We start from the raw sequence: 72,089 nt of genomic DNA, 5'->3' as shown, positions 1-72,089 counted from the left end.
ACTTAGAACCAAGTTCAACTCACTAGATAAAGCATTCCCACTTCTTGTTCATAGGAGAAAATAAAGTGATAAGTGTCTGCACTGCAGTCTAGCCAAGTTTGCCGCGGTGAGGTTCTCGACTGAGAGAAAGGCAAGACCAGTGTAAACTACATCAGCCACAGGTGGGAAGAGTTGGAAGGAAACAAATGTTATTGCTTCCCTGGAATACAGAGAAATATATTGATCTTCCTACCTACCACCACCTCTGTGACATCTGGGTGGAAATCTATGTGGCCTGTGTTATATCGGAGATCTGGCTAGATGACTATAATGGGCCGCTCTTGGCCTTAAAATCTACGAATCACAGAGAGCTGCCAACTCTTGATTGTTTCACAAGTTTTGAGATTCTGGTGTTTTACTTAAAGCCACAGTTTTGTTTTGTGTTTTGATGTGAGAATCTCAGCTCCTGCTTCTTTTTTCTAGCCCTCAGGGTCAGAGATAACCCATGCCTGCTGATGCAGTGGGGGCAGGGGGCAGAGTGAGGACAGCCGGATTCTGCGGTGTTACTGAGTATGCTCAGTCAGCGAGAACATGCTCAGCATAAGCCAAGCAGCAAATCAGGGGTCGGGGCTTGTGGCCCCGCATGCCTCCCCCACTTCCCCCCACGCATGGCCTCTGCTCATGGTGGTGGAGAAAAGCTTGAGGACACCCTAAAAGACACTCATATGTATATCTCCATCTCATTAAGAGTCTACGTGCTTGTCTTCACTACGGCGGTAAGTCGACCTAAGTTACGCTGCTCCAGCTACGCGAGTAACGTAGCTGGAGTCGACGTAGCTTAGGTCAACTTACCCCGGTTTCTTCACTGCGCTGCGGCAATGGGAGACGCTCTCTGGTTGACTTTCCTTACTCTTCTCGAAGAGCTGGAGTACGGGGGTTGATCGGCGAGCGCTCGGCCATCGATTTAGTGGGTCTCCACTAGACTCGCTAAATCGATCCCTGCTGCATCAGTTGCAGCAGCATTGCTCTCCCTAAAGTGAAGACCAGCCCCATCTTCTTCCCTCTCTGAATGTCTGAGGTTCTCTCCCCCCTCTGTTTTTTTCAGAGGGTTCATATGTAAACTTCATTATTTATATCTGCAAAGAATTCTGAAATTGGTTTTTAATAAAGGAGGGGGATTCTAAAATAAATTTCAAGTTGTGTTTAATGACATACAAAGTTGTCAGACGCTAGGTGTACCTCAGGGGCTCTTTCTCTAGGATTTTCACAGTTACTTAGGGCCTGATTCTATATGAAAGACGTGATTTCCATGGAAAAACAAAGCCCAAAATGGTGGGTGGGTGGGGGAAGGAGGGACAGAGCTTCCACACCATGGAAGAGTTTTATTATTTGTTTTTTACCTGAATGAAGCCCTTAATGACTCCAACATTCAATTCAAGCACATATTCACTGCTCAAAGGGTTTGGATTCACTTAATTTTTGTCCTTGAGCTAGTATGTTTTTGTGGGGTTATTTTTTACTTATTTAGCCAAAATTACAAGCACACTGGCATTATTTACAGCTCTAGAGAAGTTGATGTTTTCAAAATTTGAATTGCAGTAAAAAATTGTGGGAACAATATATCCACAATGAGATACACTGAACTTTGCACAGGCCATGCTGCAGGGGTTGTGCAGGTGGAAGTCACCCATACACATGACTTCTGGCTGGGTATGGTGCAGCAGTGCCTCTCTTCTTTTGCCACCACTCAACCTGTAGGCTGGAAGATCAGCAGCTGCCTATCCTGAGCTACCTGAACTGGCAGTCGAGGATTTCCCTGCTTTGGGAGAATACCCACCGATACAGTCAGTTCTATGCCACCCTTCTCAATACCCCCCACCCCCGCAGGGATATGTCAGGGATGCAACACGGACATAAGGAAGTGATTGCTGGCAGGTGCAACAATCCACTGGGATCTTTCACAATCTGGTATAATTTAAAGCAGCCTCAGGTCCCCAGCTTTGATCAGATTAGCACAAACATGGTTTACAACTCTTTTGCCCCCCCCCCCACTGTATTCTTGCCAGCAAGTTAAAGAACTATGGGCTGGATGAATGGACTATAAGGTGAATAGAAAGCCAGCTAGATTGTCGGGCTCAGTTGGTAGTGATCAATGGCTCCATGTCTAATTGGCAGCCGGTATCAAGTCAAGTGCCCCAAGGTTCGGTCCTGGGGCTGGTTTTGTTCAATGTCTTCATTAATGATCTGGATGATGGGATGGATTGCACCCTCAGCAAATGTGTAGATGACACTAAACTGGGAGGAGAGGTAGATACGCTGGAGGGTAGGGATAGGATACAGAGGGACCTAGACAAATTAGAGGATTGGGCCAAAACAAATCCGATGAGGTTCAACAAGGACAAGTGCAGAGTCCTGCAGTTAGGACAGAAGAATCCCATGCACTGCTACAGACTAGGGACCAAGTGGTTAGGCAGCAGTTCTGCAGAAAAGGACCTAGGGGTTACAGTGGCCTAGAAGCTGGATATGAGTCAACAGTGTGCCCTTGTTGCCAAGAAGGCTAACGGCATTTTGGGCTGTGTAAGTAGAAGCATTGCCAGCAGATCGAGGGACGCGATCATACCCCTCTATTCAGCATTGGTGAGGCCACATTTGGAGTACTGTGTCCAGTTTTAGGTCCCACAGTACAAGAAGGATGTGGAAAAATTGGGAAGAGTCCAGCGAAGGGCAACAAAAATGATTAGGGGGCTAGAGCACATGACTTATGAGGAGAGGCTGAGGGAACTGGGATTATTTAGTCTACAAAAGAGAAGAATGAGGGGGGATTTGATAGCTGCTTTCAACTACCTGAAAGGGGGTTTCAAAGAGGATGGATCTAGACTGTTCTCAGTGGTACCAGATGATGGAAGAAGTAGTAATGGTCTCAAGTTGCAATGGGGGAGGTTTAGGTTGGATATTAGGAAAAGCTTTTTCACTAGGAGGGTGGTAAAGCACTGGAATGGGTTACCTAGGGAAGTGGTGGAATCTCATTCCTTAGAGGTTTTAAAGGTCAGGCTTGACAAAGCCCTGGCTGGGATGATTTAGTTGGGGATTGGTCCTGCTTTGAGCAGGGGGTGGAACTAAATGACCTCCTGAACTCCCTTCCAACCCTAATATTCTATGCTGAGTGCCGTTTGGCCAGACTCTGAGAATTCATGCAGCTTGGCCAGACCAAGTACAATTCAGATCTCAGATCATCCAATCACTTAATTCAAGATCGCATCAAAATTGCTGTCTTGAAAGTCTCATCTCATTATCAACCTTAGTATTGTCAAAGCTTTCCAAGTCAGCACATTTCAACCTCAGAGCAAACAGATAAAGACACAGGTTGTACTTGCGGCATTCGACTTGGCTCTATAGTAACTGCCTGCTAAACCATATTAAAGAAGTTCTAAGTATCCCCTTCAAACACCATGATATGTTCCCAGGGGGAAAAATAGCAAAAAGTCAGCCATAAGATTGATCCTTATTGTGCTCTGATTTTACACTAAGGGCAGATGGAAATAGCTAACAGTGGTACAACAGAGGAGGTTGTTCCTGCAAACTTTGTCACTGAGGGCCTGATCATAAGCCCATTAAAGTCGATAGAAATTTTTCTTATTGAGTTCAGTGGGCTTTGGATCAACCCCACGTGCACAATTCCAGTCTGGCATGTACACATGCACAGATTCAGACCCTTAATATTGAAAATGTGGCTCTTAATCTTTTTAGTTACCTGGGAGAATGTTTGGCTTGTGGAAGGAATCCAATACACAAAGAGAGTGAAATAGGTATTAAAATCTATTTGTTATTAAACCTGGAGTTTTGAACATTTAATTGCTGCAGTTTATTAGGGGAACAAAACAGAGATCTTTTCTGGCTTCAGCTATATCCGAGGGGATTAATTTGTCACTCTTCAAAAACAATTCATTGGAGGAATACCCTCTTTGATTCTTTAGTCACACGTTAATTAGGAGTAATAAGAACACTAGATACACTTGGTATTTAAAAATTAGGAGAAATAAATCTGCCACACATCTCAAGAGGGGATAAACAACAAAGATATGATTAAGCTGAGAGACAGCATCCAAAGTGAACCTAGCTGGCACAAACTATCACTAGCGTTCAGAATGGTTCCAGGCTGCTGGGGCCCCAAGTTTTTGTGAAACTTGAAGAAACTATTAATAAACTATCAGTCTGATCTCTGTTTGGGTAGCATGTACTTCCATGTGATGCAACAACAAAAAAATGTAACCCAGGCATCTGATGAGCACTGACACCATATACTGGCTTCTGAACAATTAATTGGATTCTGTGGAGCAGCCCCCTAGATGCATCAGAGCAACAGCAGGTGGTTTAGGAGGCTTTATGGCATCCTTCCACCTCCCTGATCCTGGGACCCTTTGTGTAAATTAGAGCAGCCCAGGGATTAAAGTAAGTGGGGAAAGGAGGCACATATTTCATCCGCCTCTGCCAAAAGTGGAGGAGAGCTCTCTCCTGGCTTGGGTGCATAATGCTTCTCGGCAGCTCTTCCTCCTTGGCTCCTGTGGTGAGAGCTCCCCCTCCAGGCTCAAAATACATCCACCACAAGAGCAGCCCATGTGGAACTTTGAAGGCCATCTTCATCAGGGAAAAGCCAGAGACATTGCTTCCTTTAGAAAATAACTGCAAATATTAAATCATCATGTGTGCTAACAACTACTTTATTTTAAGAAGCTGTATTTTCTGCCAAACTAGCCTGCGTGCTGGCTCTAGTGAAGGACTAAGGGCATGTACATTATCAAATTTTTACGCCTAAACCATGTGTTTTCATTTCAGCACCTGCTCTTCAGCAGCTGTCAATTGGCGTAGCTCCATTGAAGTCAGCCAAACTTCACTGATTTATACCAGCTCTAGGTACACACACAAAAAGGATTATTTTTGGTTAAAATATGGAACTAAAGTGAATTTTCATTCGACTCTTGCTCTTCAATGATCGCCTTGAAACAGAGTTTTCCTCCCATGCTCCTGAGATTAAATCAGCCAATTTTCTGACCAAAATCTGTTTCTGCTGCTACTGCCCTTCAGTGGGACTTGTGCTTCTGCACAAGTGATACTTTTTGATACTTCTGAAAATCTCCCAGTCCTGAAAACACTTGTCCCCTTGACCTCAGTGGGACTAGACACAAGCAGAATTATTCACTTGCACCTTGGGCCTGATTCTGCTCTCCATCCAGTTTTACCTGCCTTGTATCTCTCTTGGCTTCCATGCTATGCTCCTGATCTACATTGATGTGAGAGGAGAATCAGGATGCAGTATTTCAAGTCAGGCATTATGGCTGTAGACACTTCCACCTTTCATCCTGTCCTTAAACTGCTTTGCCTGAGAAGTGGCTTTTATTGCCTGCTTGTTTAAGGTAATTACTACATGTATTTCCTCCCTGCTGGCTCTGGTGAAGCAGAAAATGCTTTGGTGTTTACTCACTATACATAATAAAGAAAAAAAATCTGGTATATAAACACCATTTTTCTGTACATTCAAAGGCAGGTTGTAGGATGACAGGTAGAAGAATAAACCCAAGTTGACAATCAAGATAACAGCTATGAAGTTGATGGGGAAGAGAACTCCTATGGTGTCACTCAGAGCTGAAGTGGGCGTTCAGAGCTCTTTGTTCCCTTGTTGATAAACAACAGTCCTTTATTGAGGCACAGTTGTTTCCTTAAAGAAGACACACACAAAAAAACAAAAAAACAAAAAACAAAAAACCTGTGACTTGCTTTAATTTGAGAGTTTTGTGAATTTTAAAAGAGATTTAGTGCTAATTAAATCTGTGCTGACCATGCAAATATGTAAAAATTTTGGCCCTATGCTTCAAAGGGAAATGAAGGCGATCTGATTAGCAAATTAATTAGCATGTTAACATAGGCCTTGGTACCTCAGGAAAAAATATGCATTTGTTTTCATTCCTTATATCATTGAAACTATCCAAGTGATTTTAAATGATAAAGAATAGAATATGGTGAAGAATGTATATATATACATGTTACCTGGAAACCTTAGACTAATCATTTATTTTCAAATATTGTAAAGGAAAACAGTTATCTCAACCAGATGGAAATTCTGCATTTAGAAACTACCTAGCAGTCTAAAGTGTTCTGAGCTGAAACATTTTGCCTTTCTAACTGTTTCCCTCCTCCTAATAAAGCATTGCATACAATTTGTATGTTATTCTGATGAAATGATTTTAGCAAGAGAAAATAAGTAGTTTGAAAAAGGAAGGAAAGTTCTCTAGAAGAAATGAAGTGCTATCATTGAAATCTTTATTTATGTGAAAAGAAAGGCCTAAAACATTACCTCAGAATTCAAGATTACAACATCAGTAGGATATAAAGTAAATCCATTCTAGTGGCGAAACATCAGAAACCATAATCCTTTTTCAAAGACCTTTTGTTATTTTAATGTCTGACAAATTATGCTTTTTTTAAAAGAAGAAAGACACTTAGATTTAAGAGGTTTCTTTTACTTCAGTAAAAGTAGTTTCACTGTTTTAAAGTTTTATTTTTCTGTAACCAATAGTATTTACTATGCAGGCTAAGTATTAACACAAGAGTAAGGTTATTTTAGCCTCAATAGGGGTTTAGTACAACGTTACCAGCAAAGACTTCTGCATCAAGTTGTTATGGCAACTCTGTTTCTAAAAAGTACTTAAGTTTAGCAGAGGGTGTTTTTGTTTTGTTATGTTGATGTTAATTTGGTAACTTTTCCTGCAGTTTTTAAGTTTCTGAGGGTTGTAAAAAAATGCTACATTTTCATTGTGTTACCATTTAAATTAAAAGGAACTAAGCACATCTTCAAAGCTTGTTTTTATCAGAAGAAAGTACAGAGTCAGGCATGTAAAAGGCCCCAGACTTGTAATGCAAATCACATGAATCAATCACTACACCTGTGTAGGAACCCATTGATGTCAATGGAGCTAGGCACATGCACGGTGGTCTGTCCACACTATTCTGGGTGTAGGACTGGGGACTAAAACATCACAGAGAAAAGAAAATGCAGTACTTTAAATTTCCCTCCGGGAGTCCACCACTGTAAAAGAGATACTGGATGGCCAAAGGGATGGGGGCAAGGGGGCAAGGAGTCTTCCATTTCTAGGGTCCCATTTTAACTCGTGTTTAGGTTGACATAAGACTGTGGTTGAGATCTTCACCGCTGTTCTGGCCCTGTTATACCATGTAAAAGGGCTGGAGAAGCATAAAGGGGCTCTAAGAGCCCAGTGAACCAACTTCGGGGGGACGGGGGACACAATTCTCTTAGTATAGGCATGATAGAAGATAGCTATATGGCTGCCTCTTAGGACTGCTTCACAAGCTCTGGTGTGGGGGCTGTTTTGGGGGTAGGGCTAGGGACAGGAGGGGGATGTCAAGGCAGGACCACAGCACACAGTCCTGCAGAAATTCCAGGCAGTGCTGCAGCCCTAACTTAGACAAGCCCTCAGTACAGCTCAAGAGGAGGAAGTGCAAAGATGGCTTAAAGCCACTATATAGCTCCTTGGGCTGTGCTGTGCCTCTTAGAGTCCCAGAACAGACCTCCACGCATAGCATGATTGCCATCCAGGCATTCAATGCTGCCAGTGAAAAGTATTTGTTGCCTTAGTCCAGTGTGTTAAGGACAGGTAGCACTTCACAAAAAGTCACTGGCATGTTTTAGAACAGTTATGGACAGTTTCAGAATAGTCCAAGAATAGACTGTACATGGAAACTGAAAGGCCATTTGAATCCCAGAGATGGCCCCATGCAGCTTACTAATGAGACAGGTCATTGAAATGGAGCTAGGAACCTGCCTGTGCTGTACTTAAGCACCCACTTGCACTCTAGTGGCTTCAGCTAATGTGGAGGATTACAAAATCTCTCTCCTCTTCTGACCTCTCCCCCCAGTGCAGTCTTGCAACCCCCTAAGCTATTAGTTTATGCTATAAGGCATGAAGACAAGGACCTTGTCTTAAAGATCTTACAATCTAAGTAGACAAATGTAGTACACAAAAGGGAGGAGACGAGACAGAAATAGTATGCTGAATGAATGATGTTAGGTGTTTAGACGTTACACTATCTGGTTAATTAATTCCTGAATGAGGGGAGACTTGCACGTTGTAGGCCTTTGGAAGACGTCCAAAGAAATGACTTGAAGGTCACGAAGGATTACTTCTTCTCATGGATGCCATCCCAAATGTATAACTGAAAGTTTATCTTTCTTTTCTCCTCTTTCACCGTTGGAAACGCAACTCTCCTCCAGTGCTTGCAACTTTGGTATCACTTTTTACCTTGTCGTCAGTCTCTCCCATGCTGCCCGTCATATACAGAAGCAAAACCTCATAAAAATCTGCAAAGCCAGCACATTGTCCTCCTTCCAATCTCTGTGACCACTGCTTGTCATGCTGATCATCTTCATGTTACTGTTACTTTGTGCTCTCCGCATCTGTTTGTTGAATCCACCTTTTTGACTCATCTTAAACTTAGACTGTAAGCTTTTAGGGACAGGGTCCAGGACACTCTTTTTGTTTTATGTTTATTCAGTGCCTAGCACAACAAGGCAATATAAATCCTAATAATGAGGTTTGGCCCCTCCTTCACTACACCCCACCCCATTGGCACTAACTGCTGTCATTTCTTCCTACATAATAAACATTTATTCTTTCCTCACCATTTCTACTGGTAAAACCCTTATCCACACCTTAGTCATCTTTCACTTTGACTACCATGATCGCCTCCACTCTGGTCTTACTGCCTCTGTGCCCACAGCACCTCCTCCTGGAATCCTTTCATTGGTTTCCTGCTCTTTTCCCCACATCCAATTTAAAATCCACCTCCTCATGGTCACAGCCCTACATAAACATGCTCCCATCTACATCTTATGTTGGCTCCTTTTATTCCCACTTTTTCACCCCGCAAATCTCTCCTGTTGCCACCCTTATCTCCTTCCCTCCATCTGCTTTACATCTTCTACCATGCAACTCCCTACACTGGGAGCAGCATCTCACTGTTTAGCACACACTCACTAATCCATAAACCTCCCTTTTCCAGAGTCCTTTCTCCTGGCTTTCCTCTCCAGAAATCTTTCCATACCCACCCTCTCCTGAATGATTGTCCTGCTTCTCATCTCCAGTTATGATTTCTGTCTTAGATTGTAAAGTCTTCAGAGCTGAGAACACAGGTTAATCTAAGTCCCTGTAAAGCTTTGTGTAAATTTTCAGCACTCTGAGTGTGCAAGAGGGGAGAGCAAGAGGCAGAAGAAAACAGCCTGCTCTAGGTAGAGGGAACAATGTGATTGAAGGGACAAGGCTGATATGGAGGCAGTTAAAAGATTTGGGAAGAGCAGCAGGAGGAGGATAAATGGGAAATAGCAGCAGAGTGTAAAGGATTTGAAGCCTTGCATTTAATGTGGTAAGAGAAAGGACAACAATAGAACAAATGGAAAATTGAATGCAACCTTTCTCTGTGCAAAAATGACCTTTTTTTTCCAAATTTGGAAATTTTAATTTTTTTAAATGTTTCATTTTTTTTAGTGAAACTTGAAAATAAAAAATGTAGAATTTTTTCCTCTTTTTTCATTTTTTTTTCCTCCCCAGCCGTTTCTCTGCCTTCTTCCCCACCCTCACAAACACACACTTTTTCACTAACAAAATGAAAAAAAAAAGTCAGGGGAAAGGGAGGAGAGGGAAAGAGCAGGGGAAACCGAAAGTTTCAAATAAGAAAAATTAGAAAATAAACAATGGCAACAAAAATTTCTGTGAAAAATGCTGAATATACCAAAAATAATCATTCTTTTACAACCCCTGTGGAATGAAAACTGACTTTTTTTGCAATTTTTTTCTTTCCACTTTCTGAAAAAAATCTCAGTTTTAGTAACTTTCTTAAATGGGGCACAGGACAGAGCAACCTTCTGGATTCAGTTCCTGAATATGCCATCAACTTCCCCTGTGACCTTGGCCATCACTAATTTTTCTAACCCTCAGTCTTATTTATTTACATCACTCACTCTGAAGTGATGACTCTCTCTCATCATGTACAGTGCCTAGTGTAATGGAACCCAAATCTTCGCTGGAGACTCTCAGTGCAACCACAATACAATTTAATAACGATAATCACCAATTTGCTACTTCCAATGCACTGTCTGCAAGAATTATGCACTCCTGTATATTCTAGAAAGTTAAATTCTTTCAAGGGAGATAAATGGGTTGGGATTCTCAGACTTCATTGCACCGCGACCTCCTTCTGACAACAAAAATTACCACATGACCCCAAGAGCGTGGACTAAAGCCCGAGCCCTCCCAAGCCCCACCACTGCTGGCAGGGGGCGGGTGGAGGAGGGGAGAAAGCCCTGAGCCCCACTGCCTGAGGTGGTGGAGCTCGGGCTTCGGCTCTGCGCCCCAGCAAGTCTAACGCCAGCCCTGACAACCCCATTAAAATGGGGTTGTGACCCACTTTGGGGTGCCAAGCCATAGTTTGAGAACCACTGGGTTAGAGTAGACCCCTCCTTTTTCACATTATTGCTCTTTATATTGTATAAGTGCTTTTTAGGAATCACTTGTCTGTAACTCTTGTTATCTTTTTCTGCGAAAAAGTGAAAACTTCAACAAATAAAAACAAGGATTCTGTATGGCCCGTCTCTTCCCTCAATCAGGGAATTGCAGCAAAATGTATCTACTGTAGTTATTTTCACAGCAATCTGTACTCAATTTGTACACATTCCCACTTCTGGCCATATGCTTAATCTACGAGGAATTATCTATGTTCTGTGCTGTCTGTGAATGTTTGTTGGTTTATGTATTTATGCTTTATTATGGCATATTATAAATCTAGCTAGCTTAACTTTTAGTTAGGATCCAAATCCTCTGTTTTTTTGTAGGTCTTTGTGGAAAAATCCTATAGAAATTAATGGAATGAAACCAATAAGACTCTATAGGAATTACTCTAAAAACCTACAGCATTTTACTGAGAATGATATTCTTCTTATAGAGTTTTTAAAAAATATCCTATAGGATTTTATGACCAAGAGATAATCCTAGGCACCATAACAACACAGGTACCAGACAATAATAATTCTGTATTAAATTCCATAGGAAGATCCAAAATTTCTGTCTGCTTAGTTATTTACCTGACTCCCACCACAGTCATAGTTGAGTGTCTCACAAATGTTAAAGAATTTATACATTACTCACCACCTTTTTGAGTTAGCAAATTATTATTCACATTTACAATGAAGAAAGGCAGAGAATGATTAAGTGACTTGCCCATAGTCACAGAAAGAATTTGTGGCAGAGCTGAGAATTGAAACCCAGTTGCCCAACTCTCACACCAGAGCCTCAGCCACAAGGCTATAGTTTTTCTGTTGTAGTTGTAGACATTTCCACATGGATAAAGTCAGATTTTATCATATACCTCTGCACATACCCCTGTTACAATGATACACACTGCAGGATAGCAAGATGACAGCATGGCTTTAAATATTTTGGCATCAGTGAATCCATGCCATGAAAACATTTTAAAATGCATTCTACATACCAGGCTTGTTTTTCAGAGTGAAGGTACATTTCTCTTGGGGCTGAAGATTGTTTCCTTTGGATTCAACTTAAACATTCCCATGTGGTCAAATGAAGTGGGAGGATCCAGTGAGAGAAGTGCTCTTTTCTCATTTAATTTACTGCCTAATACTCAGCAGCCCAAGATTTATAAGACGCTACAGAACTGTCTACATGTTTTCCCTTGTGGCAGATAGCAGATAAGTGTTAATAGACTTGCTTATAAAGTTTATTTAAAGGGAGAACATAACTGTATTATTTTTCATGGAGGTGTGAACATTGCTTAAGGAGCTTAAGTGTCTGTGTATAAGTATTATCAGATAGGTTCCCAAGGATCCTAATATACATTAATAGGAAACCCAGAAACCAGCTTTCACTGGGATATGTAGATAGGTCCATTTTGTAAATAATGACCTTTCTGATATAGCTGAGTTCTGGGATTGCTGAATGTATAATTATTTCCAAGTATAAGAATATTAACATGTAATACACACCCTACCCAGCCTCTTTCCTCCCCTCATATAAAATCAACAACAAAGTCACTGTGGTGGAAACCCATCTCCTCTGCAGTTGTATCTGGCTCCTTTATTTCTCTTCAGCCACCCTAAATAGAACCATGTCCTTGCTGTACAGATGTGAAGATGCTGGAGGGGCTTTCAAAGTAGTCTCATTTTTCACCAGTCAAAATGTTCCCAGACAAATTCAAATCCTGAAATGGTCCAAACTGAAACTGAGGCCCTGATTCTGCTCCCTTTGAAGTCAATGGCAAGGATCTCTGAGCGAAACAGGGATCCGATTGGGCCCTTCAATTGCACTACAGTTCAGTACATGGCTTTGATCCTACAAGCTCTGAAAACACCTTTGGCACCCACTCCCTTCAGTGGGAGTTGAAGGTACACAGCACATCACTGTGCTGCTCAGCCCCTTGAAGGACTGACCCTGAACTGCACACATATTGTTAGGTTGGAAATATATTTAAAGGGATACACATTATATTATGCCCAGATATTATAGGGTTTGGGGGAGAAAGGTTATTAACAAGCCCAATGTCAAGAGAAATGTTTTAACAAAATAAAGAAATCAGCGTCAACATATTTTTTTCTTTTTTGGTTTAGATTTAAGCATTCCTCTAGCGCTTTTCAAACTGGGGTACATGTATCCCTAGGGGAATGCAAACTCTCATCGGGGGGCACAAGAAAAACCCTGGAATGACAGAAAATATCCCTTACAGACCTCCCCCCGCCTCTGTTTTCATAGGTATATTATGACCCTATCTCAGGTGGGGGTATGCGGTAGACCAGTAGTTCTCAACCAGGGGTATACGTATCCCTGGGGCTATGGAGAGGTCTTCCAGTGGCTAAGCAACTCATCTAGATATTTGCCTAGCTTTACAACAGGCTACAGAAAAAGCACTACTAAAGTCAGTACACACTAAAATATCATGCAGACAATGACTTGTTTATATTGCTCTATATGCTATACACTGAAATGTAAGTGCAATATTTATATTCCAATTGATTTATTTTATAATTACATGGTAAAAATAAGAATGCAAGCACATTTTCAGTAATAGTATCCTGTGACACTTTTGTATTTTTATGTCTGATTTTGCAAGCAAGTAGTTTTTAAGTGAGGTGAAACTTGGGATTACACAAGACAAATCAGACGCCTGAAAGGGGCACAGTAGTCCAGAAAGGTTGAGAGCCACTGCGGTTGACTACATAAGTGGTTCTCAAAGCCGGTCCACCGCTTGTTCAGGGAAAGCCCCTGGTGGGCCGGACTGGTTTGTTTACCTGCCGCGTCCGCAGGTTCGGCTGATCGTGGCTCCCACTGGCCACAGTTTGCCGCTCCAGGCCAATGGGGGCTGCAGAAAGGATGGCCAGCACGTCCCTTGGCCAGCACCGCTTCTTGCAGCCTCCATTGGCCTGGAGTGACCAACTGTGGCCAGTGGGAACCGCGATCAGCCGAACCTGCGGACGCGGCAGGTAAACAAACCAGTCAGGCCTGCCAGGACTTTCCCTGAACAAGCAGTGGACTGGCTTTGAGAACCACTGGACTACATTATTTGGAAAATGGTACGCAGCCTAAAAAGTTTGAAAACCACTGCTCTAGAGTATTTACAGCCTAAAACATAGCAGTATTGGGATGGCTAATAGGATCCAGACAAGGAACCTTACGGAAGAAAAATGAAATAGACTATTTTAGTTTCACCAGTCAAACTGAAGGGCAGTCAATGGTGAGACATATATTATATGTTAAAAATTTCATTTTAAAAAATCTTAGGTGTTGTTAATAACCCAGGTTAAAAAAAAACTAATTTCTTTAAAATAGATTTAATCTGAGAGCTCCCCATTAATTAAGGAGCAATTTAGATTTTACTGAGCCTCCACATACAAAGCATTAATAAAATAGGAAAGCAGCAAAAGAAATCTGTTTGTGTTTCATGGCAGGGTGCAATAAATGATTTTCTGTTTAAATTCATAGAAAGTAGCTATACAAATATATAATATTTATCAGAAGTATTATATGCCTTCTCCTTCCCCGCAACAGCATTACATTACTTAGGTAAAAAGTACATGTGAATGTATGATTTCCTAGCTACCGTGTTGAATATTCACTTCTAAACAAAGACAAACTGGGGAAATTACTCATATCTTAAAATAATAAACAACAGCAATTAAAAGGCCAGTGAATAAGCTTTGATGAATTCTAGTTTGTAGAATATGACAAATTAATTCAGATAGCATGTACGGCTGTAACAGAATTACAGTATCCAAATCATACTCAAGTTGATGGGGCAGAGATGGTCATGCCATATTTCCTGTTCTCACAGCTGCTGGTCAGAAATAAATGCTGGGGGATAGAGTATTGAGAAAACATTTAATGTGTGCTAGGACTTTTGGGGGCATAGCAATAATTTTAGGGGTGTGGTAGGTCAAAATTTTCATTTCTAATTTCAGTACTGTGATCAAGGCAATTTTTTAAGCAGAGTTTGGGCTTCATATATATCCACTCACCCTTATTAAAATCTACTGAACAATTATGCCATACATCTACGTGAATTTTTTACTATTTTACAATTTTATGACACTTTGTTCCTCTAAAAGAAAAACTTTCAGTTAAGGCTAGGATAGATCAACCTGAATTGTTCCCCTACCTATCCTCTCCACAAAAGGGTTATAACTTCATAGGTCTGGCCTAAACCCCTCTCCTCCTTTATCCATCCTTGAAAATATTCCTTTCTAGGCATTATCTTTCTCTCAAGCCCTATCTGCTTGGTCTTGGCAATTCTAAGTGAAGATCCACAGAGTGGAAAAGAGAATGTTGCTCTGTAGATTTGTTCTGCGGCAGACACTGGAGAACTGGGTGAGATCAGCAATGGCAAATACAGCTTCAGTAATAAAGGATTTGTCCAAATTCCCACAAGTCTACAGTAGAACTGCAAATAGAACCCAAATATCCTGATGTTTAGCCATGTGCTTTAACAACTAGCAGAACCAGCTTTAATATTTTGCAGCATGTCTATGAAGCAGTATTTTTGCAGAAAACCTTTGTTCTTAGTTCCTCTAATTTGAAAGGTGGGAAGGATGTAAGTAAGGCAAAAGGATATTTTAGAAAATACCTGGAAAATGGTGCAATTTGTGTATTTCACAGCCCTGATATTGCTCCTCTGAAATATTTTTATGAGGCTTAGGAATTATGGGCATTTCTGGTAAGGAAGATTTAGTATTATCCAGAGAGCGGAATTCTAGCAGGGTAGACAAAATCATCCCAAGCCTTCCTTCAGCTTGGGTGAGGAATATTACCAAGGGGCTTCTAGTACCTCCCACCAGATCTACAATTCTAGTTCTTCTCACTTCACCATAATGGGAAAAGGTTCAGTAAAAAGGACAGCTGCTTAGTGTTCTTTCTGTTTTACTTCCTTCCTAAACAGATGGAGTATTGCTTACTCTTAGCTTTAGACACATCTTTGCCTCAGATGCTTTATTCTCTTACATTAAACTATTTAAATGTATATCTTTATGTGCATAAAATAATTTCATTTTCATGCTTATCATGCAGTGTAACTACATAGTGTCAGTAATCTTTTTTAGACAAAGTTGTCTCCCAGGCTCAGAAGGAATAGCTAGAAAAAGCTGTACTTAAAGGATTACAATTTACAACCTTCATCTACTATATAATTATTTGCAGTTTGCATTATGCAGCATACCTAAAATAGTTCTGTTATAGTATGGCATGTTGTAGGTAGTAAAAATATTTGCAGGCATTTATTTCTATCTATTACAGCTGCGGTTTACAAATACTGTGTAGTTAATATCTAAAAGCCTCATATCCACAGTCCACAGAAGTCAGGAGGGACCTTTACATTGAGGTCCATGGGCTTTGGTCCAGGCCCTAGATTTGTCAGTTCCTATTATTGTAAAAACACAACAAAAGTATAAAAGATCAGGTAAAACCAGCCTTTTCTAATGTCAATCTGTATTCCTGGTATCTCCAGTGAATATCTTCATATCTGGCCACTTAGTTGCCTCAATGCCAGTGTAAAACTGAAAACCAGAACACAATGTATCTTGGAAATATGCCTGAAAGGACTAGTGTTTAATATTCTTCCATCTTTTAACCTTACTCCAATCCTCTTCAATGATCTCTCCTAAATGGCTACATCTCAGAAAAAAGTTCTTTTATTCTCACCCAAATGAGAGAAGCCAATATTTTATTCATGTTAAGTTCAAAATAAAAAAAAAGTTGGAGATTCGAGACTTATTGTACATGTGTTACCACTGTTAAATCTCTTCCTAAAAAAGAAAGAATTCAGAGTGTTTAGTGCCCCTCTGTCTTTGCCTTCCTTCATAACAAAGATTGACTCTGTCCTTTTGCCTTTCAGATACTACACTGATTTGTCTTTACCATAGACTGTCTCTTAAATTCATGGTATAATCCATCACAAACTGCATCTGCCCTTTTAGCCTTATGCCCTCCTTTGATGTTTACAAAACGCTAGACTGAGTTGAGTAGCAACCCAGCATTTATGGTGGAAAAAAGAGAATAAAACCTACTTACCAGCTAAAAGAATAGAGATATAGCAAACAGCAGTCAGTTACAAAATGGCCACTTTAGGGCTGTAGCAGTTTGGTTCTGCAAGATTTAAAGGGCCAGCCTCAGAAAGGCATTGTGGGAAAATGTCCCTATAAGAAGGCATCCAAATGAGGAGATGGATTAGAAAGAACTAGGGTCAGATTTTAAAGCTATTTAGGTAGCTAAATATGCAGAGAGGCACCTAGTAGTGTTTTCAGAAGTACCTATGTGTCTAACTCCTATTGAAATCAATGGGAGTTAGACACCTAGGATGGGATTCATGGCTGCTGCGATACCTAGTGGAGACACAACCCTGAGTTAGGTGTCTAGGCTCTCTATGCAATGCATGGGATGGTTGGAGGACTGAGAACAGGATTCACAAAGGGCAGGGAACTATGTAAGGTAGCCAATCAGAAATGCAGAGAAGATCTTTGTGGCTTAAGCCCTGCCCTCTAAAAGGAATTATGTGCCTAAATCTGGGCCAGACAAACATGTTGCTGTCCACTCAGGATTCACAGCCATGAACCCTCTCCTGGAGTTAGTTGCCTAAGACAGTTCAACCCTTTCTCAAGAAAATCTGAAGTGGCAGCGTTCCCACTCATAAAATTTAGCCCAGTGGTTAGAGCATTCACCCAGGATGTGAGAGACCCAGGTTCAAATCCCCCTTCTGCGTGCTGTTGAGCAGGGACTGGAGTCTCCCACCTGACAGGGGATATGCCTTAACCCATTGGACTAGGAGATATTCTAGGGTGAGGGGTTATCTCAAGCTCTCATATTGAGGCTCTTCCATTGTGTATACCTAATTAAATATTAATTAGCAAAGGGGGACCAGAAGCTGAGTCTCCTATGTCAGGGCCCTAATCCCTAGACTACAGAGTCATTCTCACACTCTCTGCCTCAGTGAATACATAAGTAGTTATACAGGGGAACAGCTTCAACATGAGAGACCTGCCCCAAAATACTCAGAGCCCAGTGGTTAGGGCATTTTCCTGAGAGGCGGGAGACCCAAGTTTTGAACCCTATAGTAGGCAGAGTGGGTAATTAAACTCAAGCCTCCCACATCCTGGGTGAATATTCAAACCACTGAGTTGAAGCCTATATGGAAGTACCATCACCACCATTTGCGTGGGGTTAGGCGTGCTCAGAGCACACCTGCTGGCAAGGTAGGCAGGGGAACACCTATGATTTTTATTATAGGCCTCCGTTTTCATAACCTTTAAGGTTGCCACTTTTCCAGGCTTTATTTCTGTCCCAGGGTGAATATTTTTATCCAACAAATTATTGCTGTAAATAAAAAGTTAAATAATTACCATTGTGGCCTCTGTTGGATTGAGCTGCTGAATAATCAGAAGGTTGTTAACCATATTGATGATGATTTCCTAGTGCAATATGCCATAGGCTATGCTGGCCTCTCAGAAGACCTTCAGTGTGCTAAATCGGACAAAGAGCTTCTTACAAGAAGCCATTCTATTACCTGGTACATCACATGTGAAAACTCCCATCAGCATCTAAAATACTTGCATTGCAAATGTAAATGCACTATTCCATTTCCACAGCATAACCCATCATTTAAAGATTTAATTCCACTTTGATTTATGCTAGGAAAACGTGGATTATAGGTGACTGCATGACACTTAAATTATATAGACTTCTTTATGATGATAACACCCATTTAATAATAGACTAACTGCATAAATATCCCCTGGGTTAAGATGGTGTGACTCCATTGAAATGAGTGGTCTGTTAACTTCAGTGGAATTGCACATGTTTATCACAGGGAAAGGATTTGGCCCACTTTGTAGTACACTCTGAAATTCCTAAAGATAGGGGAAACTTATACACGCCTTGCCTGTACTGTGCCTGGCTGAGATCAGAGTCTTTAGTCCTTCATTTTCAAAATCAATACAAGCACTTACAATTAAAGTAAGTACAATTAAAACAAAGTCATTAATCCTGTTTGAATGTTCAAACATTCTGTTTGAATCTTCTGAGAGATTTTTCTCCTACTAGACCATGGACTTCCTCTGTGTATGATCCAAGAAGGTTAGGAAAAAGTCCTTTTTGGGGAATACAATTTTCCAAGTACCATGATTGTGCTACAATACTTGTTCTACCTGAATCTTTTTAGATAACAGGCATCATGCTGTATTTGGTTCATTTACCTCTGATCGAAGAGCAGGAGAACACAGAAATGGCACTCAAGGAACATATTACATACACAGTTTGTGACAGTAAGATCAAGGAAGACTTGTGAAGAGCAGAATTTTCTTCACCTTGAAATTCAGCCTTGTTAACAATAAAATCCACCTTCACAAAAGGAAAAAGAACAATCAGAAAAAAGAAATACCTCTTATGTATAGTAAGAGAAAGAACGGTCTCGTGGTTAAGGTATGGGTTGGGACTCAGAAGATGAGGGTTCCATACCCAGCTCTGTCACAGATTCCCTGTATGACCACAGAAAAGGCACGTAGAGTGGGATTTTTAATGGTAACTAGGCACCTAAAGATGCAGATAAGTGCCTATTGGGATTTTCAAAAGCTCTTAGAGATGAGATTCACAAATGGGACTTAGACACCGAACTACCACTGTAGACACCTGAGTTCAACTTTTAGGCACCATTGACATTCACAAAAACATTGCTCAGCTGCTGCCTGACCCTGCAGATGCCGATGTTTTTTCCATTAAAGGCCCATAAATTTTAGTGACTGGGCATGCACACAGCTGCCCAGCAGTTCAGCACCTAAACTATGTTTAAACCCCAGCGAGATTCACAAGACAATAGGAATGAATTCACACAGTCCTAGGAACAGACACTTTGGTCATGGTTTTTTGTGTTTGTACTGGCAGAGGGTGTACTATCTACACTAGGGGAGATCAGGCAAGGAGAGTACATTATTTTCCACATTCCATACTAATAGGAGATATTTTCAAAAGACATTTAGGATTCCAAGAACATTTCCCTACTGGATTATATCAATAAATGAACTAATTAATTTGTATAATCTGAACTTTTTACCTCTCTCGCCAAACCAAACAAAGGTGTATGTGTCCTCCAAGCAGCCCCCGGAGTTGTCCCTTAAATGTCCATCCCTGCTAATTCTCCCAGTCTGCACAACATCCCCTGCCCAAACAGCAATGAAGATGTTATGCCAGGGTCTAGCTCCTACTCTAGGTACCACTGTGATGATAATGAATGGAATATGCCAGCTATGATATATTTACACAAATCCCAGAATATACCCTGGGAAGGCCATTTTTTGCTGTTGCAAAATTAGTCATGTTGAATTTACATGGTTCAAGTGCTGAAATATAGACAATGTCTATCTGACATTGGAGGGTATTGTTTAGCACCTCCCTGTATCTAAACAAAGTGTGCAATTAACTTTAAAGATGTGTAAATAATTTTTTGAATTCATATAAAACTATCCCAATATATTTACAGAGATTCTGGGACACATCCTCAGCTGGGGAAAATTCTCATGGCTCCCTTGCCATCAAAGGAGCTATAACAATTTCCACCAGCTGAGCCTCTGCCTCCTTCTGCCTCTGTCTCTCTCCTTCTGGATTTTTCTGCTCCTAATTCCTTTTCTGAGATTTTTTTCCAACTTTTAGCATTTTGTTTTCCTCCCACCACAGAAATCAGATCTGCAGCATGGATGCTTTACAATATTCTATTTTATCTGTGAGTTCAAAACTCCTTACCAAATATCTATACTGGATATATGTAAGCCAATATTCCTGGAACATTTTATGAACTAAGGCCCAGATCCTCAAAGGAATTTAGGCTTCTAACTTTCATTGATTTGAGTGGGTGAAGAATCAGAGGTTTTCAAGAAAAGTAGGGAGGCTATAAAAAACGAACACAAGTCTGAATTGTGGTGGTGGAGAAGAGACCTTCATCACTTCACTCATCACCAATTACATTAAGGATAGTCAAGTTTTGGATTCAGAAGCCAGAAATTTCAAATTTATTAAAACCCCAGGCAATTTCATATATTTCTTGCCTTCTCCACTACTGCTAATTCCCAAGTTACGCTTGCAAACCAAAGTTGTCTGTGTTACATTTAGCCATCTCAGCCCAAACATCTAAGTCACTTAGAGTATGTCTATATTGCACAGTAAACCTAGGCTCTGACTCAGGTTTAAATGTAGCCCTCCATCCCCCTCTACACATACGCACCACCCATCCCCTTTTCTGCTAGCCTGAAACTGAAGTTCTCACCTCCACAGGGGCCTTCATAAGAATCCCCCCATGGGAAATAAATTATTGAGATTTATATTTGATTTTAATTTATTTTGGTATCTTAATCATAAGAACATAAGAATGGCCTTATTGCGTCAGACCAAAGGTCCATCTAGCCCAGTATCCTGTCTTCTGAGAGTGACTAGTGCCAGGTGCCCCAGAAGGAATGAACAGAACAGGTAATCAAGTGATCTATCCTCTGTCGCTCATTCCCAAATGTCCTACCATAATGTCTTGCCTTGAAAGATGACTTGCTGGAGCTTCTGAACCAGCCATGAATAAAGTATAAATAAAATAAAAACACGTGATAAAAAGTATCATCCTGTAACCCTGAAGTGACATAGCCCCCAGAAAAGGATAGAAATCTCTTTTTTCCTGATGGTCAGACAATTGTGCTCTTTCATTTTTCTTAGCAGGCCCTCCCACTTCTGCTGGGCACAGACTAGGAAACAGGGGGAGTGGACTGTCAACTAACATGTGAGAATGAAGAGAGTCAGGGACAAAATGATGTGGGATATCAGCCAAGGCTGATGAACAGCTTGATTACCAAGGAGAGATGGAGGAGAGGAGGTCATAGAGGGAGAATGAAACCGCTCAGCATGAGGACAGAATGGCCACACAGTTTCTGGAGCATGACCGGAGGTTGAGGAAGCACAGTGTAGCACAGCAGAAGGATCTTTTCTCTCACTCTCATGACCACCAGGCTGCAGGCTCCCACTCCACGTGCTGAGTCCCCTGCATGCTACCATGTCCTGCAGTCTATGCAGCCATTTGACAAGTCTGAGGTTGACTGTGGAGGTACATGAATAGTTTTCATAAAATTCCTAAACTGCATTAGCCCCAGAAATTGCTTGATAAGTGTGGGATAATTTAAGTGCAACATAACTATATTATGTCATTCCCCCACATCCACATCACCCTGCAAATCCATTCTATGGGTGCACAAGGCATCCCTGATGCCCCAGTAATGTGCTTTTTGGTTGCATGCACCGTTCCTGTAATCCAGTGTTGTCTTGAATCCACTTCTGGTGAAATGGTTTACCTTTTGCCTCGCAGACATTGTGCAGTGCACAATAGTGTATATGGAAAAATGGACAGCATTGGCAATGTGGGCATCCAAATGGTTCTCAAGGAAGTGTCATCTGGACTTCAACCTGCTAAATGTGCACCATCCTAGAGCTCCTGAGTGTGTAGCTGAACTGACCCTTTTGCCAGGGTCTCTAAAATCAGGGTCCAAGTGTCATGACAGAACAGGATCCCCTAGAATAGCAGTGGGGCCTCCACTTATAACAATAACACATGGAGAGAATAATGCCCCAGCTTGTCTATGAAGGTAAAATCCTGATTTCCAAGAAATCCTGGCATCATGCACCTTGCCAGTATATCCCATGTTGTTGGCATACATGAACTTGCCTCTGTGGTCAACCAAGACCTGCAGAATGATGGTATAGTATTCTTTGTGGCTCATGTGCTCCTTGTGGAGATCAAATTATGAGCCACTGAGAGCCCAGTGCAGGTTGGGAACCCCATTCTCTCCAAGACAGCTATTATTTCAGGAGCATTGTTTATGCCAACCACCTTTGGGTAATCACAGTCCTGATAGCTTCAAAAACCTCCACAACCTCCACAATTGACTTATCAACATGATACTGGTTTGCCACAGACCTGTAACAGTCTTGGGTAGCCAGCTTCCAGATGGCTATGGTGATCCACTTCTTGGAGTGGCATGGCCTCCCTCATGCATATGTCCTGTCACTGTAGCCAAGCTCCAGGAACGTCTGCTTCTTCATGCAAAATTATTTTTGCGTGCACTTTTGGCCCTGCTCCAGAAGTGCCAGTCCGCCTATGGGGAATCTGCAGTGATGGCAACAGGCAAGAGCTGCACCAACTGGGTCATAGATGCCAGGGCTGTATCCCTGTCTGAAAGACACCTTCAATATGGCAAATACTGCCTCCAAAATATCCACCAGTGTCTCACCAGTGCACTATCTGATGCCTGAAACAGCAGTGAAAGTGAGAACAGGTCTTCCACCAGTTGCAGAGAGCAGGTACATCCAAAAACAGCTCAACTTGATGTGTTGGTATTCTAAGAGCATTGCCAGTCAAGTGCCACAGACAAGTTCTCCCACTATACATCATGAACCAAGCCCTAGAGTGGCTACAGCTAGCAAGGATGCTAAGAATCCTGGATTACACACACAGAAATCACAGCATCTGACTCATATCTATGTACCACAGTATGGATATGCCACCACAGATCTGAGGCTCATATAGCAATGCAGCGTGGATGCTCAAGTGCAAGCTTGGAAAGAACAGGTCTGCAGGTGTGGGTCATATGGACCCAGGTTTACTATGCAGTGCAGACATACCTTTAAGCTTTGCAGTGCTGAGTAGACCAATGCCCAAATACCTTTAAAAATCTGGGCCCTTGTCTCCTGTCTTATTCTTTTAAAGCCAAATTCTGTCATCCTTGGCAATTCCAATGGGACTACTCAGAAGTAAGGGATTATTCAACATGAGTAAGAGCAGAAAAATCTGGCACTAACTGATTTCACAAAGGCTAGATTATGGCATCACAGTCACTTTCATGGTGATGTATTCAGGCACCTAATGGGTCAGACAAATAAGTTTTTTTAAAAAATATTTTTGAATTTATCCATAATTAGTTAGTGATCATTAATGCTGGTAATGTAGAGTAGGATTTTCAAAAGTGTCCAGCATTAGCTTCACCCTGCTCCTCATAAAGTCAGTGGAAGTTGACTTCCATGGGAGCAGAGTCAGACCAACACCGCGCTTTTTTGAAAATCCCACTCATAATACAGGAGAAGAACATAGCAGTATAATGGGATTTAGAAAAACATTTTTAGCCATATGTGGCTAAATCCTTTACATGGGCTGCCCTTTAAAAAAAAAAATAGAACAGTGACCTAAAGCAAAGCTTAATGAAATTTATCAAAATAAACACACTTAAAAATCATAGTAAAAAAAACAAAGAAGCAGAAGTTGTATTTTTTTCCTTAACAAAAAAAGCATTCTGTGATGTCATGTCTATATTTTGGCGAGAAGCATCCCTGGCATTGCCATGGTAGGTATCAGAAGACATTTTATGAACATATTTCAGTGAAGAAAACAGAGTATTCACATTGGGAATGCCTGTTTTCGACTTGTGTGCTCCTCCAGCACATAACACAGAGAACACTTGCTAACAAGCTGCTTTTCAACATTCTGTCATTAACTCTGAGAAAAATGAAAGCTCCATGCTAAATTATTTGATGGTAATTAAAAACTGGAATAATTCAATATGCCAGTATTTCAATTTTTTGTGGATATTCACAGTTGTATATGGCATATTACACCTACTTATTTCAAGGTTTTCTTGGAAACTTGTACCATTACAGAAAAAGAAGCTTCAGGAGCTGATTGTGGTGCTACATCCCATATTCTTCATAAAAATATTATGATATGAATATAGCATAACTAAGATGTGTTTTATGCAAGATGGGTCATGTAAAGCATCATTGGAAAGGTTATGTTTTACTGAATATGATTATCCTATTTGTATACATGTATCATTTCTATATCTGAAGTTATGAATATTGACTATGTAACAATTACAACTATGATTACACCTGTGAAACGCCTACTAGACAGTATGCAATCAGCCTGGATGGGCCAGTAGGAAAAACAGTAGGTCTTTGAAGATGCTGATCTCTCATATTCCTGGAGTTCTTTCCTGTGGACGTTACAAATAAACTTTGTCTCATGGTTTCTTTAACACTGCAAGGTCACGTGATGATGTCACATGATACGGAGTACCATGCTGGACACTTCTGGTATTTTTCCACTGGAAACAGAGGATTCCCGCCTTATATAAATCCTATTTAAGACTGGGAAGTGAGTTAATCTTGGCTCTTCTCCACTGCTTCCCAGCCCAAGAAGGAAGACTGATGAAAACACCTGAAGAAACAAAGGAACTAAGCTGGGGAAAGGCAAGGGCTGAGTCCAGGCTGAGGCAATGGTCTAGCCTGTGAAGAGAAATAACTGGAACTCTGAGCTGCAAAAACTCTGCAACCTGCCTAAAACAACATTTATAGTGAAAAATTATGATTTGTAACCTGTTTCTATAGTGTATTAAGCTTACTTTGTGTGTTTTGTTTTATTTGCTCAGTAGTCTGTTTTGTTCTGTTTGCTATCCCTTATAAACACTTAAAATTTACTTTTTGTAGCTGTTAAACTTATTTTTTGTTTATTCCAAAACCCAGTTTGTGCAATTCATAACTGGGGGAGAGGGGACAAAAAGCTATGCATATTGTCCTCCACATTGAGGGAGAGGGCAATTTTTATGAGCTTATGCTATATAGATCTCTATACGATACAAGATAAAATAATTCTGGGTTTACATTCCAGAGGGTATGTGCACTTGAATGCTGGACATTGCCCTAGCTGAGTCCTCCGACAGAGAGCTGATCGCAGACTGTGAGATTCTACAGCTAGGTGTCCCCCTACCTGTGGGTGTGCTGGAAAGGGGCTTGAGAGCATGTCACAGCACCACAGAGTAAGGAAAACCCAGGCTGGTAGGACAAGCAGGCTCAGTGGGACCCCAGCACATCTGGTGGCACCCCAAAAAGGAGGGGGATCCAACCTGTCACACGGATAACTTCTCCTTCTTCCCCTTTTACCAGCTAGAGTTGGATGACTGGATCAGTCTTTTCTAGGCATGGTGGTACAACACTTGTTCCATATCCACTCCCCCACTCCATCTTCTTGTTCACCATCTATCCATCATTTTCTTGGCTGTACTCTTGTTCTTTGCCTGCAAACTCTAGTCTCAAATGACCCTCTAACAGAATTCTCTTCATCAATCTGTCGAATATAACCATACCATCTTGGACTTCTCTCTTGCAACTTCTCTCTGATACCACAGACCTTGTTCTTACTTTTGATTACATCATTCCACACGTGGTCTTGCAAAGTCATCCCCTCGCTGCCCTAAACATCTCATTTCAACGAGTTCAACTCTTCTCAATTGCTTCTCGTTGGTTGCCCATGTCTCTGACCTGTACAGAAGTGGTCTTCATATGGTTTTGTATAGTTGTCTCTTAAGTAATCTGGACATCTGTTTACCATAAACCACTGCACCTGCCTTTTGCCAGACTTCCCCCACTCAGCGGCCTTGCTTGCAGTTCTCTGTTGATTTCTCCATTTGCTCCTATCCAGCCCCCAAGGCCCTTAAATCTAGAAACCTGGTTTAGGAGTTGGCCCTTGATGTTGATGTTCATCTGTCTTGGCTTCATGCAAGTCACTCACATGACTTCAGTCTTTTCTTTACTTGTTTTGAGGCCACAGTTTGTTAGTTCCCTTCTGGAGTTGGTAACACACCTGGAATATCATTGTGAAAAAGGTAATTTAATTGCATAGGAGGGGAATAAGTGTAACATTCAAGTGAACTCATTGCCCTGGTTACCATAGGAATGTTTTCAGTTCACAAGAGGCATCAAGAATGTTGAGTTAGCAACTGATTATTGGTTCGCCAAAATCTTTCTAAAGTTCAGGTTAGTCTCAATAATCCAACAGGTGACAAAAGTCCTAAAACAACTACAAAAATGTTCTCAAGCTCTTAAAATGAAGAACTTTTGTTTGCAATAACCCAAAGCAAAAAAGGGGACAATCTTCAGTGGCAGCTGGATCTTCCTTGTTCAGCTGAGCAGTTCAAGTGGAGTCACATGGATGGGGACTAGCAGCTAGTCGTTTGCCCTGGCAAGGGTCCACTAACATTTAGGGGCCAAGCATGGCCACACCTCCTCTCTCACCTCCACCTCCGCTCAGCAGCTAGTCCCCTAAATGAAAAGCCTGTTAAACTCTAATTGTAAATACCTTCTAGAATTAAAGATATCCCACAATTCCAACCATGGGTAGAGAAGCTGTGTGTACAGAGGTTGTGTCAAATAGAATGCCAAAAAGGAAGAATGAAGATTCCTCATATTTTCCCATCACAGCTTGTTTTAAGAACTGATAAGAATCAAATGAATAAGCTGATTATTCTCACTAATTTTTCTGTCCTTCCACGTTATCCATGCAGTTACAGATAACGTTTGGTTGTAGAAGAGTAGTTCACACTCTAATGCACATACTGCAGTAGTGTAAAAGAACATGGGATTTCTGGGTAGAAAAGAAAAAGGTAATTTCAGTGTACAGTCATGTTACATTGGCCTAAGAGCTGGCCATTCTTGTAAGCTAAGCAGTACCAGGCCTAGCCAGGAGACCTCCTAGGGAAATACACGTGCTGAAGAAGCAGATGATGAGTCAATACAGAACTAAATCAACATCCTGGTATCATGTTGCCTTCCTCAAAGAGTCTTCTCACTGTTAAAAGTGTAAAAACATCCCTGAGAAAGATGACTGGAGAACCTGCATGATGAAGATATTTGTAAAACCTGTGCCACTGACAAAGGTAGGGTTTTTTATTCATTATTTAGCTGTTTGTTTTTGTTAGTATCTGTTTGACTCAATTGGCAGAACAGACAGCTGGGAAACACTGCTAGATGCAGGACTCTGGGAAAGCTCTAGTTCTCTGCAGTTCCAAGGAAGCCTCCAGAAAATAGGGAAAATAAAACCTGAAAGTTGAAAAACAAGCTAAAATGTTAACATGTAACAATTTTGACCTTCTCAATGCATCATAAAGGGGCACAGCCATTTGCCTCGTCTGGAAGGAAACTGGGACTTGTTTTCTTGTGTCATCCTTGGAATATTTCTTTTCAATTTCTAAGTTTTTAAGGCGTTTTCAGCAAAAACAAAGATTTTCAAAACCAGAGATGGCAATTAGGCTCCTAACTCCCCATGACCTAAGTGCCATTTGTGTCTTTGAAAATCTTTTATCAATGTAATTTCTGAATAAACAGTAGTATAGTCTATCGGTTAGAGTACAGGCCTTGAAGCTTGAAGACATAGGTGCTATTCTATGTGCTCTGTGGCTTGTTTGCTGTTTGACCTTGTGTAAATCACTTAATCTCTGTTTGCCTCTTTTCAGTCTCCCCATCTGTTAAATGAAGGCAACCACTTCCTATTTCACAGGGGTGTTTGAGGTTTAATTGTTTGTGAGCGCTTTGAACATCTTGCACATAAAGTGCTATGCAAGAATAAAGTATATTATTAAGTAGTGACAGATGCAGAGGTATCTGAAAAACAGTATATTTACTGGTGAGTTATCTGTACATGTGCCATTTCAAGTGAGATTGTATTCTGGTTTTGCTTTGGTCATTCAGGACAGTACACTTCCCATCAAGTTAATACCTTTTGAATTTGAGGAATGCTCTGAGATTAAGCAATACATTAAAATTTCCTGATCAAATACCAAAAACCATAAGTGAAAAGGAAATAGATATCAGTAATTACAGTTCAGACTTCATCTATTTCAAAACCCCTTGCTTCAAAGAACAAGTATTAACTGGACAGACACTCCTTCCAAATTAGAGGTTGCAAAGGCTTATTAGACAGCATATATATCTTTGAAATTTATCCAACAGAATCAAACCAAAAAAAGTAGCACTTTCTGATTTGAAAAAAGTGTTACAGATTATAGGTGCAGGCAAGAAACTATTAAATCTATTACATCTCTATATGCATTTTTTAAAAATCTAACTGTCCCTGCAGCCACTAACTGAGTTTAGGAACACAAGAATGTAGTGTTTTGAAATATTGCTATCTGTAGTAATATGATGTTTAAGCTGATAAAATGCACCCTCTTTGAAATCGCACTATTACTGGAATCAGGAAACCAAATTTTGTTCTTAATTATTAGACATCAGAACACAATGGATATGAGATACATGGGTTTGGACTACTGTCAGGTGTATTTTGTGGGAGAAAATGGGTGGAGGAAGGACAATGATTTCCAAGGGGATGAGAAATTTATAAGGTGAGATGTGATTGAGGAGCCAATTGCAAAATCTCAGTACATTGGGAGTGAAGTAGTTGGAAAGAGGTCACAGGTAGAGAGAGGGTCACCAGATCCCATCTTTAAGGTTGAGGTGAATGATTGAGAGGTTTCTTATCCTACAGTGTAAAATCTTTGGAGCAGGGATTAGCTATTGGGTATGTGTTTGCACAGTGATTAACACAACAGAGCTATGATCCATTACTGGGTGCCCTGAGGCCTTACTGTAACACTAATAATTGTTCTAGTTTATCGGTGGAAGACTACTTCTATTTTCAAAATGATCTTTGCTGTTTATGCTGCACAGCCACACTTGGGAATGCAGCTATACCTTTTCAAATGACTCTCAGGGGTATTAAAGAGGGCTTAGAGTTACTGTTGCAATTTAGGGATATGGAGTTTTGGTAGGGAAAAGGGTGCAAAATTGCTTCAGGGGCTTGGGTCCTTCAATACTTCTTGGGGTAAGTTGATTAGGGAGGAAGAGTTTGCTTCCTACATGTTGGCCAGGCTCGAGGTATTTAGCACCAGTTCCTTTGGTTGCCCCTGAAGTATTACCTATACTATTATCTCTTATTGTCTATGCAACAAAAATGGCACCAGTTTAATTCAAGATTTGAATATGACCCAATATAGTTAAACTAGTGCAAATACTAGTGCAGATACTTCTTTTTCAATTTTAGAGCAGCTTATTACAATTTAGCTCACTGATTAGGAAGAGGTATAAGCCAGACAGAAATAAGAATGTCCAAACAGCTTTGTACACCAATTTAACTAGCAGATTAAAAATGAATGTAAGTAAAACCAGTGGAGCTTTCTTATAGACAAGCCCTTGGAAGCATAGCATTTCAGAGGTCAGGAACTCTTTACTTCATGTTGTTTACTACAAGGTCAGTGGCTAAGAAGCTTAACAATCCATGATTTTCCCTAGCTGTTTCCAGATGCCCAGGTAGCAGCCAGCCAGAGCAACAACTACTTCTTTTCATCTGAGTGCACAGATGGTTGGGACCTTTTATTGTTGCTGCAGAACTCAACATTAGCCACACTTTTGTAACATTGACTCTGGAGTCCTGATATGCTCTGTGAGGGATTACCGAAAACAACTCAAAAAGTTCAACTAGTGAAGTGATTTGTGAATCACACATGTAGTGGCACATCATGCAGGAAACATTATACCAGTGCTCCAACCTTTGCACTGATGGCTAATATGTTTGGGGTACAATTAAAGGTATTGGTAAGGATTTATAACTCTTTATATAACTTGGGTTCTGGCTATGACACCAACTCTCTTCCCCATCTGATATCTCTACAACAGATAATACCTGAGCTGGTAGTCTCCTAAAGTAACTGAGAAGGAACTGCTGGTTGGATGCTTTCAGTGAAGGGCCCTCAATTTTGAAATTCACATTGGTTCAACAAGAGCTCATTTGTTTTTCACATGGTATATTTCATAGATTCCAAGGCCAGAAGGGACCAATGTGATCATCTAGTCTGACCTCCTGTACGACACAGAACTTCCCCCGAAGAAATTCATGTAGCATATCTTTCAGAAAAAAAACCCATCTTGATTTTAAAATGATCAGCGATGGAGAATCTACTATGACCATTGATAAATTGTTCCAATGGTTAATTACTCTCACCATTAAAAAATTATACCTTATTTCCAGTCTGATTTTGTCTAGCTTCAATTTCCAGTCTTTGGATCATGTTATACCAGGGGTTCCCAAACTTGTTCACTGCTTGTTCAGGGTAAGCCCTGGAGGGCCACGAGACGCTTTGTTTAAGTGACTGCAGGCACAGCCGCTCCCAGCTCCCAGTGGCCGCGGTTCGCAGTTCCGCAGCTCCCACTAACCGGGGAAGCAGTGGCCTGGCCTGCACCGTTTCCCGCAGCTCCCATGGGCCAGGAACAGCGGACCATGGCCACTGGGAGCTGCGAGCGGCCATGCCTGCAGACGCTCAGTAAACAAAGCATCTTGCAGCCCGCCAGAGGCTTACCCTGGACAAGCCACGAACCAAGTTTGGGAACCCTCGTGTTATACCTTTCTCTGCTAGACTGAAGAGACCATTATTAAATATTTGTTCCCTATGTAGGGACTTAAAGACTGTAATCAAATCATCCCTTAACATTCTCTTTGTTAAGCTAAACAGATTGAGCTCCTGAGTCCATCACAATAAGGCATGTAATGGTCACCTGTTTTCCCAGGCTTTTGAAAAGGTCAAAGGGCAGATGGATCTGGGATGTTTGGATATTAATAGTCCTGGTGGTTTTATTAGGGTGATTGATGAAATGATGGGCAACACTCATTTAAGGTTAGATTAGTAGAAAAAAAAGTAACACACATTTTTTGTACATACACTTCATTTTAACAAGAGCAGGATTAAGGGTCTACATAAAAATGCTGCTCTATTTGTTTCTTCAGAGTCCTCCTGTTATATTTGCTCCTGTACCCCAGGCTGATTGTGATTGAAAACAAGACTTCAGAAATGTATAAGCAGTAAAGTGTTGCTCAAAACACAGATTTTGTTTGGGAAAAGGAGTCAGAGAAAATGAACAGTTGAGAATGCAATTTTGCCTGTCTGGCCAAAACACAGAGCTATATTGAAAAAAAGACAAGGTACGTTAAGTAATATCTTTTATTGGACCAGACAAGCTTTCAAGCTTCATAGAAGTCTTGAAGAGCTCTGTGAAGCTCAAAAGTTTGCCTCTTCCACCAACAGAAGCTGGCCCAATAAAAGATAATACCTCACATGACTTGTGTGTCTCGTATCCCGGGAACTACACTGGAAAAGAAAGTCAGTAATGTAAAATGCCTATGACTCACACCAGACATTTAGGAGGTTTTTTCCCCCCCATGAAAAAAAAGGTGCAATTACCTGTGTTGCGAATTATACCTGATAGGTCACATGCAGTTTGAGTCTAGGCTAAGGCACACAAAGTCCACAACTGCAGAGTTCCCAAAAATATTAAAAAAAGAAAAGGAGTACTTGTGGCACCTTAGAGACTAACAAATTTATTAGAGCATAAGCTTTCGTGAGCTACAGCTCACTTCATCGGATGCTTTTTCCACCAAATGCATCCGATGAAGTGAGCTGTAGCTCACGAAAGCTTATGCTCTAATAAATTTGTTAGTTTCTAAGGTGCCACAAGTACTCCTTTTCTTTTTGCGAATACAGACTAACACGGCTGCTACTCTGAAACCTGCAAAAATATTAAGTTTAATACACTTGAGCATGGTGCCCCCCTGCTAGTCAGAAGGGGACCCCAAATGCAGGTTATACAAAGATTATATACCTTTTAGCAAAGCATGTTGCCCTCATGCATTGGAAACCTTAGCCAAGAGACAAACCCTTTCCTTATCTATCACCTATCCCTGCTAGGTACATTCCCCGTGCTAAACTATTACTTCAACTATACAACATGGTCCTAAAGCAATGCATCAGTAATCTTTCTTATCAGGATGGGAGGCACATATCACAAGGCCAGGAGGCAGGGAGTTAGGAACAGACAAAGAACAGAAACCGGGAGTCGAGATAGCTGGAAACAAGGGGGAGGGTTTTCACAGAAATGCAGTATCTAAGGAACACTCCTCCTGGTGCATGATGTGCTTGCTTTTAGACAATGGTGGGCCCCAAACCAAAATGGAGGCACATATACTAACTTTTCCTTAACACCTTCTTAAGATGATAAGAGTTCTGAATAAATACAATCTTGCAGTATTAAGCTTTTCATATTTTTTCACTGTGTTAATTAAATCTTTAACATCTTTTTGAACAGAATTTAAATCTGCTAATTTACAGACACTAATAAACGAAGGCTTTAGGAACACGAAAATACTTAAAATGTGATTTTTAATTCATCACACGAGTAAGTTAAAAGAAATGTTCTACATACTTCCTAAATAATTAATGACATTATTAATGGTCTAAAATAAAACTAATTAGTTATTTTAAAAGTCAAAAATATTACATGCAGAGAGCACTGTTGAGATTAATATAAAACAGTGATTTATCAAACACAAAAAACCCCTTACCTTTTATTTTTTGACTATTATATTTTCAGATCAAGTAAGAGTACTGCTCCTTCTGGTGTGATGCACATATATCAACAATTTATTAACTAGATCAGTTACTATTAAGTGGACGTTTACACCATTTCTTTTTCAGTTATTAAAACACAGGTAATTTTATTAAAGTACCAAAAATTGTATCATATTAATCTGTTTTCAGGGCACAGGATAATTAGCATCATTTGGCTTTTTCAATGTATAGCACATAAAAAGGCCATCTTTTTCCTAACATTTATTTACCATCTGTTTAAAAAAATAAACAAGCTGTCAAGGTTCCTTCCCCGCTCTGAACTCTAGGGTACAGATGTGGGGACCTGCATGAAAAACCCTCTAAGCTTATTTTTACCAGCTTAGGTTAAAGCTTACCCAAGGTACAAACTATTTTACCTTTTGTCCCTGGACTTTATTGCTGCCACCACCAAGCGTCTAACAAAATATAACCGGGAAAGAGCCCACTTGGAAACGTCTTTCCCCCAAAATTCCCCCAAGCCCTACACCCCCTTTCCTGGGGAAGGCTTGATAAAAATCCTCACCAATTTGCATAGGTGAACACAGACCCAAACCCTTGGATCTTAAGAAAAAGGAAAAAGCAATCAGGTTCTTAAAAGAAGAATTTTAATTGAAGAAAAAGTAAAAGAATCACCTCTGTAAAAATCAGGATGGTAAATACCTTATAGGGTAATCAGATTCAAAACATAGAGAATCCCTCTGGGCAAAACCTTAAGTTACAAAAAATACACAAAAACCGGAATATACATTCCATTCAGCACAACTTACTTTATCAGCCATTTAAACAAAACAGAATCTAATGCATATCTAACTAGATTGCTTTCCCCCTGCTCCAGCTTTGAAAGTATCTTGTCTCCTCATTGGTCATTTTGGTCAGGTGCCAGCGAGGTTATCTTTAGCTTCTTAACCCTTTACAGGTTAAAGGGTTTTTCCTCTGGCCAGGAGGGATTTAAAGGTGGTTAGCCTTCCCTTTATATTTATGACACAAGCTATACACAGTAAAAATGATTTCACTTGAATTTTCAGATAGGAATTTTTGTAGAATTCTGGTACATTTGAAATTCAGAAAAAAATTCTTTATATAATATTTTTCTAGGTTTGCCAAGGAACCTTAGGGCATTTTCCCAAGCCATAATGTCTTAAATGTAATGTTAGTCCATTTGGGAAAAATACAGATACATACACAAACTATACATTATGTATTTGTAAATTTAATGCATATATAAAGTAAATAATATGAGGACTACATACCACTTGCTTCCTTTCCCCATGCCAATGGCTCTTCCAAAAAAAGGGTACAGGTATTTAAAATACAATTTGAATTTTATGATGTTCTGTTTCAGAATCCTGTTTATCCACTGATTTACAGTCTTGGCAGTTTTCTTTAACTCTGTAATCATAACTAATTACAGCTAACTCTAGGATTACAATATTGAAAACTCTCATCTTTATAAAAAGTACAATGTTCTGCTAGGGGAAAAAAAGAAGAAGATATATTCAACATCCAAGGGGCTACCAACAAATGCCCTATTCCTTAGGTCTTAGAATTGGTGCCGTAAACCTTCAAAGTACTATTCTTTGGTAAGTTGTTTTAGCCTGAAGTGCTTAAATAGTAAATCGCTATTATGTTAATAGCGAACCTTTGGCCTGAAATATATTAATCTTGTTTAACAACAACTGACGTTTACATTCCCAATTCATTTCAGGCATTTTGGTGACTAAACATATAGGCAAAAACTTCAGGGAAAAAAGTTATTGCTCGTCTTGAATGTGTCCTTACTTTTCACTGTGAATGATTTTAGGAAAACATTATTAACAATTCTTGTTACTTACAACATAGGCATTCAAAGCATAATTCTTTTATAAAACATCTGGCACTGAATACAGTTTGCATTTGATATTCAAGTGTAAGTTGATCAACTCCACAACATAACAGATTTTAGATATTTTCAAAATTCATATTTCTACATTTTGTCCCATTGACAAGATAGGGGTTTTAAAACTTGAACACATGTGAAGTAAGTGGGGAAGGATAAACTGGAAGGGTCTTCAAGATGTTGGTTCCAGGACATGGGGCATACTAGATCCACCCAATGAATCTAAGCATTGCGCTTCATGGATTCTCAGACTAAAATTTTCTGTTGTGATTCATCTAGCCACATAAATAAATACTACAAAGATAAGATCTTTTAGTAGTATAGAGAATAGCTTAATTTAAAATTATTTTCATACTTAATACAACTAAATAAAAGGAGCATTGAGTAACGTCACAAAAGTCAATATTCTGGTATTCTTCAGGCATTTCATGGTATACCTTCAACTCAACCAAATGATCTCTTGTATCGAAATGATTCAAAGAGCAGCCTCAAAACAATACTATGATAAGATCTGTACTACTTAGTAGATCAGATATATAATTGATAAGATATGGATTTTTTTTAAACAAAGAACTTGTCCCTTTACCCACACCCATGTATCACTGACATGAATATTTTATCATTATAAAAACCGGGGCCACCTAACAGAACCTTACTGCACTGGATATTTGAGTCCAGATTTATGGGAATCTTGACCAGGCTCCACAATTCTTCAGACCTGAGATGTGTTATACAGAATTTTGTCCATTTGGAGAACAAGTGGAATGTTAAGTTTCTGTGTGCATTAAAAATAATCAAATATCTATTCTCACTACAGTTTTAACAGGAATTTGAAACAAGGTATAAAAATCTAACAGCATTACAGGAAATAAGTAAACAAACAGCTTTTGCTTAGTTTTTTTAAACTACTATTAACCGTGCTTAGTTGTTCAAGATTTAATTATGCAAGCATAAAAAAGAGGCAGCACATACTGTATTAAACCCACAATAATTATATTTTAATCAGCTTTGCTTTCAGATGAGATCAAGACAGAACTACATGTATCCCATGTTGCTTTTTGTTTCCCATCTTTTCTTTGCTTCAAATCTGAAATGAAGCACAAAAACACGTTAGGTTCTACTACAGTGATATTTGGAGTTTTCAAGAGAAAACATTTAACTTCAATGAAAAAAAATCAGAATTTGGTTTTTAGTACCCTACTAATTACAAAAAGGCAATATAAACATTAGAATAAGTTATCAGTTGTGGTACCAACTATATATTTAGTCTGATTCACTATTCACGAAAAAAAATCAGGTCAAACTAAACAAGGATCAGCACAAGTCTATTTGAAGTAAGGAAACATTTAACTGAGATTCTATTGAATCCATTTAATGCCAACAAAACCACAAATACTGAATATTGTACTCAAATGACTCACCCCCAGGCAAGCTTCTTTTTCTTTCTAGCTTCTTGGGAAGCCTCTGTATCTTGCTTGGCTTTTACAAAGTTGCGACAAGCAACAGCTTTAGCAATTTTCACGCCGAGCTAAGAAGGGTTGAGAAGGAACAGAAAGAAAAGTCAACAGAAGAAAATGGTTTACATCAAACATGAGGCCTATCAATGAGTTATTTAGTTTGATACTCTTTCCCATGGGCTAACATGAGTTACGATATCTTTTGAAAAATCAGATGGACAGATGTACCCATAGGACTGAACAGGACCAGATTTTCTATGGGAGAGACAGATGATCCATTTTACCCTGCGTGCTTTGGTCCAAAACGACAGCTAGAACTGAAGGAGCAATGATTCTGATCTGTTCCCACCTCCACACCTCATCAGCCAGAAAGATAGCAGTGTAAAAGAACAGTAGGGGTCCTCAAGGCTCTGAGTAATCCCACCCATCCAACAGACGGTATACCTGTACATTCAAAAAATTAATATTTCTTCACATACAGTACCTTTCACATATGGAATTTAAAGCACTTTAGAAATGGTGAAGGCTGGATTTTAATTGGCTAATCTCAATAACATGAGACAAGTGCAAGAGGAAAGATCTTATGTGTCTAATACATCCTGTTAAAGAATGAAAATTATTCATATAATCACATGAACTAAGATGACAAGAAAGTTTTACATGTGTAAAGTTTGTAGCCAACCAACCTAGACATTTTTTTTAAATAAAAACTTGGCATTTTAGCCATTGCTTTGGGTGTTTCAGTATTCAGTGTATATTTCAAACTAAGGGCCAAATTCAGTAGTGATGGAAGTGCCAGAGACGTTAGATATATAAGTTGATCAGGAAAGAATAACTGACAACACTGTAATATGCACAGGTTTGGTATCCTGCTATAAATGTGTCCAATTTCCAGTGACTCAATGGGAATTATTTCCACTAATCCTAGGGATGAATTTGGCTCAAGTGGTGTTTAGGATGGTGAGGGTGAAAGAGAGGGAAAGGAGCTGCTTTATTTTACAACTTGAGCTGGTCAGAGAATGACAACTGCATTTCATGATAATTTGAGGTTTCAAAATTTGTTGGTTTTTTTACCCACTGGAAGAAAATCTTTTGACCATTTTGCAAAACGGAACTGTGTTGAATCATTGGCTTTTGGATCAAGAAAATCAGGTATTTGGTTCATGTGTCTCCCTTCTTGCCTACTGTGAACCTCAGAAGCCTTATTGTTTAACTTGATAAACAGTACTTTTTGATGAAAAATGTTTTGAAAATGTTCTGACCAACTCTACTTTCATCTTGTTAGTTGCTTTCGTGACATACTCTGAGTCAGTAAAGACAACAGAAAATTCCTTTCAGTGAACATATTATGTTGTGCCGATCACGATTTTCAGAATGCATAGTATTATGGAAATCAACTTCAGAAAAAGTTAGAATATGCAATTTGATCTTCAATCGATTTATCAGAACCAAACAATGTATTCCCATAACCCCTCAAACTGATCTTCTCAGATAAGTAGTGTCAGAGCTTACCAATATCAAGTAGAAGACCTCCAGGGAAAACCCAGCATGCTGCAGGAAGTAGTAGTGATATGTTTCAGTAATCCCCTTTTTAGAACATTACTGAACCAGTGTTCCAGCTTGGCTCTAACTCTTGACCATGTGTGGAGATTAAAAACTTCCACAGCACTTTTTGCAGGAAGGGAGGTAGTGAGGATATTACCAGCATCCTTGCCAAAATATTAATTTAGAAAATTATACTGTATCTGCGTACAGATCCAATTGTTGAAGTGTTCTTCATTTCCATCCTAAACTATCTAGAGCTACTACACACTGTTAAATGGTTGCCATGTTCTACTGAGAAGTTGACTGAAATAATGTGTTAGAGATCTTTTGCAATAGGTTAAAATGATCTTCATATTATCAGACTCTAGATTAACATTATTTAGGTAATAAACATGCATGTTATTCAAATAAGCTTTTGACAGGATGTAAATTGGATGCCATTTTATTTATGTATTTATGAACTTTTTCACCCAAGGGGAATTGAACTGATATCATGGTATATGTCAGGGAAAAGACAAGATGGAATAATGCCACATAACAATTTTGAAATTGCCAATTTCAAAGATTTCCATTACTGAACATTACTAACTTTCTGCTCATTTTAATTGAATTTTGTGATATCTGTGATGATGTTAAATACTGCCAGCAAAAATATAATGTCATGGAAGAATTTCTTCATAAAATTACTCCTATTCTTCCTGACAACCAGAAAACTCATTTGGCCAAGAATGGTAGAACACGTTAGAACAAGTTGCTGCTTCTTGCAGCAATAACTCACTCAAGGTGCTATTCAAAGCTTGAAGTCAATGAGCATCTTTACAGTTGAAGACTGCCTTATGCAACCCAGACTAAAAACAAAAGAATCCAAAAAAGATACCAGGGTGCAAGGCCCAGGTTACAGAATAAGGGTCTCAGACTACTGAAAACATGACTGGAAATTGTATTAGTCATGGCAACATATATAGAGATCAGGTGAAAGAGAAAGAAAGGAGCTGCTTTATTTTACAACTTGAGCTGGTCAGAGAATGACAACTGCAATTCATGATAATTTGAGGTTGCAAAATTTGTCCCTATGCAGGTAGGGCTGCAATTTACTTCTGTGAAAACTTCTTAGTACTTAGTACTTATTAAGGCCATGGATCAAACCCCCAGAATGCAGCATTTTTAAATGTAATCTGAAAAGGAAGGCTGACTGTGGCATACTGATCTTCTTTCACCAGTGAAATACTGGTACCTGTATTTGATCATAAGCTTTCGTGAGCTACAGCTCACTTCATCGAATGCATTCGATGAAGTGAGCTGTAGCTCACAAAAGCTTATGATCAAATAAATTTGTTAGTCTCTAATAAGTACTCCTTTTCTTTTTGCTAATACAGACTAACACGGCTGCTACTCTGGTACCTGTATGTTATAAAGACTTCATACAAAACACTAACAGCTGGGCAGCTGGTGAGTTGAACCTATTGCCTATTACTCAAGACATGTTTCTTTTATTTTTATCTTGTTTCCCATTCTCTCACTCACCCACCTGTTGTGTCTTCTCCTTAACCTAAATGGTGAGCTCTTTGAGGCAGGGACAGACTGGTTATTTGTTTGTACAACAGGGTTCTTGAAAACTGATTGAAGCCCTAGGCATTTCTATTATGGTTTTCAAGGTCAGGCTTGACAAAGCCCTGGCTGGGATGATTTAGTTGGGGATCGGTCCTGCTTTGAGCAGGGGCTTGGACTAGATGATCTTCTGAGGTCCCTTCCAACCCTGATATTCTATGATTCTACACATAATAAATAACTAAAATGTGAGCTTTGATTATTACACTCATTCCTTAAAAAGGCTAAAACTAAACATTTCTCTAATTATCTTTTGTACCTTTTATGGGTCAAAAATATGTCCTTATGGAGTCCTCATGATGCACCAAATCAATAATGTGATCAACCAATATTTCTAAGTTTTACATCATTAGCCAAATAATGATGTTTTGATTATTAACAAAAATTAACATAATCCAGTAATTCAACAGACTGACATCTGAACTATAAAAACTGAAGTTAGTCACAAAGCATATCACCCGAAAACTAAAGCAGACCGTCTTGCCCGAGCTCCTGGCCCAGGAGGCTGTCCGCTTTCCCCTCTCCCCAACAGCCATGCTGCCGTGTGGCGCAACACTCTGGGCGGTGGGGCTGCAGAGCCCGGCCTGACCCAGTGCTCTATGCTGTGCGGCGTGGCTGCCTGTCCTGGTGCAGCTATGCTGACAGCCACCAGTGCTCCAGGCAGCGCAGTAAGGGGGCAGGGAGCAGGGTGTGTGTGTTTTGGATAGAGGGCAGGGGAGTTCAGGGGGTGGTCAGGGAGTTCAGAGGGCGCGGAACGGGGGTTGAATAGGGGCAGGGATCCTGGGAGGGGGGGAGACAGGAAGGAGAGAAGGGGTTGGATGGGGCAGTGGGGAGTGGTCAGGGGACAGGGGTCCCAGGGGACGGCTGAATGAGGTGTGTGTGTGGGGGGGGAATTGGGGGCAGTTAGGGGCAAGGAGTCCAGGGACAGTCAGGGAGAAAGGGTGGTTGGATTGGGCAAGGGTCCCGGGGGGCAGTCAGGAAGGAGGGGGGGTTGGATGTGGTGGCAGGGGCTCCGGGGACCAAGAGCAGGGGGTGGTGGATGGGGCAGGGGTCCCTGTAGGCCATCAGGGAACAGGGGGGGTTGGATGGGTCAGGGGTCCCTGTGGGGCTCAGATGGGGGTGGGGGCCTGGTTATGCCTAGCTATTTGTGGAGGCACAGCCTCCCCTAACTGGCTCTCCATACAATTTCAGAAACCCAATGTGGTCCTCAGGCCAAAAAGTGTGCCCGCTCCTGAACTAAAATATAACGTTCTGTTACTGACATGCAGCCTTTTAATATTTAAGTGTATTTACAAGCATTAAATTTTTTGCTATAAAAATTAAATTCCTTAAAATCCCAGCAACATTTATAAATAATCCAGATTTAATAAATTACAAATTCCTGAAGTTACAGTAGAAATTTAAAGGAATACAGTAGATTTTAAATGCACTAAATGAGTATTTATGTGACAAAGCACAATAATTTTATTAACTTAATCAATAGAGCAATCAGAGGACTAAGTGGACAATGAATTCACAGCATTCATATGTCATTTTTTGATTGAATTTTACGTCCTGGTACAATGAATTAAGTAATAGTTATTGCTTAAGTATATACTTGAAATATATTCTAGCAGGCCTATTTAACATCAATATACACACAATCTTACATAACTGACGTCTATAAATGTATTTAAAAATATTTTAGTCTGTTTCTGTGAAGGCGGAATGAATACTTCATCTTTGAAAGTATGGAAATAAAATGGGATAATAAGATCCTCTGTAGTATATGTGGAAAGAGGGGAAATAAATGTTCTGCAGTATTAATGCTATCACTTTAGGGCTACATAAAACCTACTCTGCAAAATATAAAAACAAATATGTTGTGTTTAAACATGCACAAACATTTTATTCCAACTAAGCAGCTTCTACACCCATCCACACCCAGACATACATCTTCACTTCCCCTTCCAGAAGAAATCTTTAAAAGCTTGGTCAATGGATTTTACATTTAAAGGGGAAAAAAAAAAAAGCACAAGCACATTTTGGGTCATCAGATAACTCAACAAAATACAATGTTGTAAGAAGTAAGAAAACATGAATAAAAATATATACAACAATTTCTTGTGTAGCCAAAGTATCAGCATTTTCCATATAGAACATCCAATATTTTGCTGCATTTTAATTAAGGTGTCTAAACATTATCACAAAGAACTGCAAATTGGTCAGAGCACGCAGTAAGGAAAATTAAGCTCTAAAGGCTTTTTATCACCATATTTCAGGAACCAAGGGTGTAAAATGTTCTAATTTGGGATATATTAAAAGCCATAAAAGGTCTTTCAAAAAGATTAATGGTACTTTGCTTGGATTTAAGATAAGGGCTTTAGCTGGTTGGAAAAGCAGGGCCCTGGCTAGACCCTTGAGGCATTCATCTTTACAGCCACTTGGAAGATTTGTAAAAGCGTCTGCATAACCTCAAGCAAACGCACTGCGACATTTTTTTTAAATTCCTTTCAATTTTACAGGTTTAAAGTGTGTAAATCATGTTGGGTAGTAAAGCAGCTATAATGGCTCATCCTTGTAACATAGTATAGATTTTTTTAAGACGAACTTTTTAATCAACTCAGTTTCCATGAGGCAAAATGTTTCCATATTAAAGTTCACCGTTAATCATTTCAAATATCTTACTCTATCAGCTTAATGTAGCATACATGCAAACTTCTTATGCATCATTTTTCAAAAAATTTTACTCATCTGAAATTGTTACCTTGTAACAAATTTCTAAAGCTTTCCCTCTTTTTGAATAGTTTCAAGGCACTTACTTAAAAATACCAATTATCATACTTTAACTTTGTATGGAATAACAGGTTTCTATGAAAAATATTGATGCCATTCTCTTTTGTTCTTTAATTAAATGAAAACAGATGTTTTCTGAAGTAAAGCGGAACCATTACTGGGAGTACTTAAAGTGTTAAGGTCTTTAATTTTTATATCAGTTTGGTCTACAATTCCTGATTGTCTTTACTCAAGCTCAACATTAATGTCAAGCAAGTTACCTAGGAGACGAAAGAGATCAAAGAGACAAAAAACCCTCAAATGTCTGATTAATCAAGCCTGCAAACAGCTTATTTCTTTTAGCCTGCATGCAAGTATGAAAATGAGATTCTGGGAGCCGTACATTGTGCAGATTTGTTCATTCTTATCAGAACAAAGCCAGCGGCAGCTTATTTCATGGATCATTGGCACTGTCATCAGTGCTACACAGAACGGGTGACAGCTCCTCATTTTGAGGCTTGAACAAAATTAGCAAAAAGTCGGCACAAATTAGCCTCTCATCTTTTTAGTAATATGACATTATTCATTTACTTTTTACCCAATTTTTAATTTTTTTCCTTGTCAGCTATCCCTTTCTAGTGTTTCTTGCACAGCATCATAAAACACTTTTAAAACAAGCAAAGAAATGGCTGAAGTTGAAATCGTATGTAAAGTTCAGGCGGCAAGACAGAAAACATTTTTACTGAGTTGCAACAGACATTTACTGTAATTTACAGAAAACTTTCCAGAAAATCTTGAGATATTTAATTTGGAATATTCTTCAGCAGAGACCTTTCATTAAATGAGAAGTCATGTTTAAAATACAAACTCTCAATGATACGAGTAATGAGATAGCAGATTCAAGAACTGCTCCAGAAATGTCATATTTAGGTGTGATCTACAAAATGCTAAACCCACAGAGGCTTTTACAAAACATCTTTATTCAAACAGGTCCTGAAGCATCCTATGGTCATACCAGAGAAGCCAAACAGCCTTTTAATACAGTATTACAGTTTCTCATCAAATATGAATCTAGTTATTTCAGGCTTTGCCTTTAGCAATGATTTTCTCCTTTTATGTTATGGAATGTTATCCATTGCTGACGTATATAAGATATATAAAGCAAACAAGAATATTGAGTGGATTTTGCAGTGAAAATTGTCTCCTTTCAAGGATGTGCTCAACTTTCACTGTAAAATAGTTTGTAATACCTTTGTTGTTTTTTTATGCTGGATATTAAAACCTCAAATTATATTTCGATGACACTAATGTAGCAAGGACAGAAAAATGTTCTAATATTTAAGCTCTCTTCTAGATTTAAACATTTATATGCAAGTAACTTCTTCCATTCATGAGAAAACAGCATTAAAAATTAACTATAAGCTGTTAGATGATTTACACAGTCCCCTTATAAGAAAGGCAGTTAAAAAAAACTGTAGTACTGTTTTCAGCAATTTCTTTATCTCTGTTCTTCTAAGTAAGAAAGCTTATTAACAAGCTTTGAACTTAAAATCACATTTACAATAATGTGCCATCAACAGTTTTATAAGCTAATTAGAAAAAAAGATTAATTAATGACTGGCTGCTAATAAAATGGCAATCATGAAGAAAGAAACCAAGGGTGCTAAGCTTCAACTACCACCAATTAAGAGCTAATTACAAACAAATTATATATGTGTTTTGCTGTGGGCTTTAATTTACTAAAATGGTTTTAATTAAAAGAGAAAACATGCTGATTAATTGAAGTGCAGAAAAAATCTACACTATAAACTCGGCTTTGTCTGTCTCTTTAATTAGACTTGTAACATCTGAAATCTTTTTTTAAGGTTTGTTAAAGAAAAGATATACATAATTAGAGGAGCATAAGAATGTAATTCTAGGTGATAACCCTGTCATATAGCAAAGGTTAAAGGAAAACAATCTTAATGAACAAAGATATTTGGAAGCACCTCCACTAAATGTTCGGGGGGGGGGGGAGGGGGAGGGAACCCATCACCAAGACAAAATAAAATCTACTCTTCCTTTTTCCAGTCTTTTAATATAAATGAAGCCTAAGTTAACTGCTGTGCAATTCTAGTCTTTAAATTTATTGCAACCACTTTGGGTATCTACACATATTATAGTAAATTTTGAATGGGCTAGATAAATTTAGAAATACAACTCCATTCATAGTAGTGGTAGTAGAATAGCCATTTCCCCATACAATTAATTTACCCTGTGTATATCTAACAGAGAGGACATTTGTATGACTTGGCAACCACAAGCTATATACTATTTCTTTAAAAATAGGGTCAAATTTTAAAATATAGAGATAGTTTTAGGAACGTAGCTCATGTGGTCCCCAATCTAAATTATCAAGCTAGAATTTTCTTCCAAATGAGGACAATTTCATCAACAATTATTAGCAAGTGGTCAAAAAATGATGTAACAGAATCAGAGTTGATAGAAAGTTCAACAGAATAGCTCTGTTGGGAGATGAGAATGGTATCCCAATGACTGGTTAATTAATTTGATTATAAAGCATATATTTCATTTAAGCTGTATTACAATAATGCAGAGTTTACTAGTAAATTATAGCTTTTGAAACTTCTCACCAAAATGCCAGAAGCCTCTAAGCTAAACACATAGGAATAGTGCTGTCAAAACAGGTTATTTAAAGACTGACAACTGCTTCAGTAATGTAGTACTCTAAATTATATAATATTTTTAAGGTTTCTTTTGACAGGTAAATCTAATGTGGTCAAGATAATTTTATTGTGTTCAAGTTACTGCCCTCAGGCTAACGCACTCTTAGACAATGTGGCACCTATGCAGCAATAAAAGCTACACAATAATCACAAGTGAAATGAAAAGTTTGAATTTTAGCCAGAATAATTCTCAGGACTATTACAGCCATACAGAAATCTGCATTCTGTTTCCAGAGACAGAACAAAACATTTGAGCATGACAGCATTAAAGAAAAATATGGTTCACTCGAAGAACAATGTAAAGTAAAGTATTGAAAAGATCTCTTTTCAGGTCATGCAAAATCAATTTTAGAACAAGTTTACAAAGAATTAAATAGCCACATCCTTACATTTATATTCACATCTCAACATATGTAAGCGTGTAAAGGAAACATGAACATCTTTAACAGATTGTGTAATTTACACTGATGTGATATTACTAAGTAATTTGAGTCATAACTCTTACATAGATTGTACATTTGCTGTTATGCAGAGTCAATATAGTGTTCTAAGTTCTCAATATTAACTTAAAGGAGTGCCTAAAAAGTCCAACAAGTACAGGTTTCAGAGTAGCAGCCGTGTTAGTCTGTATTCGCAAAAAGAAAAGGAAAAGGAGTACTTGTGGCACCTTAGAGACTAACAAATTTATTAGAGCATAAGCTTTCGTGAGCTACAGCTCAGTAAGTGAACCATTCACTCTGCAATTAGAGGCAATAGCCTATGTTACAATGAAGTCTACTTCATTAAAAAAATGTCTATTGATTAGAAGGATTCTCAGTCATATTAGGTATGTGTTCAAAGCTTGCTACCAAAACAAGCCTGGTTAGCATATTGGATATACCACCACCAAACAACACGGTTTATGAAATCCAGGGCATCTCTCTACAAACACTGCAAAGCTGACCATGCTAACTTCATTCTTTCAACAATATCCATTCTAAAAAAGATTCAAGGATCTTTGGATAACTCCTATATAAATATTCAATACTTTTCTTGATAACTCTCAGGTTAAACAAGTTATCATTAAATTCAAGATATTGCAACCATGGCCTTAGGTACTCATTTCTACATTCAAGCAGCAGAGCTTTAAAACATGGAGCACTTTGCTAATGCTTAGAGTCTTCGATTAGGATATGATAAAGATAGCACTTGGATTACAATAAAATACACTTTAACTATGAATATTTATACTGTGCAAATTGTAAGAAAATTAAAACAATCCATTCTTAATATAGTAATTAAAGTAAATTTCTTGGAAGATGCATGCTTTGAAATGTTTTCCAGTACTGTATAGAGTGTTTAAAAACCCTAGATAAACTTTGTGTGCTTTTTTAGATTTAGAAGTATATAACCCACACAGATGAGGTTGAACCTCTACAATAGTATATTCTATGAAGTATACTCTCTCAGAATGAAATTCATTCAGTAGTGGAGAACCTGCCCAAGAAGCACTGAACCACTAGAGCTCCATGGTGAGCAAAATAATCAGAAAGAGGACTTGCTGAATGCAGGGCCCATGGATTCTACACTTACAGATATCCACTAGCCTTCAAGGTCTCAAAGTATGTGCAAAGGAACTGCCATCACTATTCCAGCCTATAAAGTGGCAAAATGACCATAAAGTGAGTGTGTTCATTACTCCAAACTATACAGAGATGCTATATTTCAGAGTAGCAGCCGTGTTAGTCTGTATTCGCAAAAAGAAAAGGAGTACTTGTGGCACCTTAGAGACTAACAAATTTATTAGAGCATAAGCTTTCGTGAGCTACAGCTCCGATGATGCATGCATGCATCCGATGAAGTGAGCTGTAGCTCACGAAAGCTTATGCTCTAATAAATTTGTTAGTCTCTAAGGTGCCACAAGTACTCCTTTTCTTTTAGAGATGCTATAGTATCTTTGTAGAAATCTTTGTGCCGGGATTGGGATGAATTTCACCAGCCACAAATATACTACATTTCTGTTAATAATGAATTTCATCTAGCTGCATTAAGGGAGGTTATACATGTAGTCCACAATCTTACAATCAGATCCATGCATAGTCACTTGTGAATGAACATCAGCGGATCTGTCTGTGAGGAGATGCATTGAAGTCTATGTGTTTCTGTGCACACCAACTGCAGAATTGGAGTTAATGTGTTCACTTCCATACTTCCTCCCCACACACTTTAAAAAAATGTATATTATTTTTAATCAATAAGAGTTAGACATACAATTTTACTTTCTCTTGCTTATTTTCCTAGCACATGCACTAGCACACCAAATTTCAAGCTCAGAACGCCTTACCTTAACATGATTCACTCTACAATTGCCACAATACACATGCTAATTTTGATCTAGAAAAAACTTGTCATGCACACTGTAGAACTAAAAAAAGTTTACTAAAAGAAAATAATTTTTGATATTTTAAACAATTCTACATTTTAGCACTGAAAATTAGAATGTATAAGGTCCATGCTCGGAAAAGATCTGAATCTGTTTTGACTTAAGGACAGTAACAGAGACACCCTGGAGAATTTTTGCCCCATGATGAAAGCAATCAGATTTTATTTGTTTCACATTCATTCAATTGCTAGCCCACAACAATCCAGTAACCAGGCTTAAGAGCACAAAGAAAATTGTGTGCACAGTGCTATGAAAAATCTCTCTTGAAACAGCAATCCATTCCTTGACAGGTGTATTTTCATCAAGGAAATATAGAGAATATACAGATTCCAAACTTACTCCTTATATTACAACATGACAATGTGTGCCCCCAAATACCCTGAAACAAGTGTTACATGGCAAAAAAAAAAAACAACCAAAAAAAAAAACCCTTTGGGTTTCAGGGATGTGAATTTCAGTGATCTACCCAGCCAGTCTCCAGATTATGCACATTCTGTAAATCATCACTTGGATTCTAAGGGAATCAGGTTTCACAAAAATCATCCCTCACTGTGTCATAATGATAGCACATCGACAGCATGATTTTGGCATTCCCTAGCTTTTTTATGGCATGTTTTCATTGCCTATTCCCAGTCATCTTTATTTTTGGCTTCATTTTTCTAAAAACTGATGCTGCCCTATCAGTTTCACAGGCTTATAAATGTTATACATCAAAAATTAGTTTCACTTATTAAAGCAGGAAATAGCTTTAAGAACTCTGGGATCTGTGCCTCAAAGCAAAGGCTTTATCAGCAGGTTCCAGTCACTGCTTCTTGAGAAAGAAAATGGTGGTGATTAAAAATCTGTACACCTGATTTCCAAAAGAACATCCACCCACTGAATACACATTCCACAGGGCTGCAAGGGGGCTGTACCCCAAATAGAATCAGCTTATTTTTGATATCCTCATACAACACTGCTCAGGAATAATAATTCAGAGAAATAAAATGTAAAATAATGCAGTTTGTATATAAAAGAAACAGCAACTCAACTTGGTTTTTTACCCACTTTCATGAGTGTCATACCATACACAGTCAATATCTTTCTCCGTGTTTGGCTCAAACCGTTTCCCGATGCTTACAACTTTTGGAGGTGAAAAGAAAAGTAACATTAACAGCTTAACTTGTGTAGACTGAAAAAAATTGGGTAGTTTTTTAGAATTAATTCACTTTCTACAAAAAAAAGTAGCATTTCACAAAAACAAGAATTTTTTTTTTAAGTTCAGAATGGGATGGGAGAAGATCACATGGATGTTTGCATCAGTATTTAAAAATGTGAAAGCAATTTTGTTTTATTAGTCTGTACCTGGTCTATGAGACAATAATGTTCCGACTCAGCTGCTCCCATAACTGCACCCTTTCTTTGGCTCTTTATGCAATCAGTTACTTACATGAATGATTTCACCAGAACAAAAGATAGCCCTTCCCCCGGCTCCCACAATTATGGAGACCACCTTAACCCATGCAGATTCTTTTTTTAAGTCGCAAAAGAAGAACCAATCTTGCAATGAGTTTTGCATGGGCAATTCCCTGCACCTGTGTGTAAAATCCCACTGAAGTTACTGGGAGACTTCCCACATGAAACGCATTGCAAAATCAGGGCTACGGTCATTTGCATTTTCCCCTTCTCTCACAACGTATTATTTTTTCAGACTAATCACCTTAACCAAAATGGAATGAAGGTTGTGAACACTAACATTGTTTCAAACGTATTCTTATTTTTAGAACCTGCTAATACTTCAAAATCAAGAATTTGGAGTTAAGGTTCCACAAATAATATATAACAATAGCACCTGTAATATGCTAGGTGTTGTACAATACTATATCTACCCAATTCAGATAATGATCATCTTCTTTCTTGTCATTTCCCAATTTGGGGTCAGCGACTTTTATAGCCTTCTTCCAAAACTCAACATTGTATGCCAGGCTTTCATACAGATTGGTCTCTCTGAGGTCCACTGATATCTGGCTCATGAATCTTTGATCTCTTCCTTGGTCATCTTCCATCCACAATCACTGCAAGAGCCATCCTACTGATAAAACTCTATTCGCCGCTTGATATGCCCATACCAACATAGCCTAGCCTCTTTCAACTTGGGTTCAATTGGAGTAACCTGCATTAGGCCCCTTACAACATCATTTCATTTCCCATCATGGAATGTCCTACCATTTGACCACCTCAACATCTTCTTTTCTGTGGTGGAGAGCATACTGATTTTCTTTGTTGTGGTTGGCCAAGTCTCTATTCCATACATTAAGATGAGCCCAATTCCAGTTTTATACATTCATCTTTTAACTTTATTGGCACCTTTTCGTCACACAGAACTGGGGTCGGCTCTCACCATTTGCACGAAGCATGATGCTGGGCATCACTCAGCAGGGCATCATCATCAGCAACCACTGATCCTAGGTATTCAAAGTCTTTCATTCTTCTTAGCTCTCTGCCTTTATGAAGAATCCTCCTCCTTCAGTTACCATAGTGTTGGTCTTGCCAACATTCATTCTAAATCCACCCTGTTCAAAAGTACATTACCACTGTTTAAAACTGGTGTGCGGGGCCTCACAATCTTCCACACATATCACTAAGGCATCAGTGAACAGCATGTTCCAAGATAGCTCCCTTCATATATTCTCACTTATCACATCCATGACAACCACAAACAAAAATGGGTTCATCTGACACTGATCCTAATGCTAGCCAATATTTACTGGAAATTTTCCACTGCAGCCCCATTTAGTTTTGACTCAGTAGTCACTTCATATTTTTGCCTCACATAGCTCCAGACTTCTTCCAGTCATCATTTCTACGTTCGAATTTGCTCATCTCAGATTACACACTCACTTCTTTAACTTTAGTGGCCCTTGCCCAGTTACAACAGTTATCCAATTCAGATAATAGTATATCATAAATGGTACAAAAACTTGTAACTTTTCATATTAATTTGTATTTGTAGTCAAAAAATTTGCACAGAAATCTCAGCATGTTTTATTGATTGTTGTACTCTAATTTAGAGTAGATGAGGAAATGGTGCATTACAGGTCTGTTCTTGGAAGGAGATATATTAGGAGTGTTTTTATACTGTACTTGACAGGAGAGGTGAGATGTTGGCACATTTCATTCTGAGCAGGTGGGTGATCTCAAAAAGGGAGATACATGGCTAATAGCAGTCATTCTTGGGTTTCAGAGTAGCAGCCGTGTTAGTCTGTATTCGCAAAAAGAAAAGCAGTACTTGTGGCACCTTAGAGACTAACAAATTTATTAGAGCATAAGCTTTCGTGAGCTACAGCTGACTTCTAATAAATTTGTTAGTCTCTAAGGTGCCACAAGTACTGCTATTCTTGGGTTTGTAATTATACTACGCGAAGTGAAGGTTTTCCAGTCACTAGTTGAAATGTAGATAGTGTATGGTAGTTACCTACATAGTACCCTCAGTGGCTGAGTAAGGCAGTATCCAGCGAATGTGTAGAGGACAGTTACTGAGGCAGAGTCAGCATTTAACTAAGTTATTTATGGGATCTTAAGTACAAATTTCCTAGCCTCCAAAACTCTGCTTTTTAATGAGTAACTAGAATGGTATACTATGGTAGAATGGTATACCATGTTAAATTTAACTGATAAGCAATTGCAGCTTTAATTCTATTTTTAAAAAAGTTTGGCTGGAAATTTTCTTATTTTAAAATATTTTTAAAACGTTTATGTGAAAATCTGAAGTAGATTGTGGTGTTTTCTTTCTCCATTTTTAAACTTTCAAAAACCCTTTGAATTCTAGTAACTTAGCCAACAGACCTGAAATTTCCAACCCATGTGCGTGAATGGGAAGATAAATGGGAGGTAGGAGATATGTTCTAACAGGAAAATGGAAAACCTTGTAGTAATAAATAGGAGGAAACATACAAACCATTTCCTCTCTTTATTTAGAGCCACATTTGACTGTTCTCCCTTCCCTGGTTTCTGAGCTGTTCTCCAATATTTTCTTTCTTCACATTTTCACCACCCACCATCTGCCTTCATGGAAGCTGGAGCCCAGCTGCCAATGCTGGATTCCAGTGATGCACTGCTGATGCCATACACACATTTATTTGTGTGGTTTCTAATTCTAAATCCAAATTCACAGAGGCATCTAACAGGTTAACTACCAAAGTTGAAAAGTTATGTCAGCATTTTACAAACCTTTTGAAGGATCAGCGTTTCATAAGTTAATTCTACAAATAGTCACCCACTTGCCACAATTACTCAGACACACTAGCTACCACTGTAGATAATGTAATAAAAGTTGTGAAGTTTCTGGACCAACCTAATTTTGAGATATGTTCTTAAAAACAGAAATAATTACAATTATTTCAAAACCAAAAAACCCCTTTTCATTACATAACTATATCTCTGAGCTCTCTCATCCAGTTTGCTAGAGGATAAATTTTGCTGAGGTGGGAAAGAGAGGCAAAGTCTGAGGTACGGAATATTAATAAGAAAGCTACTTTCCATCTGAAATTTCTTGAGAAACTGATGTGGAAGAAGGTTCAAATTTTAGGATTATTACAGAAAGTTATTTATAGTCATAACTATGAAGTTACTAATGTGGCTCCACAATAACTTGTTTGTCTGAGATCAATCCTTTTGGGGGTTATGTGTTCAAGTCTTCTTGTGATAGATATTACTCGAGACATTGAAAATACAGATATAATTGTCCAAACAGTCCTAAAGTTACATATGTGGCTATAATAGGTCGTGGCTGAAAGAAGCCTATGTAAGCAGCAACAAAAGGAAAAGATGCCAGGAACAATCTTTCACAGTATTTGGTTAAATTATAATGATTTAATGACTAGATACACAAAAGTTAAGAGTTTTAAGAGGTAGTATTTAACTAGGTCAACTTACCTCACGAGTGGCTAATCTATTACTCAGTTCCTCAGCTCTCTCAATATCCCCTTCAGTCAAAGACTTGTCTATGCTGACTTCAAGACCAGACTGGAAAGAAAAAATGGCAAACATCTTCAGGCCAAAATGAATGATGAAATAGGATTTATAGAGAGAACTCCTCATGTACATTTTAAACATCTGTTTAACAGAATTATATTTATTTCACACATCTGTAATTTCCATGTAAAACAAATCACATTTGTCTATGCGTTGTAATGGATAGTATCATTAAGTAGTCACTGAAAGGCTGACTGAGCACAAATCATTGTATTAGCCCACCTTATGTGTAGGGTAAATACTGTAGTTAAAATATATATATTAATTACATGGACTAGTTTAGACCTGTCACAAGGAAGTTTCATCTCAAGATATGGTTTGGCTTATCTATTCCATCCCTGGAGCTTTCCTAAATAAAACGTGAAGTGTATATGTCAGGTAACATGAAGAATGGCAATCATCACTGTATCTTTGCAGATCTTATCTTTATCTCAAAACTGAATTCTGGCACCATGCCACTTTGCTGTACTACTAAATCCAAGTCTTCAAATAATCATGGTATGAAAGGGAAAAAAAAGTTTTACATTTTTAAAATTTCTGAATACACGAAAAAAGCATCCTAATAACAGAGGCAAATTCTAACTTGTCTAAAGTTAATGTCTGCAAATTAAGGATGACTAATGAAAGTTTTATAAAAATACATATGTGCTCTTTAAAAAATTGTAGGTTTGTATTTGTTGAAGATTCCAATTGTAATATTTCTGGAGGAATATAGGAGTGGAACTGAGGTTGTGCCAGAGTGGGAATTTTCTGTAATATTTTGTATGACTATTGTGTGTGCCTCAGTTTCCCCATATGCTGTATTGTTAACTAGGTGGCAGGAGAAGGTTGCTTATTCTATGCGGAGACCCAGAGATACAGGAGTGACTGACACCTAGCTGTCTAGGGCAAGGGCTGCTGATGTATGGGGAGTCCAAGACGACAATGGCCACTCCAGCTGCCAGGACATTTGGTACCTAGCAACTAACAACCATGGATGGCCCACCCCTCTACAGGAAGTCAGCCATGTTTGCCAAAGGAGTAAGAAAAAAGGACTGAGAAGTGGCTGGGGGCGGGGGTTGTTAAGAGTTGGCTGCTGGAAGCTTGAGACTCTCTTGAACGGGGCAAAAGAGGGGTCACAGGGCTCTGGGCTGACCATGATGGACCATGCTGTAACTTTTCATTCTCTGTGCTGACCAAGGACTTTCTATGCTGTGTTCCAGACATCTAATAAACCTTACTGGTTTTGAAACACTGGCTGAGAGTCACTGCAGATGCTGAAGGTGTGGATGCATTGCTCCCTTTAGGTGTACAAATTTCTTTGAGGTTTCCAGCTCAGGCGGACGCACTTAAGGGAGCTCACTGCATGAAGTAAGAGTGCTGAAAGCTCTGAGGTTCAGTCTAAGGAGGCAGTAAAGCTAAATGACTTACACTAGTGAAGATGTGAATCCCAAAGGGGATGGAGGGGGGAGAACCTGGCCCACTGAAAAGGGTCCTCCCAGGGACTGTTCCAGAGCATCAGACCTGTGGATCCATGACAGATATCCACAAGCAGATTTTGTTTAAAAATTTCACCAAAAAACCTTTTCCAAATCAAAAAGGAGACTTCCATTTATTGATTGGATTTAAGTACAATAATATGTCATAGCTGGTCAACTAACCTACTTTGTTTTAAAGATGTAATGGTAAATGAAAATATAACATCTGTTACTACTGAGAAATACTGTTAAGAGGATTTTTCCTTTCATTTTCAAACATTGAAGATGTAAGTCAGAAAAGAACAAAAATTTAATAAAATAATAATTCAAAGTTGTGATGGCAATCAATTCTGTTTGATGCCTTGTTAATTATATCTCTTAATTTCATAGTTTCCCAGCACTAACAAAAGCAATTCATCTAATCATCTCGGCTGGAGAGATTCGCATTTTACTGGCCGAGGCTCCTCCATTACCCAGGTCTAACTTGAGGAATTCAGTGCAAGACTGTGGTTTCAGTTAAGGAGAATTATGAGCAGATGTTTGCCTAGAATTATGACTCAGAAAACAGTGGTCAAAGTCACTTTGCTTGGGATATGTAACCTAGAAAATGTGATGTGGTTTCATAAAAATTACTTGAACGTTGGCTAGAAACATCACTGACCAAATAATGCCATAAAGCAGTGGTTCTCAACCAGGGGTACATGTAGAGGGGTATATGCAGGTCTTCAACTCATCTAGATATTTGCCTAATTTTACAACAGGCTACATAAAAATACAAAAGTGTCACAGCACGCTATTACTGAAAAATTACTTTCTTTATATGGTAAAAATGAAAGTTATAAAATAAATCAATTGGAATATAAATATTGTACTTTTTCAGTGTATAGTATATAGAGAAGTATAAAGTAATTGAGTGTATGAAATTTTAGTTTGTACTGACTTCGTTAGTGCTTTTTAGGTCTGATTTTGTAGGCAAGAAGTTTTTAAGTGAGGTGAAATTTGGGAGCACGCAAGACAAATCAGTCTCCTGAAGGGGAACAACAGTCTGGAAAGATTGAGAGCAACTGCTATAAAGAGCATAATTTACAAAGATAAATGAGCTTTGAAAATGAGACTACTGATGACAATCAACAATAATTAGTGCCAGGAATTGCTAAGAGAATTATTGGCCATGTTAATATATTTTAATAACATAAATGTCTTAATAATCCAAAAGACTACTTCAAATGAAGTATCACTTTTAGATAACTAACCCCTATACCTTCAAGACAATTCCATTGTTTTCAGTTAAAAGTATCAGCTGAAGTATTTTAAAATTAAAAGAAATTCACCCTAGCCAAATCAGATGTGTACTTCTCCCTATGCATATCACAGAGAGAAGAAAAAGAAAAAAAAAGAGAGAGAGAGAGAGAGAAATGGAAGGCAATACCCAGGGATATTGTAGCAACAGAAAGTGTAGCAATTCTTCAATCTAATATCTATAAATTGCATGTGATGTCTAACTAGTAGATCATATTACAAGTTACATAGAATTCTCTCTCTAGTAGAAGTATATGATTATTTACTCACCTTCAACCAACTTTCTGGCTTATTTTTATTTCAGTTATAGCTGGATTTTAGTTTTGTCATAATATATATTGTCATACTTCTAAGAAACTATGAATAGCAATCACCTTTTGGGCAGCCCTTTTGCTCACAAGAGATTCAAACCTATCATTAATTCCAAAGTATTGCGTGAGTTCCTTCCATTGACCTTCATTTGAAGATTGCGGACTGAAAAACAGACAAACACAACTTTGTACTAAGCACACTCAGAATATATTAAACTGATTATTCAATTAAAATATGAATAGCAGTTAACATTATCAGCTATGTATTTTTAAACTTTCCATTGTTTGTAATAACCTTTTAAAAGCCAGAAGAAAAAAAAAAGAATGTTTTGTTCTCCCATTTGGAAAAAGTTACCCCCTACTCAACTTTCTAATGGCAACAAAATTAACAGTTCCTTTTGTTTACTTCACAATATCTGTACTTGAATCGTGTAAGGCCCCAGTCCTGCAGTTAACTTCGCATGTAACTACACATACAAGTAGTGCAATTGAGGGCAAGTTGTCATAGCTATGGGTTAAGTAATAATAAATTAGGTCCCTCCTCACCTATTTTAATTTCGACCCAAGTCAATATTTATTAAATCAAGAAATTTCCCCATCAAATAATTTTGGGGGTCAAATATAGTTGTTGACTGCCCAAGACTCTGACTTGGAAACTGCTTACAGACATCCAAAGATAGTATGTGGCCCTAAGGTTAGTCAAATTTTGTACTCATTCTTTCTGACAATGTCCCTTTAGAAACACACTTCAAATAATTGTATTGATTTTTTTATACCTTTCAATCACTTCTTTGTTGCTCTTTTTCAGTTTTTCTGAAAAGAAAAAATAAAGAAAGCAAATATATTTTAAAGACATTCACAAACTTCTGGTACAAATCATTAAAAGAGACTAGTTCAAGATTAATGTGTATGGTATTACTGAGTAATCTTTAAGTCCTGAGGTGCCAAGAGATCCTCCCACACAGAGTTCCAAGAAGTCAATGGAACCCCATTTAGGCAGACCCCATTAGCAGGATTGGTCCCATAGTGCCTACTTTCTAAAATGTTTTTAAAGTGATAGGATTATGCTCAGAGTAAGAGTTTTCATAATAAGAACTTTATACAGTATCTGTAATAGAGAATTGTATTTAGAAAGCTAAAGCAAGAGTGAGTCATTGGATTACTAAAATATATTTTAGCTAACTGCTAATCCTGATAAATCAACATTAATTGAAGAACGTTTACAAGTTGAATTTCCTTGCAAGTAGCACAAATATAAATCTATACTGTTTCCATAACATAGTCACACAACAAAAGTCTCTGGTTCACAGGCACAGAACACTGGCATCAATGGTGCCCTCCAGCCCGGTCTTTCACTGTATTTCTTGAAAAAACACACTGTTTTTTCCAACTCCCTTTAGTAAATCAAAATGCATTTGGTATTAATTCTATAGTTAAATGAAATACCTTTTCTGTAACGTTTTCTCTTTTTCCCCCTGTTTCCCTGATTTGTTTGGACTTTCATTTCACAGTTTTTCTTCTGAAGCTCCTGAAATTTCTACAGGAGAAGGAAAAAGCAAACTCAGAATTTTTTTAAGTCAAAAAGTGTACTGAAAACATTACCCAAAATTCTCATTCTTACTATACGAAGGTTCTTATATAGTGCAAGTTCAATTCTACTGGTACTAAGTTGCAAAGGTTACACACAACAGACTCTGATCTTCATACCACAAAATATTAGCTCTGACTTTCTGCCCCCACCCCTTCTTTTAGTCCCCATGATTCTTCAGAACAGCATCCCAATCTTCATTATAAGGTACACAACTAACATGAAAATATTAAGGGTGCAACAGTGAGCATGTTCATAAAGTTCTCTGAGGTCAATTTAGATGACGGGTGAATGTTCAAGGAAGACTGGAAGCAGACCTCTTACATAACTGGCTATCTAGGCTATGGAGAGAAATGAGAGACTAGTTTTTTGCAATCCTTATTCAGAATTAGAGGCCCACTGTGAAATATCAGTGTAGACTAGTGAGCTCATAAGTATGAATTCTCCAATCTTTTCTTTCCCCATATGAAACATGTACAGATCAAAGAAAATGAATACGGTCTTGTAACCCAACTTGATACTGAATGGCAGGGCTTACAGGAAACTGAAAGACACATTTTTTGTTGACTACGTCTTAAATATTCAAGAGATTGGATAATCTGCTGAATTACAAATCTTTAACCATTCAGAAGCCAGTTACAAAGAAGTTCAGGTGCTCAGACCCTGAAGTGAACAGAAAACTTCATAAGAAGGAGTGGTTGTGCTATATTATTTTTCTCCCCTGGGCTTTAATTTACCAGTCTTGAAAGAAAGCAAAAGTAAAATTTACATTAAAAAAAAAAGTCCCTCTTAGCAGCTTGTTAGGTTAAAATTGGTTCCAATGGGTCATGGCAGACTACCTTTTATTCAAATTGCTTTATTTTATACACATCATATGCCACTTCACTTAAATAAAGATTAGCTATACAACATTGAACATGTATATTACAATTTTGTATTGGTCATTGCAGACAAACTAATAATACCCACATTCCATATTTTTAAAGAAACTCCAGAAGGGCATGCTTGATATTCGTTTTCTCCATCTGCCACTGCTATAGGAATGGATTTACTTTCAGTGATACTCTCAGGTCTATTTATCTGAAAATCAGAAACCTGAACTCCTTTGACATCCTCATCTACTTTATCTTCCGTGGAGCAAGATATAGGACCATCCACTGGGTCTCCATCATCAGAACTCAAGTCAACATCACTGTTATCCACACCAGGAGGCAACAGCCCACTCCACATCTTCCAGTCTAAAAAAATAGAGCAAAACAGCAAAAAAAAATCTTTGTGAAGACACACACTTGAACATATGAATTTATCCAGATTCTATTTTCTCTGTGGATTCAGAGAATTAGAAATAATGAAATACAGCATTACAAATATTTTAAATGCTCTTGACAAGAGGAAAAAGCAAAAAATAATCTTACTTCTAGTAGATGTTTTAAGTGGTTTAGACAAGCTTATTAGAATTAATGCAGAACGTCTTAACACTTGTAGAGAGGGCAGTTTACACAATGGTCCTTTTGCTCTCCTATAATTTTAAAACTCAGTTTTTAATATAAAGTACAGAAAAATTATAACTCAAGATTTTTTTTAAATGCGGTAAGTCATACTGCCTGAATCTAGAGAACAATTATCAAAGGGTTGTGAAAGTGCACGAATGAGTATTTAAAAAAAAAAAACACTTGGGAGACGCACATTAGGGCTAGATGCTTTTGAAGTGTGTAGCCTGGAACTGTAAGTCAAGTGTCTCCAAAAGTGCTTGTTTGGTTTTGCACACACCCTTTCGAGAATTTGGTCCTAAGTGTTTCACTGAATCATGCAACATAAAAACATAAATCACGAGTGGTACAAGACCAGATTCTATTTTGCTGCACCATTGTAAATCTTGACTATAATAGAGTTATTTTTAGATTTACCCTAGTATAACTTAGAGCAAAATCTGCATCACACAATTTCAAATTTATCTTAAAACTAATTACGTGACTTCCTCCCAACAAAAACTTGGTCTGAAAAAAAAAAAAAAAAAGTAAAGGGGAAAAAAAAAAATTGTACCTGACCAGGACAGATAGAAGAAAGAAAGAAGTCACTGTTTTAGCCACCTGCTATATGATCTGAAATGGACAATTCTGACAAATGTCCACAAGGGATCAATACCCAAAGACAGCAAGTGCACAGGCAATACTAGGCAGATGTTACCTACATCTAAGATACCTATGGGCGTGGCTGACGTATTTGCTTTTTAACACAGTTGGCAACGTTTGTACAGCTTATATCAGCATTGAATCGGACTGAAAATATAACATAGTGCTGTTTTCTTTTGAATCTAACAATGGTATGACTTAGTAACTTTTTTACAAAGCCAAAACCCGACTTAAATAGATATTTATAGGTACAAGTTGACATGATTCCCCTAGTCTCTCTCAATGAAGAGTAGGATAAGCTTATTATTTTCAGCCTCACTACTTTCCATCTCCTCCTGCAACTGCTACCTAGGACAGCACCACCCAGCCCCCACTCTCAAAAGTTGTTTGGATTTGATTTACAGTCCAAATCACCTATAAACACAATAAACCCATTGTTTCATGTTCTCTCTGTGTGTATATCAATCTCCCCTCTGTATTTTCCACCAAATGCATCTGATGAAGTGAGCTGTAGCTCACGAAAGCTTATGCTCAAATAAATTTGTTAGTCTCTAAGGTGCCACAAGTACTCCTTTTCTTTTTGCGAATACAGACTAACACGGCTGCTACTCTGAAACCAGTCCAAATCAGGCTCACTTTGGAAGAGGTAAGTAGGAAAAAAGGGAAGACAGAGGCCTCCTCTTTTCTGGATCCATTTAAGGCAGGTTCCCCCTCCAGAAGCGAAAGAGGGCTCATGCTAGGTGGGGTTCTGGGAGAAGAGTACAGGTTCAACCAGAACCTCTTGACATTTACCACGTGTCCCAGTACTTTCATATGCAACCATGAACCTCACATCCAGGACCCGCATGAAACCCGAGCCCTGCCCTGCCCTCCCCAGCACCTACCTACCTAACCTGCCCAAAGACAAAAAGAAAAGGAGGACTTGTGGCACCTTAGAGACTAACAAATTTATTAGAGCATAAGCTTTCGTGAGCTACAGCTCACTTCATCGGATTTTTTTTTCCACCAAATGCATCCGATGAAGTGAGCTGTAGCTCACGAAAGCTTATGCTCTAATAAATTTGTTAGTCTCTAAGGTGCCACAAGTCCTCCTTTTCTTTTTGCGAATACAGACTAACCCGGCTGCTACTCTGAAACCTGCCCAAAGACAAAGTCACTTCCACCCTTCTCCTGTCCCTTCCCCCTCCGCGGCCCATTATCCCTCCACCCTCCCGGAGAGCAAAAACACCCCCTGCCCCTCCCCCCCAACTATCAACCCAGCCCCTCTGACGGCTCCCGCCGCGCCTCCCCGCCCCGCCCCCAGCGGCCCCCACCCCAGCTACCACCGCGCTGCACCTCCTGACTCCCTCCTCCGCCAGGTGCCGCCCGCATGCAATGAACGGACGCTCCCTCCCCTCCCCCGCACCGGCTCCCTGCTGCCCCTCAGGCCCCGGCAGCCACTCACCTGCCGTGTTTACCTAGCCGCCATCTTAAAGCTTCATTAACATCTTTCCCTGCTATTGGGCACTTTTCCCCCAGCCAATCAGCGGCCGCTTTGCTGCTGGCCTGCCCCGCCCCTTCTCCCTCCGCTCGCCGTGGTCTCCATGCCAACCGGCTGGGGCCTGGTTTTTGGCGGAGCGAAACGGCAGGCCGCGGGGGGCCGGCCCCGTCGGCGGGGCGGGGGAGGCGAGAGATTCCACCCTCGTGGGGACGGACGGTGGAACAGTCGCTTATTGGAGGAGCAGGGGTGGTGTGTGAGAGACCCCCACAGGGGAAGGGGAGACGGGCTTCGGCCGGGGGGGGGGGTCTCTGCACCATTGCCAGGAAGGGTTGGGGCTGAGACACGCCTTTATGGGGGGCGCCTTGGAGGAGAGAGGCTCCCATTTGGGGAGAAGACACCCCCCCCTCCCCTCGCGGCTGGGGTCAGGGTGATTAGGGGATGAGAGGCTGCCCCCTTGGGAAGTTCGTGTTTTAGGGAGAGGAGATGAGTGACTCCCTCACTTCAGGGCTAGGGAGAGGCTCCCTCATTTGGGGATCCCTTGTGAGCTACCGCAGCATGACATGGGAAGATTTGCAGAGAAGGGCAGTTGACAGGCAAGGATGGCAAATGTGGGTAGCCCAAGGTGCAGCAAAGCATGGGATGGACTAAGGGGTGGGCAAACTTTTTGGCCCAAGGGCCACATCGGGGTGCACAACTGTACAGAGGGCTGGGTAGGGAAGGCTGTGCCCCGACCCTCTATCCAACCCCCTCCCACTTTCCACCCCCTGACTGCCCCCCTCGGAACTCCCGACCCATCCAACTCCCCTGCTCCTTGTCCCCTGACCGCCCCTTCCCAGGGACCACCTCTTATCCAACCCTCCCTGTCCCCGGACTGCCCTGACCCCTACCCACACCCCTGCTCCTAACTGCCCCCCGGGGACCCCACCTCCTATCCAACCCCCCCTGCTCCCTGTCCTCTGACTGCCCCTACCCCTATCCACCCTCCTGCCCCCTGACAGGTCCTCCAGGACTCCCCCACCTATCCAACCCCCCCCCGTTCCCCATCCCCTGACTGCCCCCCCAGAACCTCCGTCCCATCCAACTGCTCCATGTCCCCTGACTGCCCCCCCCGGGACCTCCTGCCCCTTATCCAACCCCCCCTTCTCCCTGCCCCCTTACCATGCTGCTCAGAGCAGCAGGACTGGCTTATTGGAAAGCCTGGGAGGTGGGCAGGTGCAAGCTGTTGCCCGTGTGGCAGCATGGCTGCAGGGGGGGGGGGCAGCAGGAGAGGGGCCAGGGGCTAGCATCCCTGGCCGGGAGCTCAAGGGCCAGGCAGGATAGTCCCGCAGGGTGAATTTTGCCCACCTCTGGTCTAAGGTATGATTAAAAAAAGAAAAGGAGTACTTGTGGCACCTTAGAGACTAACAAATTTATTAGAGCATAAGCTTTCATGAGCTACAGCTCACTTAGTCTCTAAGGTGCCACAAGTATTCCTTTTCTTTTTGCAAATACAGACTAACACGGCTGCTACTCTGAAAGGTATGATTAAAGACTCCCTTCGGATGACGGGTGTCCAGCATGCACAAAATTGCCCCTCATAAGGTTCCTGCTACACAGCACCCTAATTGGGACACACTTCTCTGCTCCAGGGAAGTAATAGAGAGGTGTGTTACCCACTGTGCTCACTGGTATGGGGAGATTTGCATTGTGAAGTTATCGGCATCACTGCCTGCATCATTCCTGGAGAGGTTTCAGGATGTTTTATGCCAAGGTCGGCAACCTTTTAGAAGTGGTGTGCCGAGTCTTCATTTATTCACTTTAATTTAAGGTTTTGCATGCCACTACTAAATTTCAATGTTTTTAGGTTTGTCTCTATAAGTCTATATATTATATAACTAAACTATTGTCATATGTAAACAAGGTTTTCAAAATGTTTAAGAAACTTCATTTAAAATTAAATTAAAATGCTGATCTTACACTGCTGGCCCGCTCAGCCTGGGGTTCCGTTCACCTAGGCTGGCAGCAAACTGAGCGAGGCCTGTGGCCAGGACCCCGGCTGGCAAGAGGCTGGCAGCCAGAACCCCAGATCAGCAACGGGCTGAGCTCAGGAGCTCAGTCTGGAGTTCTGTGCGCTGGCTCCTGACAGCCAGGGTCCCAGCTGCCAGCCCTGCTAGGCCCACTGCCGGTCTGGGGTCCCAGCCCTGTCCATATAGAGAGGGTACCTACTTTGTCCCTGGTTCTGGCCCATTATCTTTCTCTCTCTGCACTGAGATGAGGGTGGGAGTGCACTGAGAACAGGGCTGGGGGTGAAGGAGCAGGCTGGGGTGCAAGGTCTGGCCAGGAGCTAGAATGAAGGAGGGGGCTCAGGTTTGGGGCAGGAGGTTTGGGTGTGGAGTGCTTACCTGGGCAGCTCCCATTTGGTGCGAGGAGTGCAGGTGGGAATGTGGGTGTGTGTATGCAGGAGCTCCAGTTTGATGCTCATGGTAGGGGTGGAGAATGTGGATGGTGGGGGGTGCAAGAGTCAGGGCATGGGGGGGCTGGGTATGTGTCAGGAATGCAGGAGTCAGGGCAGGGGGTGTGTGAGGAGGGTGCAGAAGTCAGGGCTGGGGGGGCTGGGTATGTGTGGGGGGTGCCGGACTCCAGGCTGGGGTTGTGAGGGGAGTGCAGGGGTGAGGGCAGAGGGCTGGGGCGTGTGGGGGTCAGGGCAGAGGGCTGAGGGTGTGGGCTGGGGTGGTGGGGGTGCTCCCAGCCCCCTCCCCTAGCGGCTCACGGCAGGGGGCTGGAGGGGATATGGCGATTCCACCCCCTTCCCCAAGGTCCCTGGAGCAGAGAGCAAGCTGCAGCTCCCCTTTTCCCTCTCCCCCTCCATAGCAAGGGCCATCAGCAGATCTGCTGCAGGGAAGGAGAGAAGGAGGGGCAGGAACCCTGCATGCTGGGGGAAGAGGCAGGGGGAGGGGGAAGCTTGCCTGTCCTCCAAGGAGAGAGCGGTGGGCAGGGGCAGAGAAGAGTGGCCTGGACCGGGCAGGATTTTTAATTGCACGCTGCTGTCCCCAGCAGACAGCAATGTGCCATTAAAAATTGGCTCACATTCAGTCTTTGGCACTTGTGCCATAGGTTGCCAGTCCCTGTTTTATGCCTTGTAAGATGGACTCTGTTAGAGTCATGACTGTCCCTCCAGGCAAAAACATCCCAGGATCTTGGTTACTGTAGACAAACATTAAATAAGCATCCATCCCAAACTTAGGTGTCTTTCCATTAATTAAAATTGCACAATATTAAAATATTCAAATATTTCCACTAAGAAATACTTGCCTAATCATCTCAAAGGAATTGTACTTTACTTCTCGAGGCTGGAAAAAAAATCCTTTTAAAACATAAAGAAGCAGTCATCATCAACAAATCATGCGGAAAGAGGAAATCTCAAAGAATTTAGGCCCTAATCCTGCAATATGTTCTGCACGGAACAAGTTGCAGATCAGAGCCTCAGTTTTCCCTAGCTAGCTCCAAAAAAGTCTGTAGACGTGACCTTTTCTGAGGAGCAAATCTAGGATTCTGATCCAGGAAACTGAATCAGCCAGATGTTTGAAAGGTAAAACGATAAAAGATACATGACTGCACATTGTATTCACTAAGGCACATACTCACTTGGGAAGTTTTGTTACACTTTATTTTAACTTTTTCTTACTCTTTAGTTTTTGTGGGTGACAGCAGGAGTGCGTGTTTAGGAGGAATTTGAATATGGCTTGGTGAAGAGGTTCAGGCAAGTATTTCCTGAGAAGGGAGCAGCATGGGAGAAGGCAAAGAGGGAGGAAGAGATAAAAGGGATATTAAGGCTGGATATTAATCACTGTTAGAACAATGTGATTAAAAGATGGAAAGGTAATGTGGTTGAAGTGACATAAGAAGATTTGGCAGTAACATTTTCTACAGGTTGGACTGTTGCACATTTTTATCAAATTGACTTACGAGGTGGGAATCCCTATAGTGAGGGCAGATTCAAAAAGGTATTTGGATTCCTAACATCCTGTGAAATTGACATTTCAATGGATTTTAGGAGCCTAATTACCATTTATTTAAAATCTTTACCTAGATACCCACAAACAGTTTAGGTTTCAGAGTAGCAGGCGTGTTAGTCTGTATTAGCAAAAAGAAAAAAAGAGTACTTGTGGCACCTTAGACACTAACAAATTTATTTGAGCATAAGCTTTCGTGAGCTACAGCTCACTTCATCAGATGCAACAATTTAGTTATTGGGACAGTGTGACCCAAAGACCTCTTGATGTCAACTGGCAGAGGGTACAGGGGTGCATAAGGGTAACAGGGATTCCTTGGGTGTGATATTTATATTCTAGCTCACCAGAGTGCCATGTTAGGTTTCTGTTGAAAGCCTGTATCATACTGATCATCGATGAAGTGAGCTGTAGCTCACGAAAGCTTATGCTCAAATAAATTTGTTAGTCTCTAAGGTGCCACAAGTACTCCTTTTCTTTTTGCGAATACAGACTAACACGGCTGCTACTCTGAAACCTGTCATAATCTTTGTGAAATATATATGCATATAATACATAAGGAGATATGTTTATATTGGAAATTATGTTCCTAAAGCCTTGTAGTTAAAAGTAGCTCAACCGAAGGTAGTATGCCTTAAATCAGGTTCCACCAGACAGAAGATCAGAGATGCTTATCTCTATGGTTGACTATTGTGTATTGTGTCTTACAAAGTGAGTGTATTTGCATACTGAGTCAAATGCTAATAAGACACTGGGGATGTCAGAAGCAAAATTAACAGGAAGAGATAAATGGGTGGGGGACTCTGTGTTAGAGGTGAAGAACCAAGGACAGGACTGGTATATCCGGGTGTGCGGAAAGATGCCTTCACATTCTTCACTGGGGGGAGGCAAGCTGCCAGCATACTTGGCCTTAGAAAGAAGGGTGTCAGCCATCCTGGTTCAAAAACACTGTGAAAAGGACTTGGGGTAAGCAGTGCTTTGTTAGACAAGAGGGGATCTTGTTAGTTGACTTTAAGCTCAAGATTGTGTAAAATGCTTTTATTTGATACGTAATCCTTAGTTTCCAGTATTTCTGTTTGCTGTGTTTCATATGAATCTCTTTTTAAAAAAAAAAAAAAAAAAGGAGTACTTGTGGCACCTTAGAGACTAACAAATTTATTAGAGCATAAGCTTTCGTGAGCTACAGCTCACTTCATCGGATGCATTTGGTGGAAAATACAGAGGGGAGATTGATATACACACACAGAGAACATGAAACAATGGGTTTATCATACACACTGTAAGGAGAGTGATCACTTAAGATAAGCCATCACCAGCAGCGGGGGAGGAAAACCTTTCATGGTGACAAGCAAGGTAGGCTATATCCAGCAGTTAACAAGAATATCTGAGGAACAGTGGGGGGTGGGGTGGGGGAGAGAAATAACATGGGGAAATAGTTTTACTTTGTGTAATGACTCATCCATTCCCAGTCTCTATTCAAGCCTAAGTTAATTGTATCCAGTTTGCAAATTAATTCCAATTCAGTAACTGTCCAATTCATTGGAGTCTGTTTTGGAAGCTTTTTTGTTGAAGGATAGCCACTCTGGTCACTCGATTACAGACCTAAGAGTGATCACTCTCCTTACAGTGTGTATGATAAACCCATTGTTTCATGTTCTCTGTGTGTGTATATCAATCTCCCCTCTGTATTTTCCACCAAATGCATCCGATGAAGTGAGCTGTAGCTCACGAAAGCTTATGCTCTAATAAATTTGTTAGTCTCTAAGGTGCCACAAGTACTCCTTTTCTTTTTGCGAATACAGACTAACACGGCTGCTACTCTGAAACCTGTCATATGAATCTGTTTGTTAAATAAACTTATACTTGCATTCACTATAAACAAATATACGTATTGTATGTTAAGCGGTGCTGTGTTCTAAGGTGTACTTAGTAAGCGGCCGTGCATGGGTCTGGTAATTCTGTGAGCGTCCAGTGGATAAAAGACTGGACACTGCAGGAGTATGCTCTGAGAACTTGGGGGTTGGAGTGTGCCTATCATTAATCTGCACAAGGGAGCGTGGAGCCCGTGTAGGCTGAGAGGGGAGTGCTTGTGTTGCCTGTGGCTGAAAGAGTCAGGGCAGGTACAGACAAGGCTTCTTCACACTAAGGGTAGGTTCTAGCAAGGTGTCTTACAACCATGGGTAATCCTGGGAAGCACCACAGACAGAAAAGGAGGAGCAGATTTTTTTATAATATTGTGTGGGGGAAAAAAAGAATAGAGCAACGTAAATGCTAATAAGAACCTGATATTGCAAATCCTGACATGTGAGTCGTCATTACCTCAATGACTTAATGGGGCTACTCATTTTTGCAAGGATTATTTATGTGAGTCAGGGTTTGCAGAACCAGGCCCTTATCTGAAGGGCATACCAACGTGCTTTAAATAGAGATATAAAACAAATATTAATGTTTCTTATTTTTCTTTGTGCCCTCACTTTGCACCTCAGATACAAAGTATTTAAGTGTGTAAACAATCACTTTTTCATGAACTACATGTAAATTTCACACTCAGTTTGTGAATACCTTTTTTCTCTCATCCGGGAAAATCATTTTTAAGCGTTATATTTCATTTACATTTACTAATTGAATCTAATTGTTTATACAGGTAAACAGTTATAACTGAATTTATTGATATTGCCTATTCAGTGACTTTTATTCTTGACAGATGTGATAGGCCACCAGCCTATATTCTTTCCTAATACCCTCTAATGTGAGAAAACTTCTAAGAGCTACACACATGACACTGTTATAGCCTGCTAGATTCAAATGGTTGACACTTTAGGGGTAAGTTTTCAGAGGGATAGCCTCTCGTTTCTCAGCACAGTTTGTCTCTGCAGAATTAGTATCCCCACTTTTGTACCCACAATTCAGTTTCAGGTACAAGTCTGAATAGTTGCACTAATTGCAGACATCTGCAATTCATTTTGTGGTTGCAAATTAATTCCATCTACAAATAAGGAAGCCAACATTCAGGCCAGCTCTAAATATACCTTCACCTCACTGGAACAAATTAATGCCACCTTTTACGCATACTTGCAAGGGAAAAGCCATAGCTAGGCAGATTGGAACTACTGCACCTTATTCCAGCTATTACCCATCCTTTACCCTCTCCAAACCTGCAGAATTTATGTTCTACGGGTCATTGACTGTTAGAGTTACAAGAGGATTATTGCGGAAAGTTTCCCTTCTTGGCTACTTCATGGGTCCTGCAAGTTATTTCTGCTCTTCTTCTGATATGGGAAGAAAGGGCAGGGAGCACAACCATGCCACATTAATACTGCTGTTGTATGCCTGTTTATGCCCATCTGTACTTTAAAAATCAAAGTGGGCTGGTGTTTTGTCCAAAACTTGCTTCAGATTCCCATTCCTCTGGAATTTTCTCTCCTACCAGTTTTCTGGTCCCTGTCAACCAAATGTTCAAGTCATCTGATTTATTTCCTTTTAGTCAACTGATCTAACTTCCTTTGTCACTTAGATTCCTGTCCTGGAGACCTGCCAAACAATGCGTTTTATGAATGCCTGTGAGATTCCCATGGAACATAAAACTACTAAAACACCAGTAATTAAACTCTAGTCTAAACAATGTTTTGATGCTATTGTTTGAAAAATTAATCTAATGAACTGCAGAAGGAAGGTCTAGAGCAATTGCAGTGTGCTGCGTAATGCATAATTTCAGTCATTTTAGGCCCCTCATTTAAATTTGCAGGTGTCACTGCAACTTCTCTTTATCTTTGTTCCTTTCGTTTTCCTTACCTGCTAGTGGTAATATTTTCAGATGCAGTGTTACTCTTAGAACCAGTTGTGATTGTTTAATAATGTCATAAAAAAAGGATTCTTTCCATTGAAGAAAATACTACTATGTAATAACATTAATATGTGATTCATCATATAAGAAACTATACTGATAAATTCAAAATAAATAAATAAATAAATAGATAGATAGATAAATGTACAGGAGACAGGATCATTGGTTTTATTTTATAAAAGTCAAACTAGTTTATGACAGCAGTCTGAGCGGTCCATCTTTCCTGTGGACAGTCTTTATTGGATTATCCAGCTATATATTCTAATGTATTATAAAATATTTGTAATTTGGTGCTATCGTACATTAGTCCACACTATGATTTTGATGGCTTAAAATGGTCTCACAACTTCTATTTGATTGCTTGAGAAGAGGATCTGACTGCTGTTGCTACACTGCATACTCTGCTTTTGGATGTAAAAATTTAACTGCTTAACAGATAAGTACATTCTTATCAGTTTTGGTTAATGATTAAACTCCTCTGCCCTCCACGTGTGGGGTCCCAGCAGCTGGGACCCGGGGGCTAGGTCTGGCAGCCAGAGTCCCGGCTGTTAGGCCAGTGGCAGCGAAGTGCTGGTCCTGGGGCCAGCATGCCAGTAGCTGGGACCCCAGGCATGGGGTGGTAGTGGAGTCCCAGGGCTGCTTGCTGGGATACCAGGTCCAGGGAGGCAGCAGAGCCCAGCAGCCTGGACCCTGGGTGTGGGGAGGCAGCAGAGCCCCCCATACACCACCCCTTGTTCCCCGCCTATGTGAACTCCTTAACGGTTAACCATTTAACCAATAGAATTGTAATCGGTTAAAAGGTTTCCATTTAAAAACCCTACTTACATCCCTACACCTACCAGGATGGATTATTCATATAGATGTCCAGTTTGTAGTTCAAAATGCCCTTTGTATTGCTTCAGATATCACATAGGTGGAATGGCATATCGACTCTGTGGCCCGCACTGCTTCCCACAGCTCCCATTGGCCGGGAACAGTGAACCGCAGCCACTGGGAGCTGCGGGCGGCCATGCCTGTGGACAGTCAATGTAAACACTGTCTCGCGGATTACCCTGACAGGCCACGTGCAGCTCACGGGCCGCAGGTTGCCCACCACTGCCCCAGAAGGTGGTACCTCTCTGACAGTGTTTACAACCTGAGTGATTCACCTTAATTACCCCCCCCCAACTGTTCTTAGTTCCTGGAGGAGCTGGGGCAACCCTTCCTATTGGAGGTGGGGCAGCCCTTCCTGCAGTAGCTGCACACACTGTGTGGCCTGCAGTGACCTACAAACCCAATATAATATGGTCCCCAAAGATACTGCATAGGGACAGCAATAACTGTCACACTCTTTTCTTAAAGATTTGCTCAAAACAGTAGTTACATGATAAGAAGGTTTATTAGCATTGGGGCAATAGCATTTTTATACATTATTTGAAAAATTCATAAAGAGTCCATTTGCAGGGAAATATTTTTATGGTCACAAATATATAGCCAGGTTGTTTTGATTGTTTTACAAAAGGTATGTAGAGTTACATGGAAGTAAATATTCCTGATTGATCCCATATACACTTATTTCCACAAAAGATAACTAATTATATATACACGAAAAAGGTGTATGTATAATATAAATTACATATTACTAGCTGTTGTTGTTGACAATAGGAAATGGGGAATGGACCTAAGAAACTTTTCACAAATATGGAAACATAGTACATTTTCTCTTGTGTAGACAGTATTTTGGAAATAAGTTGAAATCAAGAACTGAATTTTTGTTTACACATATTGAGAAGAGACCCTATTGTATTAGTAGATTACAATCATTGTGAGAATATAGTATTTACCTTGTTTTCATTTTTGTTGACCTAATGGGAAATTTTCTAACATGATTATATTTTAATACAATAAAATACTGTGAAAAGGAATAGTAGTTTGATTTTAAAGAAAGATGCAAAGTCAGTTAAATGACTTCAAATTTTTTTCTGCACTTTTTCTACATACACTGCTTTTAAAAAAATTTATTAATTCTTTAAAATAATTACACTCAAATAGGCATTTAAAAGCAGTGAAAAGGGATTACAGGTTTTTTTCACATACAGAGCCATATAAGAAACAAAATTCATTTTCTTGCTAAACAAAGACCCTAGGAACCATTATAGGGACAATAAATGGAAATCTCACAAGAACATTATCTAGGGCAGCACATGAAAGTAAATATTGGATAATATATTTTCTAATAGTAATGATGTCTTGTAATGCGAGTCCTCTCTACAGCACTGATAGTAAAGCTTTGATCCTTCAAGCCCTTGCATGGATCCTGGTCCAAAGCCTATAGAAGTCAATGGAAAGACTCCCATGGTTTTCAGTGAGTTTTGGATTAGGCCCATAGTGTGCGGTAGTGAACACAAGGTTGTTACCCTCCAGCACAAGTGTGTGCCAAGATTACATGTGGTTGTAATTAAATTATGCACTAGACACTGTCTTTTGCACTGAACAAAAGCAAGTCAGTCTAAATCCCCTTGCATGCCTGCTCCCACCTTCTCAGAGACTTGGGGCAAAAAAGGGGTGATATAAACAGAGAACAGACATTCTGAGAAAACATGCGCTTAAATATAATCCTCAGCATGAGATGCTTTGCTATTTGCTTTTAGCCCTTAGGGAGCATGGATCAGCATTCATGTCGTGCTCCCCGTCAGCACCTGGCCTTGGCCAGAGAAGTGAATGATCCAACCAGTGGTAGGGTTGCTAACTTTCTAATCGCACAAAACCAAATGCCCTTGTCTTGCCCCTTCTCTGAGTCCCTGCCCCCTGCTCTACACTCCCCCTCCCTTGGTGGCTCGCTGTCCTGCACCCTCGCTCACTTTCACTGGGCTGGGGCAGGGGGTTGGGGTGTGGAAGGGGGTGAGGGCTCTGGGGTGGGTCTAGGGATGAGGGGTTTGGGGTATAGGAGGGGGCTCCAGGCTGGGGGGTGAAGCTGAGGGATTTGGAGTGAGGGAGGGGACTGCAGGTTGAGGCAGGTGGTTGGGGTGCAGGAGGAGGTATGGGCTCTGGAGTGGGGGTGCAGGCTCTGGGGTGGGGCCAAGAATGAGGGGTTCAGGGTGTGGGAGGGGGCACTGAAGGGGCAGGGGGTTGGGGCATGGGCTTACTTCGGGCAGCTCCCAGTCAGTGGTGCAGCAGGACTAAGGCAGGCTCCCTGCCTCTCCTGGCTCCGTGGTGCCCTCTAGAAGTGGCCAGCAGGTCCAGCTCCTATGCGAGGGGGTCAGGAGGCTCGGCGCGCTGCAATCACATGCGGGCACTGTCCCCCCCCCCAGCTCCCATTGGTTCCCAGCCAATAGGAGTGTGGAGCCAGTGCTTGGGGCGGTGGCAGCACGTGGAGCTCTAGGGCCCCCTGCCTAGGAGCTGGACCAGCTGGCCACTTCTGTGGCACAGCGTGGTGTCAGGACAGGTAAGGACTAGCCTGCCTTAATCCTGTAGCACTGCTGACCAGTCTTTTAACAGCCTGGTTGGCAGCGTTGACTGGAGCTGCCAGGGTCCCTTTTTGACTGGGCGTTCCAGTTGAAAACCGGACACCTGCAACTCTAACCAGCGGACCAAATTCGGTGATAAATTCTGGTCATGTGCCACCTGAGGCACGTTGCGCATACACTAAGAAGAAGCACTTACTCTCGCCACTAGGCAAAAGTAACTTTGTGACCTCTTAGTAGGGGTCTGTATAATTCAGGATCAGGTTTGCT

General features: G+C 40.1%; 1 protein-coding gene and 1 long non-coding RNA gene across 3 annotated transcripts; both read right to left on the bottom strand.

The window, feature by feature from the left end:
- Positions 1 to 33,913: 33,913 nt before the first annotated feature.
- FAM204A (family with sequence similarity 204 member A) lies at positions 33,914 to 60,577 on the bottom strand. 2 transcript variants are annotated; one of them, XM_038410464.2, is made up of 8 exons: positions 60,508 to 60,577; positions 57,901 to 58,169; positions 56,790 to 56,880; positions 56,120 to 56,156; positions 55,407 to 55,506; positions 52,178 to 52,267; positions 36,173 to 36,279; positions 33,914 to 35,838 (listed from the first exon to the last, which is right to left on the bottom strand). In XM_038410464.2, the coding sequence occupies exons 2-8, from the start codon at positions 58,159 to 58,161 to the stop codon at positions 35,787 to 35,789; spliced, it is 738 nt and encodes a 245-aa protein (XP_038266392.1). In that variant the 5' UTR covers positions 58,162 to 58,169; positions 60,508 to 60,577; the 3' UTR covers positions 33,914 to 35,786. The 2 variants fall into 2 exon arrangements, with proteins under 2 accessions (XP_038266392.1, XP_038266393.1); XM_038410465.2 differs by having other exon boundaries at positions 60,399 to 60,508.
- LOC122460931 lies at positions 36,795 to 40,205 on the bottom strand. Its single transcript, XR_006282561.1, has 2 exons — positions 39,155 to 40,205; positions 36,795 to 38,987 (listed from the first exon to the last, which is right to left on the bottom strand). It is a non-coding gene; the product is annotated as an uncharacterized LOC122460931 (long non-coding RNA).
- Positions 60,578 to 72,089: the final 11,512 nt, after the last annotated feature.

Source organism: Dermochelys coriacea, chromosome 7, assembly GCF_009764565.3.
Source record: "Dermochelys coriacea isolate rDerCor1 chromosome 7, rDerCor1.pri.v4, whole genome shotgun sequence".
NCBI classification, from domain to species: domain Eukaryota; kingdom Metazoa; phylum Chordata; order Testudines; family Dermochelyidae; genus Dermochelys; species Dermochelys coriacea.
The sequence above is the reverse complement of the archived record's forward strand: the minus strand, read 5'-3'. Positions and strand labels throughout refer to the sequence as shown.

Excerpts from the sequence above, each read along its gene's own strand:
- FAM204A (XM_038410464.2), bottom strand. The coding sequence starts at position 58,161 with ATGTGGAGTGGGCTGTTGCCTCCTGGTGTGGATAACAGTGATGTTGAC. Across the intron at positions 55,507-56,119 it reads AACAAAGAAGTGATTGAAAG|TCCGCAATCTTCAAATGAAG; the intron begins GTATAAAAAAAT and ends TCTGTTTTTCAG. Across the intron at positions 52,268-55,406 it reads GCAAAAGGGCTGCCCAAAAG|TCTGGTCTTGAAGTCAGCAT; the intron begins GTGATTGCTATT and ends TTTTCTTTCCAG.